The 71,289-nt window shown below is 48.1% G+C and overlaps 1 protein-coding gene across 1 annotated transcript; it reads left to right on the top strand.

Annotated features, from left to right (window-relative positions):
* The first annotated feature begins 27,859 nt into the window (after nt 1-27,859).
* Lzts1 (leucine zipper tumor suppressor 1) lies at nt 27,860-70,142 on the top strand. The gene is made up of 4 exons (XM_070016582.1): nt 27,860-28,058; nt 61,066-61,551; nt 63,540-64,343; nt 66,592-70,142. The coding sequence occupies exons 2-4, from the start codon at nt 61,207-61,209 to the stop codon at nt 67,252-67,254; spliced, it is 1,812 nt and encodes a 603-aa protein (XP_069872683.1). The 5' UTR covers nt 27,860-28,058; nt 61,066-61,206; the 3' UTR covers nt 67,255-70,142.
* The last annotated feature ends 1,147 nt before the right edge of the window (nt 70,143-71,289 follow it).

Here is a 71,289-nt window from a genome sequence, read left to right as displayed (position 1 = left end):
TCCTTCGTGAAGTCATTTTTACATCAGTAATCGATGCTTCTAAGAGCATTATGTATTTCTACCTATAAGTCTTACAGTTGCTTTTTGAATCCGGGACCATTTTTACTCTCATTGTAAAGATAAGAAACTGAGGCATGGAGATGTCAGATCTCTTATCCAAGGTCTCATGCTAGACTAGTCACAATCAGGGTGGAAGCCAGGCCGTGTGGCTCAGAATATCAAGCTTGATCATCCCACTGAAAACATCTCTGTTCTGAGTCTGAGGAAGTGGGATGAAGAGAGGGGAACATGACATTGAAAGACTGCTATGCCCTGGTGAGGTGGGGTGGGGTGGAAGCGAGGAGATATCAGCTCTTCACTCAGTCACAGCATTGCCAGATCCCACTCTGCCTGGAGCCCCAGGGTGCTCTCTCCTCACAAGGACATCCTGAGCTTTTCCTGAGCACTGCTCTTAAGAGTTCAGCTGATCCAGGGCTCTAAAGAGCCAGCCTGGAAGACTGGCCCTTCTGCCTGAGACTAGCTAGGTCCCAGACATAGCAGTCTTTGCTTTCTCTAAAGCCCACTTTATAGTTAGTTTTAGGTATCCACTTGAGTTGGTGAAGGAATCCATGAGGAGTCATAACACAGTATTGCTAAATATGTCTGTGAGGGTGTTTCCTGAGGAGCCTGGCCTGTGAATCCAAAGGACTAAGGGGAGAATGGATACCTCCAATCAGTGGGGCACCCCAATACAACAAAAACACAGGAAAAGGAAATTGACCTCTCTCTCCCGGAGCTGGGGTACATTCTTCCTGCCCTTCAGTCTCTCAGATAGTGCAACTCCAGGACATCACCCCATTATATTTCTTGGGCTCTGAGGCTTTCAGACTTGAGATGAGCCACATGAGCCTCTCCCCAGGGTCTCTGGCTTGCAGATGGCCTTTTGTGGGACTTCTCCACTGCCATAATTGCATGAGAAATTCCCCCTAATAAATTGTCTCTGGTCTGCATGTCTGTTTGTCTATAAATAGACCTTATTGATTCTATCTCTAGAGAACCCAGACATACACACCCCCTTTTCTATTTCTAATGCAGTTTTGCTCTGAGCTGATCTTGTAAAAGACATAAAGACCCCACTCCTTCCTTTGAGTCAGAATTTTCCTCTTCCCTAAGCCCTTCAACATTACCTAGGATTAAATGCTTACACAGTGTGAGTCTCTTCTTCCTAATTAGACTATAGCTCCTTAGGGACATAAAACAGGCCTTCTGGCTCATCCACTTGTCCCTGACGAGGAGTACTATGCAGGCGGACGGTGCTCTTGTGCTGACAAATGTGTCAAAGCATGAATAAAGTGACAGGGCAGTGGGACAGCCTCGCTCCTTCCTGTTGAGTGGGCTCCTGCTAACCTCCATGCGGGTGTCTCTCAGATCACTAAGTGAGGCCCTGAAATGCACGATGAGGGGAAACCCATGCTGTCATTTACTCAGGGAACACCAGTTCAGCACTCAACACTGAGCTAGCCAACATGAACACCAATTCTAGAGCAACAGCTCACAGAGGTAGAAGACTTAATTCAAAGTGGTTAGCAAACTGGGCTCTGGGAGCTCACAGCTGTAATCCTAGTGACTCAGGAGGCTGAGACCTGAGGAGTACAGTTCCAAGTCAGCCTGGGTAGAAAAGTCTTTGGGACCCTTATTTCCAATTAACCTCCAGAAAACCAGAATTGGTGCTGTGGCTCAAAGAGGTAGAGGGCTAGCCTTGAGCAAAAAAACTCACAGACAGCTCTCAGGCCCTGAGTTTGAGCCCCACAACTGATTTCCCACCCACACACACACACACAAAAAAGCAGTTAGCCATAAGCAACTGACATGGGAGTAATTCAGCAGGAAAGAGATAAATCTAAGGTGGCTCAGTGGTAGAGCGCTTGCCTTGAATGCATGAGGTCCTGGGTTCGATTCCTCAGCACCACATAAGCAGAAAAAAGCTAGAAGTGGTGCTGTGGCTCAAGTGGTAGAGTGCTAGCCTTGAGCTGAAGAGCTGAGGGACAGCACCCAGGCCTGGAGTTCACAATCGACAAAAACAAAAGATAGCAGAAGGGCTGGAGACCCAACATCCAGAAGCAAAAACCCAACATCAGACAACAGAAAGGGGCAGATGGAAACCTTACCATCCTTGTGGACACTGGACTCAATAACTTGACCTTGAAAAACCGTAACTCTATACATGGCAGTGTCCACCTCTAGGGGGCTCACTTATATCCTTTGGTTCCTTCTAGGCCAGACTCAACCAGTAGGCACATGATTGGGAAAGTGGAGGTCACTGGCCTCCACCGTGGCTGCAGAAGAAGGCAGGAAACACATATTTTACATTCCTTGGTAATATGTGAGCTCTGCTTCTGACTCAAGTTCTTGAGAAAGGAAATTGCCTAGAGGAGGAGGTCCACAGCAGGTGTTCCCTCTCTCCCAAGGTGGCTCCAAAGAAAGCAAGAAAATGCCCTGGACCACCAAACTGTACATGACTAGGAACTGGGGTAACAAGCCAGGACTCTGCTTTTTTACTCACTGTGAAAGAAGCAACTGGTTTAAAAAGAAAACAAGAAACAAAGTAGGATGAATCACAGAAGCAGCTGCTCAATGATGCGTGCTGTTGGAAGCTATCTTAGGTAATAACTGTCTCTGGTTTGGTCAGCGCTCTGTTAACCCTCACAACAGCCCGAGCTCCACCACCAGCCCCTCTGGAAAGCTTCCCTGATTCCCTGCACTCTCTTGGTTCACTGACTTCGCCCTGCAGCAAGCATTTCCCATTTGCGTTGTATTGTCTCTTGGGCCTGCCTCCGCCCTGGGCTGTGAGAGGCAGTTTGAGGACGGTCACCAAGGCTTGTTCATGGCTGAATCCTGTATGCCGAAGAATGGCAAAGGTGAGGACTCTGAGCTGAGATGGATCTGTTCAAAGAAGCCCCACATTGGGTACTGCTTTGTCATTTCATCATCTCACATTTAATCTGTTATGTTCAGGAGACAGGCAGAGAGAGGAGGAGGAGAGAGGAGAGGGAGAGAGAAGGGGAAAGAGGAAAAGGGAAGTGAAAGGAAGGCTACATAATTAAAAAAAAAAAAAAAAGAGGAATCTAGCAAGTCCTTGATTCCAAACAGCCAAGAGTAAACTCAGGAAGTGAGAGGAACACTCATTAGGTAGACGTAAGATTCAATAAATCCAAATTTTATATTTTTCTTTGCTTAATACAAGTCCCACCTGATGCGTGGCTTTCTGATGGCGACAAATCCTTTTCATTTCCACCTCAGTGAGGCTCTCATATAGAATGAAGGCAATCGTACCAATCTTCCTTCCTTCTTAGCTATCAGAGAGAATTGGCCCTGCAGGCAATCAGCTCAGGCTAGATCTCAAGGGTCCACGATACTGCTCTGACTCTCCATCCTCCCCACCCCTTGCTCTAAACCAGACACTCCTCATTCCTACTCTGTTTAACCTCCTCAGGCTGGGTGCTAATGTTTCTTTGCACCCAATCCTAGTTGGTAAGCCTTTGTAATTCCTTACTGCTACCAAGCTTCCATGAGTTTCTCATCCAATGTTTTGTTCTAAGGTTTTTCATCACATACCAACCAAGACTAACTTCTGGTGCACCATAATTTTCTAGCAATTCTTTTCTCTTACTCTCAGCTCATGCTTTGTTCTATTCCTCTGGAATCCTTGCTTTCTCCAAAATACTCAAAAATTAAAAGTCTCACTCTAAGACTATCATATTCATGGAAGCTTTCATATTCTGGGTTGAAAAAAGAAATCTCCCTTTCCTTTCTCAAAATATGTAATTAGCTACATATGTCTACTTTACATTATTACAACCTACCCTAGTAAGCCTCTGGTGCCAAGAGTCTATATGTGATTCCTCTGTGGCACTAGAATTTTCTGGCAAATTATTCTGCCTGTGAGTGTCAATGATTGCTTTTTTGAGAGGGTTAACTGAGTATGATGGACTGAATGTCTGTACACATTCTTTATTGTTCCTACTGGGTAATTTAAGATGTATTCATCCCAAACATGTAAAATTGCTGTAGGTCAACAATAGTCAAATACCAGAAATTTCAAATAGTTTCATCTTATAGATCTTTTTCACCATTTGAGCATGTACTATCCTTTAGCAGATTATATGACATTATGAAGTTCACATGACACCTACATTACTCAGAAACAGGATTCTCATTAATTAAAATTTAAAAATACTGCTGGAGATAATTATTTGGGGGACCTAAGTATGAGACACACATATATCTATGAAAATAATATGCATGGAAAACTAGGTATCTACAAAGATCAAACCAGCTTCTTTTATGAAGATCTCCAAGAGCATAGCTGGAAAACTCCAAAAATAAAAACCATGAGAAGGAGGGGGAAATGCTAATTACCCCAATTTGATTAGTACATACTGTATGAATGTGTTGGAATATGACACAGATCCCCATTAAGATGTGCAATTATTACATGTTAATCAGAACTAAGAAATTTTTTATAAAAGGAACTGTTGGCAGGATGCCAGAGCTCTGAAAGTGTGAGCAAGATGGCATTGGTAAGCAAGGAGCCAGGCTTGCTTTGAAGGCTTTGACTACAAGAGATCCTTGGCTGTTTTTTGCCTCTAAAGCTTGCTCTCAGTCTGTCTGGATTTAAATCCCAAATTCTTGATGGAAAGCATCTGAGTGGTTCAGCCTGAGCAAGGAGTTTGCCAGTGCTTTAGTGAAGGCAATAGAACTGCTTAGAGGATGGTTGCTAAGACTCCTGGTAAAATTTGATACCCAATCTGTGTGGAGAGTTGGCCGGACTGCTATGAAATCATCAGTTTCAAAGAGCTCCCTCATAAATAGATTTAATGTCTTTTTCATTTCCTACTGCTAAATAGACTGCAGACTTTATTCAGTACCATCATCTCTTACATGTATTCACTTGTGTATACATAGATCTGTACAACTGTAGCACAGGTACAGTTTCCCATATTGCAAGATGGTCCAATGCCTGTAACCCGAGCGACTCAGGAGGCTGAGATCTGCGTATACTAGTTTGCCCATCAAAAAGCTGGAAGTGGAAGCATGACTCAAGTGGTAGAGTGTCCTCCTGGAGTGGAAAAGCCAATGGAGAACACAAGGTTCTGGGTTCAAGTTCCAGTACCTGCACAAAAGTAATAGCTACAAAACTAACCATTGGCACAAAGGAACTCCTGTGTTACCCTATCAGCCACACCCATGCCACACCCCCTCCAGTCTATGTCCCTGGCACCTACCGATCTCTTCTTCATTTCTGTAATTTTGGCATTTCAAAGTGTTTTTTAAATGCAATCATACAGTTTGTTGGGACATCATGATGATGTCCAGCAACACAAGTAGACATACAAGCTCAGTGACTGGAGATGCGAATGTCTCCCCACATACAAGCACAGACACACATGCTATTTCATCACTAAATAGTCTCCAAACATAGACCAAAAGGATTATTTATTGCATGGGATTATTCACTATAGAAAATTGGCAGTTGCCAGGTCAACAACAACAACAGAAGAAAAACCTTGCATTTCTGAGCTATTTGCCAAGACTAAGCAATACAGTTCCCCAAAGCTCAGCAAGAAAGATGATTTAATCTGTCTTCCTTTGTGTCAGTCCTACCCACAATGCCAAATGACAGAGAATTGTGTTTAAGGCAGAGTCCAGCAAACATGTTCCAGGATTCGTAGAGCTAAGATTCTAAGAGGAGAAGGAAGAGGAAAAGGCTACTTGATGAACTACAAAGAACCTATACTGAGAACTAAAACACTATTGTGCGGGTGTTCTTGCCACTAATTTTTCCTGCATTGTGTTGAGCATGATGCTGTATTCTCAAGAGGAGGGAGGTAGGGAAAGTTTAAACCCAACATTTGTTATGAATGTCCAAGGAAATGTCCACTCTGAATGGCTGTGGGCTAAATTGGAGTCCTAATGTCACGTGAGAGAGAGAGAGAGAGAGAGAGAGAGAGAGAGAGAGAGAGAGAGAGAGAGGGAGGGAGCACCAATACTGTTATTCCAACTTAGGGCCTCTCATTCTCACTTGGTTTTGCTCAAGGCTCTCTACCATTTAAACCACAGATCCATTTCCAGTTTTTTTGGTGGTTACTTGGAGACAGATAAGAGTCTCCAAGACTTTTCCACCTGGACCAGCTTCAAACTGCAGTCCTCAGATCTCAGCCTCCTCAAAAGCTAGGATGATAGGCGTGAGCCACCACCATCAAGCAGAATTTCAAGTCACAGAGCCTAGAGAATGAAGAGGATAACATCACCCTCTATCCAATCCCAGGTCTCCTATCTGACAAGATGGTCACATACCTTCCTGGTCTCTGAATGTATGCTGAAGTGGATCATCTAGGGCACTTTCTCAGGACCCAATCTGAACTTGTTAAAACTTTCCCTTCTGGCAGGAGCATTCTGCATATGTGGTAAGAGAGCATTCACAAGGCAGGCTCTGCACATGAAAGGTTCCCACTGGAAGTTTACTGCTGAAAGCTGCGGGTTTGCATGGAATGTTACCCAAGGAAGAATCCCCAGGCACCCAGAGCTCCTCTCCTGCCTCTGTTTATGCTCGCAGTTCCGGTGCCTGGGTGGATGACAAGAGGTCAAGTGTGACTCAAAAGAGTGCTGTGAGCATGGTGACCCTGGATGCTGGGGGCCTGAGATGTTTATTACATTTCCCTTTCATTCTGTGTTCAGCTGGGCTCTTGGGGAAGGAAAGGAAGGAAAGAAGCCCACGCCAGCTCTGCAGTCAAGAAATATTGATGAAGTGTTGTCCACATACTATGCACTAGGAGAGAGCGGAAGGCAACTAACTCTAGTCTAGAGCTGCTCAGGGACTGGGGAAGAGCCTTATGCCCTGATTTCCTTAAACAAAGCCACAGGCTGGGCGATGAACACTGGGGGAGTGGGGAGAAGCTTTGATTGGAGAGCATGGGAATGTATCTCTAGAACAGACCAGACTTCTGCAAGATGAAGTGATTGAAGGGCACTATCCAAGTGAGCTGGGATGAAGGAAGAGTTGGGGCTGTAAATAGTACAGCCTTTTCTTCCCTCTTCCAGTTCAACCTCATAAACCCAGGAGGGTCCCAGTTACTGTACTGCATGTTGGTTGGTTTGTTGTTCGGTTGTTGTATGTGTGTGTGTGTGTGTGTGTGCGTGTGTGCGGGCGCATGCTGCTCCTCCTCTCTACTCCTCTGGTGATCTGTGTAAACTCTGCTGAGTCACTTAATCCTGGTGAGACTTTATTTCTCACATTGGTACAGAGAGATGATTAGAGCTCCCTGGGAGTGAGTGGTGGTGTTGCCCAAGATTAAATGAGATAATACATGAGGCCTTTGGCATGACGTCTGGCTCCTGGTGAGTGGTCTGCAGATGGATGTAGATGTTTTATTTCCTCCTTGGATTGGGCAGAGAGCTCACCCCCACACAGTGCAGGGTGGAGGCATCCCACGGTACTGAGTCCAGTTCCTGCCCTTTTGAGAGGTGGAGAGTCAGGTCCTGTATTCTGATGAGGAATAGACCCTCACTCACTGAATAAACATGCAGTACAGGGGTGGGCACCATTGGCTCACGCCTGTAATTCCAGCTATTCGGAAGACAGATATGAAAATCCCAGGGCAAAGCTAGCCTGGGAAGGAAAGTCTGTGACACTCAGATCTCAATTAACCACCAAAAAAGCCAGAAGAGGAGCTGTGGTAAAGTGCCAGCCTTGAGCAAAAATGCAGAAGGACAGTGCCCAGTTTAAGCCCTATTACTGGCACAAAAGATGGGGGGGGGGAGGAAGAAAGGAAGGAGGTGGAAGAGGTAAAAGAGGAAGAGGAAAAAGAAGAAGAGTAGAAGAAGGAAGAGAAGGAACAGAAGAAGGAGAAGGAGAAGAGAAGGAGAAGAAGAAGAAGAAGAAGAAGAAGAAGAAGAAGAAGAAGAAGAAGAAGAAGAAGAAGAAGAAGAAGAAGAAGAAGAAGAAGAAGAAGAAGAAGAAGAAGAAGAAGAAGAAGGGGAAGAGGAGGAGGAGGAGGGGAAAGGGGGAGGGGGAGGGGGAGGGGAAGGAGAGGGGGAGGGGGAGGGGGAGGGGAGGGGGAGGGAGAAGAAGAGGAGCAAGGGGAGGAGGAGGAGAAGGGGACAAAGAGGAGGAGGAGGGTGTGAAACACGTGATTTCTGTTGGAGTTGCTTTGTTTTTCAGGAGCTATATTGAGATATGATTTACTTACCATATAATTCGCCCAGATAAAGTGCACCATTCAGGGTTTTTAGTACACTCACATAATTATGAGTCCATCACCACAATCAATTTTAGGACATTTCATCAATCCTGAACGAAATGCTCTGTCCATTAGCAGGCTCTCCCCATTTCCCTTCACATCACCATACATCCTCCGCTACCCAGCCCTGAACAACCACTAGTCTATTTCCCATCCTTATCGATCTGTTTGTTTATGGGATTTGGCATGAACAGGATCATATAATAAATATGGTTGTCTTTTGTGACTGCTTTCTTTCACTTAGTATATATTTTCAAAGTTTATTTGTATTGTAGCATACATCATTACTTTTTAATTTCATTCTGTATATTCATTCTGTGTGTGTGTGCACGTGCACTAGCACTTGAACTCAGAGCCTTACACTCTTGCTTAGCATTTTTTGCTCAAGACTGGTGCTCTACCACTTGAGCTACATCTCTACTTTTGGCTTTTTGCTAGTTAATTGGAGAAAAGGATCACTCTGATTTTTGTGCCCAGGCTGGATTTTGATTTTGATCTTCATCCTCTTGAGTAGCTAGGATTACAGGTGTAAGCCACTGGCACCCAGCCATTCATCCCTTTTATTTTTCTTTCTACAACAAATCATATTCCATGGTATAGATCCATATCTTTCCCCTTCCCTTAAATTACCCTTCATCAGTCCCTAGACACATGATTTGTTGACACTTTCTGGCCCCTGTCAATAATGAATGCAGCCAAGAAAACTCGATTTATGAATTCTTCTATGGATATAAGTGTTCATTTCTTGGGATATGCACCTAGAAGTGAGACTTCTTTATGCAGTAACTCTACACATAGCTTTCTGAGAAACTAACTACTGAGGATTGTTTTCTAAAATTACCTTCTCATCAACAATGTAGGAGATCCTAATTTATGTACATCTACACCAAAAATGTCCCTGTCTTCTTTTATGTAGCTATCCTGATTACATTTTAATTTGTATTTTCCTAATGAATAAAGATGTTGAGTATCTTTTCATCATGGGCTTTTTCTATATCTTTTTTAGAAAAGATCCTTTGGATCTTCATTTTCTTTTTTTTTTTAAGAAAAATACAGGGTTCTATTTTGGCTTATTTAGGGTTTTATTGTCATTTTTTTATTATTTTTACATAGTTATAAAAAGGAGTTGTATAAAGCAGCTTATGAATACATCTTGATCCATCACTCTGACATTTTCATTCCCCTTCAATCCATCCCTTTCCTTTCCTTTTCTTAGTTTTGTAGTATATATGATGAGTTTTTGATCTTTTGGTGAAATCATTATCGTTTTATTACTTAGTTGTAAAAGTTACATATTCTGGATAGTTTGATATCTTCTATTAGATAGGTGATTTCCAAGTGTTTTCTTCCATTCTGTGATTGGTCTATTTGCTTTTGAAGTTCTCATATATAACACACACAAAATTAATCTGTTTTCATCAATTATGTATGCCAGTTTTTATTTCATTATTGTGCTTTGTGTGTCATGTGTTCACCATTATTGCTTATATTTTCTTCTAAGAGATTTATAGCATTAGTTCATACATTTAAATCTATTATATATTTGAGTTCCTTTTGTGGGGTGTGGTATGGTATAATGCAAAGATCCAAATATATATTTTCTATATAGATACCTAGTTATTCCTATTTTACCTGTAAAATAAATCCTTTTCCTGATGTGTCTCTTGATGCCTGAAATATCCACCTGTTTACCACTATCACAAAATACCTGAGATGATCTAATTTTTGGGGGGAGGCATATGTTGTTTACAGCTTTGGAGATGCAGAAAGTTAAGATTGGTCATTTCATTGGTTCAATCACTGGTGAAGAATAAGCAGCCACAGAAAACAGAAGGCTAGGTGGGGCCAGCCTTTTATGACATTGTCTACTAAGGACGGGGCTTGTGTCTACAAAGTCAAGACTCAATTATAAACCTATGATCATAGCTATTCAAAAGGCTTGCTGAGATCTGAAAATCATGCTACAAAACCAACTTGGATAGACTAACTCTCAATACTCTCCTCTCAAACTAACCATGACCAAAATACAAACAAACAAACAAAAAACCTCACAGAAGTGCAGGTATCACTCAAGTGGTAGAGTGCCAATCTAACAAAGGTAAGGGCCTGTGTTCAAACCAAAAGAGATGGAAAGAAAGGAAGAAAGAAAGAAAGGAAGGAAGGAAGGAAGGAAGGAAGGAAGGAAGGAAGGAAGGAAGGAAGGGAGGGAGGGAGGGAGGAAAAAGGGATGAGGGAGGGAGGGAGGGAGGAAGGAAGGAAGCTGGCTGGCCAACTGGAAGCAAGCTGGTAGAGTAAAAGCCAAGGTCTCCTTGATCTCCCCACACTCCTCACATAGAATGGCCCTCAGACAGAATTAAACATTGGAGTGTGCAAAGGTCATTCTGCATGAGAGAATTGGAGTTGACTGATGTTCTTAATTGGAAGTATGGGAGTACTTGATCATCTTTGTGTCCTATTACCTGACCAAGCTCTTTCAAGCAAAGTGTCTTAAGCTTGGCATTGAATTAAATTCTGCAGGCCCTAAAGCAATTACACCATCCAGTGAGAGTTCAGCTTGTGGCAGGCGAAGGAATGCTACCTCAACCCACCTACCAAGAACGCCTCTGGCTTGAGTCTAAGCAGAATAAGAAATGGAAAAGCATGAATCTCACACTTTAATTTCCTCTAACTTTAAGTCATAAAAGCAAGCAAATTTGATCATAGAGATTAGCTTTCTTGAACTTTGACTTGGCATGAAAATTCAGTCTTTGAACATTAAACTCCTCTGGAAATTCAAGAATAAGGAGAAATTAATGATCAGATCTGAGGTGCTCCTAAATTTTACATATTTTATTATGGATTTTTCTTCAGGCAGTTTATAGTTGGGAGATCCTAGTACATTACTGGATTCCACTGAAAAATGTCTGATATTCTTTGTTGGACAATGCAGTTACACATAATTTGGGATGGATAAAGGAGCCCTATGGACTTGGATGAGCATCTAAAAGTTGTTAGGGAGGAATGATTTGTACTTGTGTTTGATATTTCCTTCCATTCCAAGTGTGGTGTTCATGATTTCTCACATTCCTGATTTCTCTTTTTCTTCTTGGAACGATTTGTTCACTGATTCATGCCACTTTCTCCAACCTAGCCAGTCTTTGTGACTAAGAACGTTGTACATTCATATTTTTATGCACTTATTCTTTTTCTTATTGATCAACTAGTTTTAAGTTGGAAGAAGAAAAATTCGGCACTTTTACATGACCTAATGGCACACACCTGTAATCACAGTACTCCGGAGGCTGAAGCAGGAGAATTACTAGTTCCAGGCCAGCCTGACTCAAAAACAACAATAACAACAAAAAAAGGCACCAATCTCCAAAAGTCCAGTCATCAAACTACACAGTAGTTCACAAGGCCTATTTGAAATGTTTTAGAGACATTTCTATAAATAGAACATATAATAATGATGCAAATACATACATACATGAAATTCATTTATAAACTTGTATGTATGTGTGTGTGTGTGTGTATTATACATACACACGCAGAGAGTTGTATCTTTTGCCATTAGAAACATCTAGAAGTCATATGTATTTTTCCTTTTACCTTGGCCAGTGATATTTGCAAAAGTGAAGCAGGCTCCAGCTTCTCAGATTGAGAGCCGTGAGATACCAACCTGAACATCCAAGACCATCACAAGTTCTTGCTAAAGCAGGCCTATGGGGGTGAAATCCATTGGAATTCATTGTAAACATGCATGGAAATATACAATAAAATCCCCCCATAACTAATGTAAGCTAATAAAAACAAACAGGCTGATGTTCCTCTGATTCTGTACATAGGCTGCTGCCTGAGTCTTCGTGCTTACCTTAATATGTGGGTTTATATGGACATATGTACATACAGCAGTTTCAAGGTACCCACTGGCATCATGGAATGTGTTCCTTGTGGATGCTAATGCTGATGACTTAGCTCCTCAGGAGTCTGAGATCTGAGGATCATGGTTCAAGTCTAGTCCGGGCGGAATTAAAAAAGACTGTGAACCTTGAGTGGAAAAAGCTGAGGGATCGGGCTCAGACTCTTACTATAGGCACGTAAATAAATAAATAAGAAATGCTATGTTATTTCATACTTAGAGATCTTCTCTCTCCCTACCGTCTCAATGAATGATGTAAGGTTATTGCCAACCTTGAAATGTAGGGAGTCCAGCACTAGTTGACTCCCCCTTTAGTCCTTGCTTTCAAGCAACAAGAGGAGCAGTTGTACTTCATGCAGGGAGTCACCAATGGACCCTCGGTCAGGTGCCATGCTGAGTGGAAGTCTCTGGTTCTACAGATTCTCCAGGGCTCTGCCCAAGGACAAATAACACTGGAGTGTCAGACTGCCCAAAGCACAGGTGCACGTGCCTGCGGCCTCTCAGAGAACCAGCTTCTCTGAGTCTCCCTTCTTCACTCCTCATCAAAGGCTAGATGTAGAGACAAGAAGCGAGGGTATGCTGCATAAAATGAACGGCTGCCAATTCCTCCACAAGTTTGGACAATATCTTTGTTGATGCACAAGACATTCCTGTTACAACAGGCATCAATTAGATTAAAAGCAATAAATCTTCTGGGGTTCAAGTGATGAGTATGGTTGGGCTCATTGAGTCTCCCTTACAGAACACACAGGAAGATGTAAGATGTAACACACAGGGAAGTAAGATGGCTCATTTTGCAAGGAGGTGCCAGGTCCAAAACGGAGATCAAGGGATGAAATCCAGGAAGCCCAAAATAAATGTTTATGGGGGCTAAAGCCTAATATAAATGAGAAGTTCATTTGGGGCACTTGGACATTATTAGTGAATTTCAGACATTCATTCACACCACTCGGCTGAGAAATTCCTTCTGTGTCAGTGAATGAGCTTGTCTCAACACGAAGTCGCAGTCCTGTCTATAGCTGATTAGATCAGGGACAGTGTCTGATCCAAATGGCAAGGGCTATGCAGACACAATAGTCTGTCTGCCTGTCTTTCTTCCTTTTCTTTTTTTTTTTAATTACCAGAGGTTAACCCTGGGACCCATTCATGTTGAGCATACAATACTTCTGTTTTTATATTTTGATTCTGAGACAAGAGTCTCCTTACCTCTGCCTGGACTGGCCTGGAACTTTCAATCCTCCTGTCTCCGTCTCCAAGTAGCTGAGATTACAGGCCCCTACTCTCATGCCTGCGTAGGCCCAAGATTCTTGACACCAATGACTGCCTTAATCAGATCTTCTGGACATTCCAAAGCTGCAAATGCAGCAGAGAGCATAGTGCAGAAATGAAAAGACACAAAGAAAAAAGCAATGAGAAGACAGGATGAAGGGAAAGAAAGCACAGATCAGAGGAGAATTCTTGAGTGACAGAAAGGTCCCCACAGTCTGTGTCCTTTCAGAAGCTACAAACTGATATAACCTTTTGTCTTGCTTTGTGTGGTGTGTGTGTGTGTGTGTGTGGTGTGTGTGTGTGTGTGTGTGTGTGTGTGCGTGTGTGCGTGTGTGTGTGTGTGTGTGTGTGTGTGTGTGTGTGTGTGTGGTGGTGGTGGTAGTACTGGAGCTTGAACTCAGTTTGAACTGGGCGCTGTCCCTTAGCTTTTTCACTCAAAGCTGGCGCTTTACCAGTTGAGTGACTAATTGGTGATCAGTCCCCAGACTTTCTTGCCCAAGCTGGCTTCAAACTGCAATCCACAGATCTCAGCCTCCTGCATAGCTAGAATTATAGGTGTGAGCCACTGACACCCAGCCTTACTTGGAAATAATAATACTATAGGAACTGTCACTTGTCCTTACAATAAACTGACAGAAATTACGATAACCTGGGCGTGTTTCTAGTTCTTTAAAACGTATCTTTAACAAAAACTAAAACAAAAAGCAATTGTTACAGGGTAGCATCTTGGCCCAAACCACAAAAAAATCAAATAGAATATGAGTAGGTAGCAAACTGCTTCATTTCCATCAAGAAATTTAACTGGTCTGACTCCTGGGTTACCAGGAGTCCACAATACAAGCTTTTAGAGAAAAACAATTGGGCTGTAACTTCCCTCCACAACAGTTTAGGGAGGGAGAAAGAGAATGGTTGCTCAAAGTCCTGAGCAAATAATTGGATTACTGCGGCCTCTTTAGAGCCCTGGAGTTTATGGAGATCTTCCTAAAACAGAATGTGGCACTCGAGTACCAAGGGGACAAGTAGGGGCCGGAGTCAGGTGCTTTACCCGACATGATCAGCAGATGGCCGGGCGCTCTCTAAGGTGTCACACTTGGCCTCCTTATTTCCTGTAGCTTTATTGTCACTATGACTATTCATTTGTTCAATGGTTGTATGCCCTGACAGATCATTTCTTGAAGTTAATGAAGGAAAATCTGTCTTATTTATTCTTCAGATGCTTGGTGCTAGGCAAAATTGGTTCTCTTTTACCCTTATTACTATTATTATTATTATTATTATTATTATTATTATTATTATTATTATTATTATTATTTTGTGCCAGTTCTGGGCTTGAACTTAGAGCCTAGGACCTGCCCCTTAGCTTCTTTTGCTCAAAGCTAGTATTTTACTTCTTGAACCACAGCTCCACTTACGGATTTTTGGTAAGTCATTGAAGATAAGAACTAGCTCAGGCTGGTTTTTGAACCACAATTCTCAGATCTCAGCCTCCTGAGTAGCTAGGATTAGAGGCATAAGCCATCAGCATCTGGCTGAGTTGCTTCGCTTGAGATACTTATTAAATGGATTAAAAAGAGTAATGGTGAAGTAAAATGGGAGCATTAAATTTGAAAAGGGAGAAATTCAAGTGCACTAGATTATAGTTTTCAGATATCAGCAAGGCTTTCAGATGGATGAGGCATAGGTTTATCCGGGTTACTCCAGTGGGAGTTACTCTACTCACATGATGTGGTAGGCTGAGAGGGCTAGGCTTGTAGGGTGCCCTGAGCTCATCAAGGCTGACCCATCCTTTATACCAGAACCACTGTGACGTCATTGTTAAGGTCTGCTCCATCACCAACATTTAATGAACTACTGTGTGATGAGTCTTTATTGGAAGCCAGTTTTTATTTTCACTTCCTCAAAACTCCCCAACATTTACAGATGTTAAAATTAGAACAGTCTGTCTCAGAACACAGTGTGTTCTTTGTTAATACAGATCTTCAGGCAGAGTTCAATAACCACCTGCTGTGTGAGCTTTGGTGAGAATTCTTGCCGTGGTCAGGATGACATTTCGCTCTATCAAATTCTAACTTTAGTCTGTGTGCTTCAATTTGGGTGTTAAGAATGTGAGCTCCAGAAAGAAGTAGTTTCTGCTTTAGTCTGTGGCTTATTAGGTATGTGACTCAATCTCGTTGGAACCTCAATTTTCTCATCTGCTAAGTAAAGGTAATAACACCTGCCCTTCCTATGTTAAAAGGATGACCACGACACTGAGAACTGGAGGCTCACGTGTATAATCCTAGCTACTCAGAGCCTAAGATCTGAGGATCACAGTTCGAAACCAGCCTGGGCAGAAAAATTGATGAAACTCTTACCTCCAATTAACCATCAAAATGCCAGAAGTGAAGCTGTGCTTAAGTGATAGAGTGCCACCCTTGAGTGGAAAAGCTAAGGGACAGAGAGTATTGGCCCCAAGTTCAGGTCCCAGTACTGGCAAAATAAATATATATATAGGTAATAATCAAATGAGAGAAAGTCTGGTCTATGGATTTGCCATGTGTTCCATAAATGATTAAGTCTCTGTTCTTAATGGAGAAGAGGAAATCTACAAGGACACTTTTCCAGATAGCTGCATTGATATTCTAGAGGCCTGAAACAAGAGTGTTTCTCCTCAAACCCAGAAACCTCTCAGAGATAATTTGTGTCTCGCTCCTTGCCTGCTCAGTGATAATAGGGCTGTTAACTTGTTTTTTTTTTCCCCCTCAGTGGTGGTGATTTTGCTTGCTGCATAAATGTCAAGTTCCACTTGACTAGAAGTTAATATATAATGTCTCTTCTCTTTCCTCATGAGTACAATTCCGTTAAATTATCCCTTTATGTGCACATTGATTTTTTTTTCCTTTTCCGTTTTAAGTCCTAAAATAGCATATTTCCCCCTAACTGCTTTACCGCTTTCAAGGCAATGAGGATGGTGCCAGGCATTGTGGGAGTTTAATGCAAATCATACTGAAGTTGGCTAGGCTTCAAGATAACAAGAGTACTGCCATGGCATTTATCAAGGATAGTCTGACAGTCCCAGAGGTCTAAATTACCTCACATCTACAGCAGCTCATTCAGTCTCCTGTCACCCTTGTACAAGCCAAAGAGAAAGAAGAGATGCCACTTATGAACCCCATTTTATTGAGAGGAAAACTTAAGAGAGAAAACTATTAAGTGCCTTTACAGAGCTAACTCACCCAACCAGAGTTGATCCTGAGTTTCCTGTTGGCATATTTGCTACTGAATCTGCAGAGGGCACAATTAGATTCTGCCTTTTCCATGGGTCAGTTCCAACCCAACAAGGACCAGTATAAGCCAGACATCAGGGAAGAGGAGGCCCAGAATAAAAATGATACATCTACCTTGAGTACGGAGTCTATGGCTCCCCTCATTTGATCTGGGAGGCAGCAGTGAACTGCCTCAGACGGGGCTAGGGCACCCCCTCCACCAGACAGGTTAATTCAGTAGAAAGTCAAATCATTTATTCATAGCTCATGCATGTCAGAACTATCCATGAAGTTTGGCCTGCTGTCAACATGGAGAGAATGACATCTTGCCGACAATGAATCAAGAATTTACTCTCAATAATAAAACTAATCAGCTGGTGTAAGGTCCATTCCTGGACGGCGAACAGACCTAGCCCAGTATTTGCGTTACCTAGGCAACTGGGAAACCTGGAAGAGGTCACATCTGCATCCGCTGAGGTTACATCTTAATCTGATGTGGCCACACCTTTCTCCCACCTGATCCCACTTCCCTTTACCTGGGCACACCCTTCCCCGCCCCCTACCCTATATAAGGCCTAACCCCAGGCCAGATGGTCTCTTCTTTTGCCAACCTCACCTGGTCCCAGCAGGTCTACTGAATAAACCTACCCCTTACCTGAATGCCATGTGCGTGGTGTAGTTCTTACTCGGCTACCTCCTTTTAAAAACCTAACAGCTGGGTATACATATGACTCACACTTGTAATCCCAGCTACTCCGGAGGCTGAGATCTGAGGGTTGAGGTTCAAAGCCAGCCCTGGCAGGACAATCTGTGAGACTGTTATCTCCAATTAACCACCAGAAAAACCAGAAGTGGCACTGTGGCTCCAAGTGGTAGAACGCTAAATCTTGAGCAGAAAAAGCTCAGGGACAGCACTCAGGCCTTGAGTTCAAGCCCCATGAACAACAAAAATGAAAATGAAAGTGAAAAAACTAACGATTAATCATCAGTTAGAACTCTCAATAACAGGAAGATACTTAGAAAGTCTCCCTTTGGCTTCTCAGAATAATTCCATTGCCAGGCATTGGTGACTCATATCTGTAATCCTAACTACTCCAGATGCCGAGGCCTGAGAATCATTTCTGCAACTTAGAAGGGCAGGAAAGCCCACAACACCCTTATTTCTAATTAACCAGCAAAATGCCAGACTAGAAGCATGGTTCAAATAGTAGAGCACCAGCTGTGAGCAAGAAAAGTCAAAATGAGATCACCAGGCCCCAGGTTTAAGCATTAGTACCAGCAAAGGTAACAGAAAGACAGGAACAATACCAAAGCAATCAACCCACCCAACCCATTATTCATTCTCTGCAAAAGGTTGGCTACATTATTAATAACCGGTCCATTCACACCTTTTTTTATTCCCTTTGAGGCCAGCCAGGATCTTACTCTTCTCTGAGAACTCCAGAGAAAGAAACTGTGAATAGTTGTTCCCAGCTTTTAAAACCTGCTAGAAGCTGCCCATGCCCAAGGGGAATGAGGCTTTCCCAGAAATTGCACAAGCGCCCCCTCGGGTGTTGTTTGTTTGTTTGTTTTGAAGGGGGATCTCCACCCCTTTTCAGTTCAATGGAGAGTCACCTGCCTTCCGCAATTCCTCTTCATTACCAGATCAGTCAGCCTTGCCAGCCCACTGCTCCTGCCTTCTCAGCAAACAGCTTCTCCCTCCACCAGCTCTGGCCAGTCAAATGCAGGTCTAGGGAAGGGGAGGCCTCAGTTGCTCATTCCTCTAAGAGGCAGGGACAGCCCGCAGCAGCGCCCCACAGCAGCCGTAGAGGTGGCAGCAGGGAATCTCGCCACTACAAGTTGAAACAGGACTCCCCGCCTCCCCTCACAGCAGCCCGGCTTTAAATAGGATTAATGAGAGAGAACATTCTAAACACTGCACTGAGAGGTTCCAGAACAGGCAGCTGACTGCTTCCTCCCAAGCTGCCATGTTGGATTGGTTCCCCGGGCTGCCTCCCGACCCCCCAGCTTCCAGCTGGGGCTTTTGCACTTAACCTTCCAGGTTCAGCTAGAAAGCTAACCTTGAGACTGCAATGTCAAGATGAAGTCCCATTGTCTTCCCAAATGCCTCCTTTGAATGCAGGGAGGTTTACTTTGCCTCACTCCTTTGATAACATTCCTAGGCCTGGGGGGGCGGGGGTGAAGCTAGGAAGATTAAGCTATCACACATACCCCTCCCCATCAGGAATTCCCCCCACCTCCTTGGGGAAAGCAGTCACCAAGTTTGAGAACTGTGGTCTAAGTTGACTTCGGATTGCTGCGTACCTTTCGTGTATGGAACCCTGTGGAGTTATATTGTTAAAGGCACTAAAGAGGACAAGAAATAGAGCAAACAGAAGCAAGGCTCTAAGCCAAGGTCACGGCTACTGACACAAGGTTAGTAGAAAAGCAGGTCTCTGCAGTTTGCAGATGGCCAGATAAGCTGAGAAACCAAAAGCTGCTAGACAAGAAGGGGGTGGGGGGCAGGGGCTACAAAGAATGAGGAAGTAGGGATGAGATCCAAACTCTTTGATACCACAACCTTACAAGAAATAGAAGGAGGCCCACCTATCAGATCTCACCAGCTCACCCTAGGCTAAGCCCTGTGAGGAGGAAGATGGCCGCCAAGATAGAGGAGACGGGCCACTTATGAAGTGCTGCCATCTCGTGTGGAATCCATGTCACACGCGCTCTTCCTCTGCCATATATCTTTTCAAATAAACTTTTCTGTCATCTTTACTTACATTCATGGCTTGCTTGAATTATTCTTTTGCCAGATGCAAGGACTGCCCTAAACTTTCTGGTAACTTATTAGCGGTGTTGGCCAGAACGTTAAGGATGGAGCATGTCATTTCTGACTTGAACTGTTTGAAAGATTACTAGGTGTAGAGTAGAATGACTTCCATGCCTCATACTCCAGGTCTACAGACTGGAAAGGGATGTGCTTGTCCCACTTCATCATGTGGGATGAGCTTCAACTCAAACCATGAATCCATTTCTAAAGGGAGGAAATAGAATATCAAGGATACCCATGCATGGGTAGCAAAGAGAACAATTAACACTTATAAAGGAGCTTTCTAACCCAGTATGGCAGCATACACCTGAAATCCCACCGCTCTGGAGGCAAGAGGATCGTGAGCTTAAGACCAGCTTGGGCTACAGAATGAGACAGTCTTACACACACACACACACACACACACACACACACACACACACACACGGGGGGGGGGGAGATGGGTGAACAGTTTCTATCAATTCAGCACTGTTCTGCAACTTCATGGTGGTTACACATTTGAGCTCCACAACAACACTTATGAGATACGGACGGGTGCCAGGAATCCATTCCAGGACCCTCCAGGCATATCAGATTCCACAGATGCTCAACTCCTTCATATAAAATGGCATTGGATTTACATAGAACTCATGGACATCCTCCTGTGCACATTGAATTTCTGGATTACTTTGTGTGCATGTATGTGTGCTGGTACTGGGGCTTGAACTCAAAGCCTGGGCACTGTCTTAGTCTTTTCATTCAAGGCTATTTCTGTACCATTTGAGCCACAGTTCCACTTCCAGATTTTTGGTGCTTAATTGGAGATAAATCTTACAGACTTTCCTATCCAGGCTGGCTTCAAACCTCAGTCCTCAGAGAAGCTAGGATTACTAACATAAGCCACCAGTGCCTGCCTTCTTTCTAGTTTTTATAACACCTAATACAATGTAAATATAATTAAAAAGTAGTTGCCATACTGTATTGTTTAAGAAGAATGACACATAAAATATACACATGTTCAGTAGAAATGTGGGTGTATGTATATATGTGCATACATATATACATATGTATATACACAGCTAGATAGATATATATATAATTTTAATGTTTTCAGTCCACAGTTGAACCTGCAAAAACAGAGGGCTGATTGTATACTTACTAGAAAACTTCAAACAAACATGTAGGCCTTCACAATTCTGTCTCCATTGACCCTTGAAAACAAAATAGGCTACCTTTAACCAAGAGCTTCTTTTGAAAGCTCAACCTGTCACAACTACCCCTTTCTGACTCTTGGCTCCTGGGAAACAATGCTGGAAATGACCTCAGAGATTCCCTCATGTAACAGACAACAGGTCCTCTCCTCTGTCCCCTTATGCATCTCCCCAGTTTTCACAGGTGGTCATATTGAGTCCATTCTTGTAGACTACAATCAAGGTGGGAACACAAGCAAAGTCTATGGTCTCTAATTACAAAGAATTTGATGTCCAGAGTAAAGAGAATACAGTTCACCCCAGAAGACGGGAGAGATGAATGGAGGAAGTGGAGAGAGCTCAGTTAGAAAGCTAGGCAGGCTGGCAAGAGCACAAGTCCAGGGAAGTTTTCCCCATCCCCAAACAGCCAGCCTCAGATCCCATAATCCTTTAAGAACAGCATCAGCCTCAACCAGTTCTCCTGGGGCAGCCACCCGAGATGTGACTAAGTGCGTAAATTAAATTGCAGCACACGGGGTCTCAAAAGCCTTTGCTATTTTTTCTTCCCCCCAACTCCCTCCGCCCCCAGGGAGAGGGAATGAATGTGCCAACATTCCCTATAGGGGAACTAAATGATTTTCCAGAAGCCACGGTCTCATATGCTCTATTTGTTTAAATGAGTTTAGGGCTATGAGTAAATGTGAGCGTGACAGGTCCCATTTGCAAAGGGCCTCCCTCAGAATTGACAAGGATGGTGCCAACTTCTTTGTCTACATGCCATTCCTCAGCCCTGGGGAGAAATTAGCACTAAGTCAATTAGTCCATTAGCCACCGAGCATGTACTCAGGAATAGGCTGTCATTAGGGATGTAGAAAATAAGAGGTGGTCTTTGCCCTCATTTATTCATTATGTGTTCCCAGAGTGCCCGCCATGTGTGGAGCTTTGAGCTCAGCATTTAAAATCTAGTAGGAAAGTAAGATTCATTCACCATAGTGTACAGTACCAAGTGTACAGTAAAAGGATGATCAGGATATGATATGCTATTCAAAAAGAACTTCAGTGGTGTTGTGGGTAGGAGACACAGTGGGAGATCAGAGCTTGAAGTGGGCCCAGAAAGACACCTGTGCAATTCTAACATGAAAGGAGTCAAGGAGACAGATCCAGAGTTACTTCAATGAAGTGGGGGAGACGATACGGGGTTCTGGACTTGCTGTGACTGAGGAGACTGCTAGCATCCCTGGGAAATAGAAGGTGTTTGAGAGCTGTGCTAAGCAGTTGAAACTTTTGGTTCCACTGGTCCTAGGAGACTCTCATTTACTCTGGGACTCTCTAGCTTTGGAAGAATCGAGGAGAGTTGGCTTCAGAAAGACAGTCTGGAAGAAGAGAGAGCCTTAGATGAGTTGTAATTTCTTCCTTTGGAAGCTTGAGATGATGAGTTCTATGATTATTAAATATGGTAGTATAGGTAAGTGTGCCGCAGAGATGGTATAAAATCTTCACACAGTGACTGTTACCTGGCTGCGGGCTATCTCACTTTCTGGAAGATAAAGGGGGGATGTACAGGTCTAGTATATCATAATCTCTAATCTACTATGGAAACAATTGGACAAAACTAATCACAGTAATCGCCCTGGGTTTGGTCAATAACTACAGTTGTATGGCTGAGCCATTTGGTGTGAGTCCTTCCAAGGAAAGTTTCCTTGATCATAAGAAAGAGATGGAGGTGTGGCTCAGTTGGTAGAGTGCTTACCAGTGAGCAAAAGCATCCAGTATGGAGTTTGAGTGCTGGTCTCAAACCAGAGAGAAACCAAGACTTTTCTTCTGTCCACTAAAGATTCTGAAAATGACAACTTGATTGATAGTTCCAACCCAGCATCCTGAAGAAACAGAGCTGAGAGGCAAACACCTGAATCCTGATGACACTGAGTCCAAGTTAACAAACTAACTTAGGAGCTGATCTCCAAAGTTATTAACTCTGGAGACCAATTTTTTCTATTGTTTAAGCCAGCTTGAATTGGCCTTTTCTGTTCTTGTAAGGTGGCAAGACCGCCATGACTTCCAGTTTCAGACCAGCTTGTCAAAAATCACAACAGAGATACACTTCAGAACAGGTGACCTTTCTGAAACTGCATGTGAGATCACAAATAGCCTGTCACATCCTATTGGAAAGAGGAATGGAGAGGCAACCCAGAATACCTCCTTCTCCCTTTTCTGTAGTCTGGTTCAATTCTGCGTTTATGCGGAAGGGCTTGCTCCAGGAGTCTTCACAACCAGGAGCTGACAAAACACATTAGTGCCATTTGAACCTTGGAACTACATTCGTCAGGATGGCTGGTTCTCTGGTCTCTGCTGAGGGGTAGGCTGCTTACTTGTGGCTAGAGCTCCCTATCTCAAGCCACATGTAAGCACTGCATTAACCATACAGTTTCTGAGGCCAGTGTGGGGTCTGTGTTGTTAAACCAGGAGGTCTAGCTCTGATGAAACCAGGCCGATTTGGGGGAGGGGAACTAAGGATTAAATTTAAGGTCTTGAGCTTGCTAGACAAATACTTTGCTGTTTGAGCTATGCTCCCAGTCCTTTTTCCTTTTAATCTGTTTTTCAGATAGAGACTCATGCTTTTTCTTTTTCTTTTTCTTTTTTGTCGGTCATAGGGCTTGAACTCTGGGCCTGGGCACTGTCCCTCAGCTCAAGGCTAGGGCTCTACCACTTGAGCTACAGTACCACTTCCAGTTTTCTGGTGGTTTATTGGAGATAAGAGTCTCATGGACTTTCATGCCAGGGCTGGCTTTGAACCGTGATCCTCAGATCTCAACCTCTTGAATAGCTAGCATTACAGGTGTGAGCCACCAGTGCCCAGCCAAAGCTCATGCTTTTGCCCTGGCCACAGTTAGACTGATGTCTTCCTAGCTCTATAACCCCAAGTAACTGGGGACACAAACATGTACCACAGCACCCAGCTTGTTGCTATTTTTGTAATGGCATTTTAACTCAGGGCATTGTACTTGCTAGGCTGATGCTCTGCTATTTGATCCATGCTTCTAGGTCTGGTTTGGTTTGGTTTCTATTGTTTTGTTTGATGTAGAGTCTCATTAACTTCTCTAATGGTGCTGGTTTTGAACCACAACTCAGAGTCGCTAGGGTGGATTACAGGTGTAATCCAGCTTTAGCTTGTTTTGGAGATAGGATCTCATAACTTTTGTCTAGGCTGGCCTTGAGCTGCAATCTCTTTCCTGAGTAGCTAGGATGATAGGCTTGTGCCACCATGCCAGCCTCTTGAGTCAGTTTCTTATCTTGTTCTTGGACACAGTTTCCTTTCACTGATAGAGTGAAGGGACAACTGTCCTAACGAGCACCTAAGAGGACAATTCTGACATCTGCAAGTACTCCCAGGTACCCATGAGTATTTGTTCTGCTACAGCTTCTCTGGTCTCCCTAACCTGAATTCAAGTTAAGTACTTAGAACGCTGTTCCAGATAATAATGGGAATGATGATAAAGAGGAGGATAAGCTATTGTTTAAAATTGTGCTACACTTCCTAGGAAAGAAGAAATAACACTTGCATTTTATCTCATGTATCAGCCAAAGGAGGAAGAGAAGAGATGTTTCCCCAATTTATTGAAGAGATAAGAGGTGCGTGGTGGACTTGCAGTTAAGAAATGTGAATTTGGGTTTCAAGAACTGTCCAATGGGCAGGCCACTGGTGACATATCCTCTAAGGCCATTAGGCCACAGCTTGTTCTACAGAAAATCAGCCTTCCTTGTCCTTTCTAAATGCTGCCTGTTGGTCCCTTCAACTTTATATGTTCCATGGCCTAATAGTATTTTCTCATCTGCTTTTTGGAGACTTCTTGGCCCCATTTCAGTGCAGTCACCCTAGACTAGAAGCATGACTCAAATGGTAGAGTGTCTGCCCAGCAAGCGAAGTCCTGGTGTCAAGCCACAGTACTGCAAAACAAACAAACATCAAAACAAAAACAAAACACACCACAAGTAAACAAACAAAAAAGCAGTCTAAATATAGTCAGCTTTTCTTTTTCACCCAATACAAGCCCTGGATTTTTTTTAGACTTAGAATAATATTTTTAAAGGATGTGACATATTGTGTTCATACCAACTTCAATTTTATGAATGCTTTCCAGCTTTTTAGTATTGTCACTAGATAGAGAGGAAAATGTTTGATGGCAAACTGGGTCTCAAGAGAGACCCAGTTTGCAGCAACACTACGAGTGTGAAGATATGAGAATAGATATGAGTCTTCTAAATTTGTGTTCTTCTCTCTGAAATACCAACCTGTGCCTATGATCACAATATTCGTTCAAGTTTTCTACCTCTCAACACCCCCACACACTTTGAGACAGGGCCTCCCTATATAGCTCACACTGGCTTGAACTCATCATCTCCATGCCTCTGCCTCCCATATACTGATCATTGAAGTACTTTTTGAGGGCTTTTTGTGCCATCAATGTGCTACTTTTGGGGAATTCAGTGTCGAAGAACAAAAGACTTGGTCTTTGAACAAGAAACTTACATGATACGCAAACATGAAGTTGGCCACTTATTTAAATTGTGATAAGTGAAAACATACTGAGCAAAGCAGAATTCTCTCATCCAGACAAGCTATTGGCTTAACTGGTCCATGGGTCTGGCCCTGTGGTAGTTTCGAAAGAACAATGAGAGGACAAGACCACAGCAAGCCTTGTGTCTCAGGGGATGAATAGATGAAGGCTACAGGGAACTCTCACAAGAAAATACGAGGTGCTCCATCTTTCTGGACCAGATTCAGCACAAATGTACGTGTGCATACTCTCCATCATGGTTCTACTCCTTCATTCCTCCTCCTCACTCCCACTCTCCAGGCACTCTGCTTTGTCTCTAGAGAGTCTCTTCCCTAGGGTGTTCCTGTTTATTTCAGCTCCACACCAACACACTGTCCCCACACTGCTGAACTCAGCCCTAATAGGGCTGCATACCATGCTCTGTCTGCTACTAACAGGGATGTCAGTGCTACAGGAGGGCCCCAAAAGAATATCTCAATCAGGCATGGCAGTGCATGCCTATAATCTGAGCACTCTGTTGGCTGAGGTACAGAGATAAGGAATTTGAGGCCAATCTGGGCTTCACAGCGAGTCCCTATCTCAACAGATGAGGCCTCATAGGTTGCTCAAGAGAGATATAAATAGCTAGTGGCAGGGCCAGAACCAGAAGTAAGCTTCCAGGGTTCTTTACCCAGTTCCATGGAATGCATGACCTAAAGACACAAAGATGAATGTAACTGAAGTCTGGAACCTATGCATGCCTTTCCTCTACCTTCCAGACTCTATGTTACTTTTTAGGTGCTGGCATGCCTGATCTATTCACCAGTCAACAAAAATACCTATAGCTACTCATTCAGCAAAAAACCATGAGACATTCCACCTGTGAGCAAGCTCACCTGTGCTGTGTTGATGAGTGGAGCAAAGACACATAGGGCTTTTGATAAAGGAATTGTCATTCTTCTAATGGTGATGGGAGAAAGGTGTGAGTAAGGGTTGCAGTTTAGCTCTCAGACTTTGATGAGTGGAGTAAGAAGAGCAGAAGAAAAGGGTTTTTTGTTTTGTTTAGTTTTTTTGACTGAATGACAGGTGTATATAGAGGTGGAGGGAAGGAAAAGGCTGACATGACTTTGTGGTTGACATGCAGAAGTTGTCTTATCACCTGTACATAATGACTGTGTGTCTACCACAGTCCAGGGTTTCTCACTGAATCCTAGCAACAAATCCAGAACCTAGGAACTCCTCCATATACATACATATATATATATATATATATATATATATATATATATATATATATATATAATCAAATGCCTATATTGTGCCTCGCAAGATCTAGACTCTGAGGAAATGTCCACGAACAACATAGACCAAGTGCTCAGCCTTGAATGAGAGGACAAGTCTCTGCACTTGGGGAATTTACATCCTGGGAATTGTTACTGGTTTGCATACACTGAGCTATACTGAGATTAAGTTCCTGGCTCAAATGATGACTATCAAGGTCTAACCCATCTGTGTACCTCTTAACTCCCTTGTATAGCTTTCCAAGAAGCCTACAATTGAAGAACGAGAGTCTTCGGGTCAAGACCCAGAGGCACCATTGAAGATCACCTACAGGGTTGTAGGGGGAGTGGGGGAGGAAGGGTGGCAGGAGCAAACTGGTTTGCTTCCCTTTGGGCAGTCCTTTCCGTTCTATTTATAATCGGAGGTCGCTTCTTCGGTCTGATCCCCTCCCCCTCCCCAGGCCTCCTCCGGGCCCAGCCCGACGCCCCTGGGCAGAGTCCCCGCTTCCCACCACGCCGGGTTCTGGCCAGTGAGTCTCCACGCACCCCCCGGGCCCGCACCTGACGCCCTCCGACCCTTTCACGGGTCGCTTTGTGCAGCCCAAACTTGTAAGCTCGGTTGCCCTTCTGGCTCCATGACCCGAAGTTCAAAGTGAGGGCGGGAGAGAAAGTTGGACGCGGGGCGGAGAGCGGCTCCGGCGGCAAAGGAAGCGGGCCTCGGGCCTCCCGCCCCGGGACGGAGGTGGGAGCGTCGGCCCGCGTCCTCCGGGGAGAGGGGAGCGCGGGTGCCCGGCATCGCGGCGGGCTGAAGCCACGCACCACCCAGGCTGGCTGCTACTCCACGGTCCCCGTCCAGGAACTCAGAAACCCCGGGAAGGGGGTCCCGGGGAGGGAGGTCCCGGGGGAAGGAGACCGGGACGAGGCAGAAGTGAATAACGCACAGAACAGGAGCTGGAAGAGAGCGCGGGTGCAGGAAAAAACAAGGGTTCGGAAAGGAGTGCAGTCCAGGGAGGGGCGGGGGTGAAGCGCTATAGCAAGACCGGAGAAGTAGGAGCAACGGGGAGAGGAATGAGAAAAGCTGAGCCGGCAGCGCTGCCGGGTGGGGGTCTGATGCGAGCGAGCGTGGAGGCGCGGGACAGCCGGGACCCGCGCGGGCCGCGGGCACGGAGGAGCCGGGACATCCGAGCAGCTCGCAGCTGTCAGCCGGGAACAAAGGCCGGGGAGCGACTTGGGCCGGGCTGCCCGCCGCGCTCACCAATGAGCGGCGCCGGCGCCGGCCACGCCCCCCGCCACGCCCACCTCCCCGCCCCGCCCCGCCCGTGGCTCGGGACCCCGCGCAGAGACGCCGGCGCGCAGCGAGCGGGCGGGCGGCCGCGGACCGGCGCGGAGGCCGAAAGTTTTTTCTGGTCCAGCGAGAGAGAACGTGGAGCGGCGGCCCACGCGGCGGGACCCGCCCGGCTCCGAGCTCTGGGGGGCGGGAGGGGGGGGAAGAGAGAGACAAGGAGCTCACTGCAAAATACACTGGAGGGAAAAAAAGGAATATTGGAAGCCATCGCGAGGCGTCGGGGCAGGTACGGTGCGGCGGGTCGGGGTCCCGCGCGCCCCGGGACGTGTCGGCGGCGGGGCGGGGGATCCCGGGCGCCGGGCAGGCTGCGCGCGCCCCGCGGCCGGGCCGGGCCGGTCCGTGCGTCCGTCCCGCGCGTCCGTCGGTCTTTGTCCGTGTCAGTGTCTGTCTAGGTGTCTTTGTCTCTGGAACAATCTGTCAGGGTCTCTCCTCCTCTGTCACCGTGGGTGCCGCTGCTCCGATCGCCCGTGAGGATGCGTCCGTCTGTCTTTCTGTCTTTGTCCCTATCCCAGGCAGCCGCTCCCGGCCCCGAGTCTGATCTCAGAGACCTGTGTGAGGTGACGTTGGTCTCCATCGGGCGGTGGTGGCCTCCCCGAGAGGGAGGACCGGCCACGGAACTGTGGCTGCTGCCCGGGGAACTTTGGAGAGATGGGCCGGGTCCGCGCCGCTTTGGAAGACACGGAGGCAGGGAGAGGCTTGGAGGCCTCCCCGAAGGAATAAGTCGCTTGGGTAGTGGATAGAAAGGAAGGAGATGAACGGGGGTGGTGTCTGTACACACAGAGAGACACACAGACACAGACACAGACACACACTCCGGAGCTGCAAACCGCCAAGGTTAATCATGGATATGTGCAATTCAGAGAGATCAAGCACACAGTGAGTCTGTCTCTGTCTCTGTCTCTGTCTCTGTCTCTCTCCCCCTCTCTCTCTCCTTCTCCCTCTCTCCCTCTCTCCTCTCTCCTCTTTCTCTTTCTCTCTCTCCCTCTTCTTCTCTCCTCTCTTTCCCCTCTTCTCCCTCTAGTCTCTCCCCTCTCCTCTCTCCCTCCCTCTCTGCCTCTGTCTCTGTCTCTTTTTGTCTCTCTCTATGTCTCTCTCCCTCTGTCCTTTCTCCCTCTCCCTTCTCTCCCTATCTCCCTCCCCTCTGTCTCTTTCTCCCTCCCCCTCCCTCCCTCTCTCTTCCTCTCTCTCCCTTTTTTCCTCTCTCCCTCTCCTTCTTCTCTCTCCCTCTCTCCCTCTACACACACACACACACACACAGAATCATACACTCCACTCCTTCCCTTCCTTTGCCCTTCACATGCAGACAGCCCCCCCTCCTTCTCTCCCTCCCCAGCCCACCCCACTTAGGGCTTAACTGGGCTCCCAGCCGCCTAGCACACTTCTTGGCAGCAACAGGCACGGAGAAACACCAAGGACCAGGTGATGTTTCTCTTTCCTGTTCCAAGTGGAAAGGATTGAGTTCTGGAGCAGATGAGTGTTCTGCTCGCCCACAAGTGTCAGGCTTGGGAAAATGCTGCAGACCTGTTGGCTTCAGACTTCTCAATTTCCCAAGAACACAGGAAGAACTGGGGGATCTGAGCGCCGAGTCAGTTCCACTGTCAGCTGTTCTGCTCTGGTCCTGTGGGTCCTGGACAGCCCTTGGCAGGGGCTGTTCCACATAAGGATAAGGACTCCCCCCCACCCAGTCTTCTTGGGGAAATGCTGCTACTAGGGATCTTGGGAGGGAGATGAGCTGCCTGGCTTGCAACCTTCCAGGCACCAAGACTCTGGAGAAGAGGCTGTGGGTGAGGGCATGGAGAGTTTGTAACCTGAGCTTCCCTCCAAGTTCAAAAACAATTTTTCTGCGGGCGTGGAGGGGAAAAGGGGAGGTGTTTGAAAGGTGTATGCCTGTGATCAGTGGGGCGAGCATTTATAGAGGAGAGTTTTTGTGTTCAACTTGGGAGAAAATGGGGCCAGGCACCTGTGGCTCATGCCTGCAAGTCTACCCACTCAGGGGGCTAAGAGCTGAGGATCACAGTTCAAAAACAGCCCAGGCAGCAAAGTCCACGAACCTCTGTCTCCAGTTAACCACCAAAAAGTCAAAAGTGAAGGTGTGGCTCAAGTGGTAAAGCTCCAGCCTGAAGCTGGAGCTATGTTCAAGCGCCAGTACTGGTGCATGTGTGCATGCATGCATGCACACATGCATGCACGCACACACACAAGTTTGGAGAGGAGAGTCTGTGGGTAGGAGTCTGAGGGCAGTGTATACACACTAATTAGGCGTGGCCCACACCTTGTGTTTATCCAGCACCTTACTTCTGAGCACTTTCTGTGCATCATAGACGTTATCTCATTTGTTATCTCCTTTATCCTCACAGCGTAACTACCAGGTTGGCATGAGACATGGTTTATTCTCTATGTCTGCCACTGAGGAACCTAAAGGAAAGGGTGTTCCCAGTGATGCCCCACAGCATCACTGTGGGAAGTCAAGCCAGGCTAATAGGAGTCCAAGAGAGAGGTCTCAGCTGGATAGATGTGAGTGCAGGTACAGGGCTCGACCCTGCTGTAGCTAAGAAGAAATCCAGTGGGTGAAGAAGGAAGGGCATCTCTTGAAGATGTCTCTGAGCAAATGAAAGGGAGGAAGGGATTTGCTGTTGCTCAAGATGATTGTTACTTAACACTTCTAAAAGCCGTTGTGCTCTTTGCCAGGGGAACCTGCATTGGCAGTTCAGTTTGTGCACTTTGGGAGGTGTCCCTGTCTGTGTGAGCCTCAGTAGATGGTCACAGGGACTGCCACAGAGGAAATGTCCTAGGTAGATTATGCTGGGGAATGCCAGTGCTTTAGGATTGTGTGAGGGTAAGATGTGCTCTTCTGTGCTCAGACACCAGAGGCCTGCCTGTGTGGGCGGGTGAAGAGGTAGATTAGCTCCAACCACATACAAATAAATGGCTCACTAAATCTTGAAAAGTTACTTACATGCCTTGGCACTTATTCACCACTCATTTAACAGCTCTTCCTGGGGTTATCTGCAACATTCCAGGCTCTATTGCACGGTGACGCCACATGAACCTGTGGTTAGGGCCCTTATAAATTGACTAGTGTAACAAGCAGCACTGTAATAAGATTTAATGCCATCCACTAAGTTCACTGTGTGCCCAGCACTTGGTACTCCATATTTCCTTTCATTCTTGCTGTAGCCCTGCAGGGCATGCGTGATTTTCAAAGGAGACTTAAATAATTTAAGGAGGTGAGAGGATGGAGGAGCAGGGATTTGAACTCAGGTCAGTAAACTACAGACTCTTGTCTCCTTCCATATTCTCCTGCCACCTTCAAACCCAGAAGAAACACATTGACACCTTTTCCTTCCTTGTGGAGCTCTCCCTCCACCTTCCCAATTAGCCCTCAATCCTCAGGGATTGACTCCTTCCAAGAAAATATCCTTGTCCTTTCTTTCAGTCTGGGTATTGTACCTTCCCCTGGGTTCCTATCATCATTCTGGGCCATGATTTCCCAGCTAAGAATGGTGTCTGGCTGTCTGAATAAGCCCTTCATAAGTGATGGCCAGAGGACAGCTGCCCATGGCTGTGGCAAGGAGCACTGATCCCATGGTGGCTCTCTGTCTGGGCCATCCTCTAGCAACAGTTCTGCAGCCTTAGGGAAGCCTAGCCCCACCCCTTCATCTCCGGGTGCATCTGCCCACAGTACAGTTCAAAAAGGGAAAGTGCTAGACATGATTTAGACCTGAGGTTTCAAATTGTGTTGCTCAGAATCTCAGGGGCAGACGGTTCCTGGGCAAAGGATGAGATGTTTCTGGAATTTTGCCAACAAAGAAGTATACAATAAGTTGGTCTGGAGGAAATCTTTGGGCCATTTATTTACATCTTGGCTCTTTTGAGTCTGCTTTTGTGTGGATCTTGGTATTGGTGCAATGTGGATGCTCATGTTGCCCTGGAGAATGATTTGGTCATCTCACCATGTTTTCTCCTGGCCAGGTAGGCAGGTGGCTTCTCTTTCCCTGTCCTGTTTCTTTAATGTGGTGTCCATATGTTCTCTCAAGGATCTGTGGTGATTTTAGATTTCCTTTCAAAGATCATTATTCAAGCTTGAAAAAACTCTGCTTTTTCAGTGTTCATTAATGGTCTTATCTAGATCAGTAATTAAAAAATAACCACAAAAAACCCTCCAAAGACCAGCCTCTATGAATCAATGACAAGCACCTTGAAATAGATGACACTAGCTTTAGCATCGCAGCTGCTTATCAAGAGGGAGGTGAGCTGGGGATGCCAGGGAGGAAGTGATCCTTGGCTGAACCTTGGATAAAGAGGAGTGGGGCAGAGCAGCAGCCAATGTCAAAGCTCCAGCATGCAAGCTGACAGCCCAGGAAACAAGGCCTTCTCTTCCAGTGGGATCCCTAGCAGGGGGTGTCACTCCCTTTCAGACAGAGCTGGGGAGCAGAAAGTGGAAAAGCCTCTCACCTTCTCCACTGTGCAGATTGGACCCACAGAGCTCCTCCTCCAGGGGTTACAGGGAGAAGACCTTGACTCAGCTCAAGCCTGGACAGCCTGAGCACCATATACTGCAGGTTCCACCCTGTCTCCCACACTGGGTTTCCTCCCACTCAGACTTCATTCTACTGAGGCTTTCCAGAGTAGATTTTAACAGCAATTTTTATTTGTACAGAACTTTAGTTACACTTTGACAGGGGACTGAGCATGAGTACCTTAACACTGTGAAAGATTCTTCCTACCATCTGCCAGACAAGAAAACCCAATGAGCCCTTCTGGAGAAGTTTACCCAGGATGTTCAGAGGAATGCTGAGCTCCAGCTGGCCCAACTCTCAGTTGTAACTACCGAGCTGTGGGCCCTGTTGCCTTCCCCACTCCCTCTCCACTTTTCTCCTTCCCTCTTCCCCCTCCCCCTCCCCTTCTTCTTTTCCCCTCCCCTTATCTCTCTCTTTTCGCACTCATTCACACATCCCTCCCTCCTCCCTTTCCTTCTGGACAAGGAACTCAGATCCTTGTGTATGTGAAGAATAGACTCTGCTACTGAACTACACCCGCAGCCTCATTCATTAAACTGATTTGAGTGCGCAGAGTTATTGACAGCTGTTTGATAAGCATAATAGAGGCATTTTTAAATTCACAGAGCTCAGTTCCCTTCATAATTAAGATAGTTTAAGCATGTGGAAGGCCTTAGAACTTTCTAGTTTTTCTATGTCTCCCTTATCCCTAAGCAATATATATGCCAATGAGCTAGGAAGTCTACCCAGAGTTTGCTTTGAGGGATGAAGCTCATCATATCGGTTCTTTTTTTTTCTTTTCTTTTTTTTTTTTTTTTTTTTTGGCGGTCATGGGGCTTGAACTCTGGGCCTGGGCTCTGTCCCTCAGCTCTTCAGTTCAAGGCCAGCACTCTACCACTTGAGCCACAGCGCCACTTCTGGTTTTCTGGTGGTTTACTGGAGATAAGAGTCTCACAGAGTTTTCTGCCTGGGCTGGCTTTGAACTGTGATCCTTAGATCTTAGCCTCCTGAGTAGCTAGGATTACAGGCTTGAGCCACCAACACTGGCCTATCAGTTCTTTTTTCTTTTTTTCTTTTTTTTTGTAGTGAATTCCAATCCAGTCCACATTGAAATTAGAGTAAGGTGGCTTCCACAGTATCTGAATTAATGACATTAATTGGAATACCAAGCTTCCTTCCCTCATATGTTTTACCTTGCCCATGGTAGGTACATTCATTCCAAACTAAAACAGGATCTCTTCACTGAACTTGCAAGGTTGGTGGAAGCCATCCTTGGTAATAGAGGCTGCTGCAGCTCGAGATGGGGGAGTACGTGACATGGAAGGAGGGACAGTGGGAAGCCTAGCGAGAGAGGAAGGAGACAGGACAGATAAGAGAGAGAATGTTTGTGCTAGTTAACTGGAGCTAATCATCCTAATTAATCCAGCACAGGGGTGATTTTTCCTGCTAAGTGACAAGCCAAACTGCTGTGTGAACAGATGCAGGTTGTGCCCAGTACCTAGGACAAAGAGAGCAAAGAGCTGTTCTCTGCAGGTTTGCTTCCGGGTCAGCTAATCACTGTGGGAGGCAAGCCTGGAGTGTGAACAGCAGCATGTGCAGGACCACAATTCATTCATCTGCTGTCATTGCCTCTTGCCCCCAACGTGTGCTAGCTTGTGACACCAAGCTCACACTCACTCACAAGTACATCACAAAGTACAAACAGAGTCTCTCAAGATCTCAGGACTGAAAGACCCACACGTCTGTCTGAGCTGGCCTCCCTGGTATAATCTGAGGTATGCTCTGCAGCTGCCACAGCCCTGACACCCCAGAGCCAAACAGCATCTGCCAGAAGAAGAGGAATCAATCTAGCTGAGACTCAGCTTGAGGATCATAGAAAAAAGACCTTGCCTGGGTGCTGATAGCTCAGCCCTGTAATCCTTGCTACTCAGGAGGCTGAGATCTGAGGATCAAGGTTCAAAGCCAGCCCTAGCAGAAAAGTTTGTGAGACTTCTATCTCCATTTAAACCAGCTAAAAGCCAGAAGTGGAGGTGTAACTCAAAGGTACAGTGCTATCCTTGAGCAAAAGAGCCAGCTGAGTTCAAGCTCCAGTCCTGGCATGTGCGTGCACATGCACGCGTGCGCACGCGCACACACACACACACACACACACACACATACATGACCATGACCCTTCAAAGGTCATGGGAAGAGAGCTGTGGTTGGGGTAGGGAGGTTTTTGCCATCCAACATGGCCTTGTTCCTGTGCGTGCATCTCACTCTGCAAACTCGCAGGTGACTGAGGCAGTCTGCCCCAGCTCAGGGTAGGGCTGCACTCCTGGCTCACTGGCTCCAGGCATTGGGGGCATCTTCTTTCCTCTTGCTGTTGCAAAGCTATTTGCTGCTAAATCACCCTCCTCCTGGCACCCTGGACTGCTAAATTGGTCTCAACTTGCTGTACTTCCACCCACCACCTTAGTCATTATTCGCTGGCAGCGTTCACAGAGTGGGTGTAAAGCAGCCGAACATTATATTCCTGCTGTAAAGAGAGAGAATTGAGTATAGACGGGCAAGGAGAGGGGAGAGAGGGAAAGAGGGAAGGGGGCAGGGAAGCAAAGCCGAAGTTTACCAGCACCTTGCCCTGGGGACCCTTGGTGGGAGGAGCGTGGTCCTAGGGGAGCGGGAGGGGACATTGGGATCCACCTACTTCTCAGAGCCTGCATAGGGCTGATCTGGAAGGAGGAAAGGATGTCAGCCACGGGGAGAGAAAGAGCCTGCCCTCTGTACCCTGATCCTTGACTTCTATAGCATGTGCTTGTCACTCCTCTTGAGGATTGAGCTCTTCATCTAGATCCTCCCTCCCAACCAACGTTATGAGTTCTATGAGAGAGCTTGTATCCTTTCCCCCCCTGTACAGAACCAGACCCTGGCTACAGTCAGGGCTCAGCCCCAATGCCTGAGGAGGAGGAGGAGGATTATGAAGGCCATTCCTACCCTGCTGTGTTGGAGGGAACATGGAACCCAGGCAGGCCAGAGGAGGAGGACTCCTGAGGGAATTTCCCGGGCTTGGTTTATTATCCCAATAAGAACAGAAGGGGTTACCCACAGAACATGGAAGCTAGTACAGCAGAGACTTAGAACCTGCTGCCCTGTGCCCAGAGCCCACAGCGCTGGTGGTGGTGATGGCACTGCCTGGGGCTCTTCCCATAGCACATCTGAGACTGGATGTTGCACCAGGGCCAGCAAGAAAAGGACAGAGTCAGTTCTCTTGTCAGGCAGCAGGGACATCAGGCAGGGCAGAGGGCCGACCTCTAAGTCTCCAGTTGCATGTGTTTGATCACCCAGGAGGAGGTTGGAAGGGGAAGACAGCACCAACTCCAGCTGACTTGGGGACCAGTGTGCTCCTTGTCCCCCACCTTCTGCTTGAGGCAAGTAATAGAAAGCCATGAGAGCTGGAGAGGCAGGGATGGGAGGGGACCATGTGAATCCGTCCAAGGGGCATTGCAATGTGTCCCAAGGAGGTTGTCCCTCCCTAAGAGACAACTCTACCTATAGAGTCTGCATCCACTACACCCTGGAGGGGCAAGGCCAAGGGCAGCCGCAGCTCAGAGTTTGGACAAGCTGAGCATGGGGCAGCTCCTTGTTGAATACAAGCCTCAGTTACTCAGTCTCTGCTTCTCCTGATTTCCCAGCCCATCCTGCAATGGAAGAAGGAGAGAGGATTGTGCTATCCTCATTTCTTGAGGAAACATGCCCCTCTCCTGCTAATCTGATTCCCCAGCTCTCATGCCCCTATGGCACCAGCAAATAAACAGCACTGCAGGCAGGTGGAGACAATCTGAGAAGCCCAGCAGACTTCCAGACTCCCCGCCCCCCCACCTCCACCTGTCCTGGAAAGGGAGCTGGCCAGGAGGCCCAGCATGGAGACTCCAGCTGGCTTTGGGCTCCACCCCGTGCCAGGCCCCCAGCTGCCCCTGCAGCTGGTAGGCAGGTGTGGGCAGGATACATGGCTTTTCCTGATACTACATTTTTCTCCTTTGCTGGAGGAGGAGTGTGCCAGGTTTTCCGCTTCCCTGGGCCCTCTTATAGACATCCGTTGACTTAGACTCTGCTTAGTGTGGACTCGCTCCTTCTGTACCAAAGCTACCATCCAGGATGCAAGTCTCAGGTTCCAATATTGATCTGGGAACTAAAGAGCCTGCATTGAAGACATGTCAGGAACTCAGCAATGATCACAAACTTCAAGGTTGAAAGGATCCTTAAATACCAAGCTATCCACCGCACCCTCTCCTTTCCCCACCCCCACAAAGATAGGGCAGGCTGAGTGCATCCAGGAAAGGCTTCTTCCATTGGGGCCACACATTTCTTAAGAGGAACACTGGTTAAAGAAAATCCATGAGGCAAATCTAGCATTTAATGTACCTTTGGGAGAGCTGGGTCTTCACCCTTAAAAAAAAAATTATGAGCATACACTAGCATATAAAGAGATTGTGACATTTCCATATAGTATGTGCATACACTGTATCCCATCCAACTCATGCCTCTATCACTAGCCATTGTCTTTCTCTTTTCCTCCTCGGTGGAGGAAACCTTTCCTTGTTAATGGTGCGGCCCTGAGTGTTGGGGAGACTTGTCTGGGGGTATGCAGCTATTAGGATGCAATCTGATGATCTTCAAAGTGCAGCAATCCTCCCTTCTAACTTGATAGTGACGGTGGGGTGGGGTGGGGTGGCACCTCCCCCCCCCCCCCCCCCGTGGGGTCCCTGTGAGGGGCGGGGAGTTAGGAGAGGGATGCTGAGCTGCAGAGCCTCTGTTTGCAGAGCAGGTATGATGGGAGTAGCTCTACCCAGAAACAAAGAAGCCAAGGCCTTTCCCTCCAGCCATTCTCTGCCTCCCCCTTAAATTACGGGGTGGAGGAGCCGCCCACCTGTGGGATTGGAACTGAAGTTCAAAGGGCTGCCCTCCACACTGTTCCAGGAACAGCTATTAAACTCCCACTTGACCATGCTTCAGAGATTCCCAAGCTGAGGAGAGATGAGAAACTTGTTAAGGAAACCTGGAATGCTTTCCAAAGCCAGCCAAGACCGAGAAGACTGGCTCCACACCGAGGGCCCCAGGGAGGTGCATCTAGGACAGGAAACGCGAAGGGAGATGGCAACAGGCCCACATCCTTCCTTCCTTACTTTTCATGGGTACTGCTCCTCTGCCCCACCTTGAGCAGCTCAGGGAAGAGGGACCTGGAGGCAGGTGAGGATCTTCTGAGTGATGCCAGTTGTGGCTCTGGCTTAATTGCAGGGCTGTTCTCTAAGGCCTTGTCCAGACCTGTGCTTCACAGACTGCCAGGCCAGGAGTCCATAGGCGGGAAGCTGGCAGCCATCCGCCACCTGTCTACTTGGCCCCTCTCACTGGGAAGGTGTTCAGGAGCTCAGCCTTCCCAGGTAAGTGGGTTCTACCCTGAGTGGTATTGAGCAGCACCTCCAGAAGGTAGAGTTTGGTGTCTAAAGGCTGTGATTACAGAGTTCTTTGCAGTCCACGTGTACCAGGCCCAGTGCTGAAACCCAGCACTTGTGGCTGCAAATGAAACCCTAAGCTAGATTTCCATCACTCTTTCTGGCCCAGCCCACAGGGGAGAGGAGATCCAGAGTGCTGCTCCTTTGATCTCCTCCCTTCTGATCCAAGACCCTGATGAAAAGGACACCCTTGGGTACTTGTTCTAAGCTGTCTCAAGGAGGAGGTAGAATTTGGGGTGAGGTAAAGAACAAGAGGCCAGGCAGGCACTGGATGGCTTATTTCTGTAATACTAGCTACTCAGGAGGCTGAGATCTGAGGATAAAGGCTTGAAGCCAGCTTAGGGGAGAAAAGTTCATGAGACTCTTATCCCTAATTAACCAGCAAAAAGGTAGAAGTGGAGCTAGGGCTCCAGTAAAGCAACAGCCTGGACTGCTGGAGGTCAGCCTGGCCCTGAGGTCAAGCCATGTACCTGCCCTCCCCCACTCCCAACAAAAGGAACCAGAGACCAGAGTCTTCTATCTCCTTCTGTACCAGAAGTGCCTCTGGGGAAAATGGATGTATCTGTGTCTGATCTCACTCATCTAGGGCCAGGCTGCTGGGAACGGGGAGGCAGCTTCAACTCAACCCTCTCTAGCCCCAAACTCTATGTAGGGACTCAGGTTGCTTCTCTCCTGTGAGTTCTTCCCCTTACCCCGCCTCCCCCACTCCCCCCCAGGGGCTCTGGGAGACTCCACCGTGAACCAGGTAGGTAGAGCTCTGTCTTTGCGAGTTTATGATCTGTTTGTTAGATCACTGACTTCAGACCCTTTAAGAGCAGTTACTCCAAACTATGGATTCTAATCTTTTATACGAATGTATTTTTGACATGAACTTTTTTCTTTTTCCTTTTCCTTTTTTTTTTTTGTTTGCTTTTTGGATCTCCTTTCTAAAAGCCCCAATAGAAATGTTCTCAGTTCTCTAGATCAAAAAGTCAAAATAAAAAGCCCTGGGCTGTGTGAACCTGAGAAGCTGAAGAAAAACTCATCAGGAATTTGATCCTTAGCAATCCTCTTGTGTTGAATCACGAAGTCCCATATGTTTGAGGCTAACGGAGCTACCCTGAATTGATTATTTCCCCGTGCCTTTACAAATGAGATTTTTACCCAGGACTTCCAAAACCCTACAAGGGAGATACTGCTGTTAGCTCCAACCTGCAGCCAGGAAGCAGAAGCTTAGAGAGGTGGTAGGCTAGTTCTCAAGGCAAAAGGAGGGGCTTACAGAGATTACAGTGTGGAAGGACACAGGGAGGTAGAAGAGGTGAGTGGCCAGGGGATTTATAGGAACTGAGAAGCCTACAGGAAGAGAACAGGAACCAGAGCAGATGACCTAATGGCACTGTATGACTTGTGTCACTGAGAGCTGTTGACTATAGCCCATGTTCAAAGCCAGGCCATGTCACTTGCTGGGTGTAAAATGTCACTTATTCAGGAGTTCGTGGAGAGGTTTCTCATCAGATGGTAGTGGGTCCTGATGAGAAGGTTATTGGGGTGCTAAGTGGCTGAATGTTAAAATAAGCACCTGGAATGACATTTGTGCAGAACAATTGGAGGCAGAGGAGACAAGCACACCATCCCATGAACATAAAATAGGTTATGATAAAAATATTAAACTTATTCCCTCCGCTGCTCTGCAGGAACATCCTCAGGTCCTCTAGCTCTGGTAGCACAGGGCCTTAGTAATCCTCAGAAGGGCTTCTCAGTTTGGTTCTCCCAGAGATGACTGTTCTTGGCCCTTCCTCAGCTTAGTCCTGTCAGGCAGTGACTCCTCTGTGTGTGTGTGTGTGTGTGTGTGTGTGTGTGTGTGTGTGTGTGTGTGTGTGTGTGTGTGTGTGTGTGTGTGTGTGTGTGTGTGTGTGTGTGTGTGTAACTTAAACTCATTTGGATTTCTTGCTCAAATATGGTACTCTACCACCTGAGCCATACCTCCATTCCCATTTTTTGCTGGAGATAAGAGTCTCATGGACATTTCTGCCGAGGCTGGTTTTGAACCACGATCCTCAGATCCTCAGATCTTGACTTCCTAGAGTTACAGGCATGAGCTACGAGTGCCTTCCTCAGTGACTCCCTTTCTAGTGTCTCTGGCCTGGTCTTGATACCTTGGTGTGAGGCTGCACAAGAGTAGACATTCCCTCACCAACAGCCCTTCCCCTCTTCTCAAAGCCTGTTAGGTTAGGTTGCCCACTCCCTTGAGCCACTCGCTGTGTCTAGACTGGAGAAGTACTTACAGTGCCACCCAAGAGCAGGTGGTGAAGGGGGCTCCAGATAGCATGACCCATTCAAGGCCATACAGCTAGTGGATGGTCCAGCAGTGCAAGGCCAGGGTGTCTGGTCTCTAGGCCATGGTCACTGCTACACTGCTGTCAGCAAAAGAGGGGCTGGATTGCTACTGCTCGAATCTCTCTGAGATCCCCTGCACAGTTAGTTGGCCCAGCAGGTCTGTAGCTTCTGCATCCATGGATTCATCCACTTTGGACCAAATGTATTTAGGGGGAAAAGTTGTATCTATACTGACCATAAATAGACTTCTCTTTCTCATTATCCATTAAACAAAGCAGTTGAAAAGCTATTCATATATTCTATTAGGCCTTGTAATTGATTGAGAGATAAAACATGACCAAGGAGGAGGTACATAGGTTATGTAACACATACAAGGGATTTGAAGGGATAGAAGGGATTTGCGCATCTGTAAATTTTGCAATCAGAAGGGAACCCTGATCCAATCTCTTGATGTACCTGGGAATGACTGTGTTTTATTGTCTTTGCCTCTGGTGGAGGCCAGTTGTTGACCTGGAAATTCACCATCCATCCTGAGCTGGCAGGAAGTACAACCTTTAGAGGGTTCTCTCTTTTTTTGTCTCATCAGCCCTGTGTTCACAGCCAGCCCAGGTTCTGGAAAGACAGGACAGTACATCTCAACTCAGGCTAGAGCTGCAGTGACCTCTGTGGCCTGGGGTTGCAGCTGTAGAGTCTGCATCTTTCCTCCCAGGCCCAAGCCATGCAGGCTGGTGGCAATCTGTCCACACTGCCCTTGCTGTACAAGCTGCCGCTCTGTGGGAGCCATGCCTCATCTAGCCAGGGCCATATGTTTCCCCAGAACAGCCAGGGGTGGAGGCAGGATTGAACAGAAACAGACAGTCTACTTGGAAATGACTCTCACAGTGTAAGCTGCTTAACCCACGTCTCTCTCTCGGCCTCCAGCTATGTCTTAGTCTGTTTGGGCTGCTATTTAAAAATAAAATAACCATGGATAGGATGGCTCATAGGCCACAGAAATATCTCTCTTCTGGTTCTAAGGACTAGGAAGTTTAAGATCTAGGAGCTGGCAGATTCAGTGTCTTGATGAGGGCCTCCTTGAAGTATCCCCATGTGGTGGAAGGGGGAGGGGAAAAGGATTGTTGACTGATAGGTTAAAATCCTTGTGGGCATGATTATTATCCTTCGAGGATGAAGGTCAGAGGCCACGGGGACACAGTGAGAGGTCCCAGGTGGCTAAAAGAATCCTTAGGAGTTGGGACCAGGCAGCCCATTGCATAAGGTTACTAATCCCATTCCAGAGGGCTGTGCCTGCCTGACCTAACCACTTCTCAGAGGCCCAAGCATTTTGGTGATTAGGTTTCAACAGACAGATTTGGGGAAGAGTTAAAATCTTTGGCTCCCTTTCCCTACCACACAGTTCCAACTGATGGAGCAGGGGCGTGGTGCCATTGGCATCCAAGATACCACTAAACTTTCTACCATCCACAGGATACCCCTGGCATTGCTGCCACACATTAACCGCAGGGATGTTTTCAGAGAATTGCATCTTCAGGAGATCTTGTCATCGTGCAAACATCAGATGACTTACACAAACCTAGATAATACACATCAATCAATCACTACTGGTGACTTCTTGCTTCAATCAAGAGAGGCCTTGAGGGCTGGGGGTGGCACTCCACCACATGGACACATAGACACGCCCCCAAAAGGTGGATATGGCAGCTCATGCCTATAATTCTAACACTCAGGAGGCTGAGGTTGGAGGATCTTGGGTTTAAGTTCAAGTCCAGGCTAAGCGACTTAGTGAGAGTCTATAAACATATGAGATGTGCGAGGCTGCTGCCAGCCTACTGATTTATCATAAATATCTCATCGTAAGTAGCTCTAAACTAATGAAATAAGTATGCCCAGTAAATCAGTAAAGCTATTTATGATGACATAGTATGTGCACGTAATCATAAATACTCAACTTTCATAGGACCAGCAGCAGTGTAGTTGTTTACTCCATTGTTGCCACCCACACCTACACCTTGGTAATGGTTCACACCACATCATTACCATATTACTAAGTGATAAGAATTCATAATCTTGTCAGGCATTGGGGGCTCTGTAATTCCAGCTACTCACGAAGCTGAGATCTGAGCTTCTCTTGGTTTAAAGCCAGCCCAGGCAGAATAGTCTGTTAGATTCTTATCTCCAATTAGCTAGTAAAAAGCCAGAAGTAGAAGTGTGGCTTAAGTGATAGAGCACCAGCCTTGAAAGAGAAAGCTAAAGGACAGAGTCTAGGCCCCAAGTTCAAGCCCAGTACTGGTGTGTGTGCGTGTGCATGCACATGTGTGTGTACATACACGTAATTTAGAATCTTCAGCTATAAATTGCTTCATTATATCTGTATGAGCCTACTTTTGTATATTCATTCCCCTATTGACCAAAATTTCCTTACGTGGAACGTGACTACATATAGCCCATCTTACAAATGTCATTTTGTCAGTCAAAGCTGAGAAACCCAAGCCCAATTTGCAAATGTCAAAAGAACAACTGCAATTTGGAACAGCTAAGTGGCTTCCCCACACAGCCTTCTGCCTAGACAGAGCTGGAAGTTGCCCACCCCCCTCTGTATGATCTCCAAGTCTGCTTTGGGGGTTACAGAAAGGTCTTACTCATGAGCCATTGTCCTCTGTACCCTCTTTCTCTTGGGAGACAACACACTGGATTGTGGCTCCCAGCAAACATCAACTGCATCCAGGCCTTCCCCTCACGCTGCCCAAGCCCAGCTCTTGCTGAGATGCAAACTTTCATACCATGGGCTCTGGATCAGGACGGAGGCCCCATCTCTTCCCGCCTGAAACTTGAAATCTCTGAATAGTTCACACGTGGGCTCGTGAGGGGCCTTGGCAGTGCTGCCAGCCTACGGGGTTCTGGCGCTGCACTAGTGCAGTGACCAAGATAGGAGCCCTCAGTGAAGGGTGAGGCTAGAGCAGGCCTAGCAGGGCCTGGTAGCGGGATTTTCACACTCAGTGCAGGTATGTAGGTCCTAGCATCAGGAAAGACAGAGCCTGATTCTGGGGGTAGAAATAACACCATCCTACCACAACTGTTTTCTAACCTCCTGTTTTATGTTTTCTCTTTGCTGTCCTCCCGCTACTATTTTTTTTTCATATTTTTAAACAACTGTCTTGTCAACTATAACCTTACAAAATGGTGAGCATGTATGAGGTCCTGGCTTCCATGCCCAGCACTTAAAAACAAAAAAAAAAAAAAGAAGAGGAAAGTGTTTAAAAAAAAAAAAGACAGAGCAGACTGGAGCATGAATTATGTGGGGAGAAGGAAGAAGAAGGAAAATAGTCTGGAAGGTAGAGAGAACCTTCTTCTAAGGTCTTACCCACTAGGCTAAGGGAGGAGTTGCATTTCCAGAAGCGATGGTTTCTGGGAAGGATGGCGCGGACATTCAGTGTCTGCCTGGGGATCCCTGAGAGTAAAAGGAGCTGCCAGGATCACCCCGTCCTGCCCGCTCTGTGCTCGGCAGCAGTCACCAAGTTTCCTGCTACTTCCTGAAATACCATTAGTGCATCACACTCCCTGGTTATTAGAGGGGAGGGTAGAACTGCATTCAGGCAGAGCTGTGTCTTTATTTCAAGTGTGCTCACTGGTAATGGGACAGGGGGGTTCTGAACACATGCACACGTGCCTCCGTGTGTGTGGCAGCAGGAGGAATTACCCCATAACTGCCAGTGAATGGGCAGGGACAATGCCGGACAGTGAATGAGGGAGTTGTGAGAAGGCTTTTCATCAGGCCTGAATGACAAGCTGACGCCCAAGGAAGGGTGCCAGCGGGGAACACTTCCACATTCAGAGAATCCCGAGGGGCCAGAATGAGGCTGCGGGCGGAGCTCGAGTTCTTCCAATTAGTGAGATTGCTGGGCAGATGAAAGCAGGAGGCAGGGCTGGGATGCTCAAAGAGCCAGGCCAAGGCTTTACAAGAAAGGACTGAGCACAGGAGGGAAATTCCAACCTCATCTTTACTCTTGTAAAACTTAGGCTAACCATAGAATGTTTATCAAGGGCTTTTTTGTTTGTTTTTATGCCAGTTCCAGGGTTTGCACTCAGGGTCCAGGCACGGTCTCTTAGCTTTTTCTTTTTTCTTTTTCTTTTTTTTTTTTTTTTTTTTTTGTCAGTCGTGGGGCCTGAACTCTGGGCCTGGGCGCTGTTCCTCAGTTCTTCAGCTCAAGGCTAGCGCTCTACCACTTGAGCCACAGCGCCACTTCTGGCTTTTTCTGCTTATGTGGTGCTGAGGAATCGAACCCAGGGCCTCATGCATGCGAAGCAAGCACTCTACCACGGAACCACCTTCCCAGCCCCCCTTAGTTTTTTCTGTTTCAGGGTGGTACTCCTTTCTGTAAGCCACACCACCACTTCTAGCTTGTGGCTAGTTAATTGGAGATAAGAATCTCATGGACTTTAAAGCACAGACAGACGAGCTTTGAACTGCAGTCTTCAGATCTCAGCCTCCCGAGAAGCGAGGATTACAGGCGTGAGCCACCAGCGCCCAACCCAATTCATAATGGGCTGTTTTCCAGGCTCCCTTAAGGTCTGATTTCAGTTGAGTTCAGCCATGGCAAGTAACAGGAAGAAACTAGAAGGAGAAAGATTGTTGCTGGCTCCCTTTTTGTCTAAGATTACTAGCACTGAATAATTCCCCTCACAGAGTCCCAGCCCCTGTTAGGTAACCCTTTCTTCACAGTTTTCTCTGTAAAATTGTGGTGACTTATGTAATTTTCCCCCATAGGAGATGGGTTGCTGTGAAGTACCCTTCTGTACTAACCCAGAATACACAGATTTTCCTTGTGTATTTTCCCTCCTAGATGCCAAAACCTTCATCTGATGTTTCTTTTTTTTATCAGTTATTTCTTTTTTTTATTGTGATTAAGTAATTACATATTTTCCCAAATTTCACAGTATTGTGGGATAGTGATGCTCAGTTAAAGTCACAAACACAGTCTAACTTTCCTGGAGCAATTTGTCTATCATGGTCTATAACATGTATGAGTTCTATGAGCTTTGCGATACAGTTATTTCTTCCACATTGGGTGGTTTGTACATTTCTTTTGTTTTGCATGGCATCAGCTGTTCCCTCTTTCCCACTTGTTCCCTCCCTCCCATTGCTGCCATTGGGTTGCTTAGTTCATTTTGGTCAATATCCTGTGCAGCTAATGGGTCCCGCTGTTGTATGTTTTTCCCTGATTCCCTTTAGTTCTGTGTCGTCTTCCTGGTTCCCCTCTCGTGTACACATATATACCATACATGTGATCAGCAGCTGGGGTTATTTAGTAGTGATTCAACCAGATGAGTGGAAGTTCTTTGTTTCTTTTTTTTGGGGGGGGGGTCCAGTCGTGGGGCCTGACCTTTGGGCCTGGGCGCTGTCCCCAGCTTTTCAGCTCAAGGCTAGCGCTCTACCACTTGAGCCACAGCGCCACTTCCGGCTTTTTTCTTTTTTGCTTATGTGGTGCTGAGAAATTGAACCCAGGGCCTCATGCATGCAAGGCAAGCACTCTACCACTGAGCCACCTTCCCAGCCCTCTTTGTTTCTTAAGTCCTGTTAATTTTGTCGTATCACCTAACATTTTGGATTTAACATCCACTTATCAGGGAGACCATGTACCATTTGTCTCTTGCTCTTGGCTAACCTCGCTCAACATGATTTCTTCTAACTCCATCCATTTCCCTGCAAATGCCATTATTTTGTCATTTCCTGTGCCTATAAGTTCAAGTGTCTCTCCTACTCTGTCCTGCAGTAGTTTCAGAGATTCAGGTTTAATGTTAAGGTCTTTAATCCATTTTGAGTTGATGTTGGTGCATGGTGATAGGCTGGGGTCCACTTTTAGTCTTCTGCATGTTGCCGCCCAGTTTTCCCAGTACCAGTGGTTAAAGAGGCTGTGTTTCTTCCATTGTATGTCTTTGGCTCCTTTGTTAAATATCAGCTGACTGTAGGCCTGTGGATTTATTTCTGGGGCTTCTATTCCGTTGGTCTTTGGTTCTGTTTTTGTGCCAGTACCATGCTGTCTTTGTTATTATGGCTCTATAGTAGAGTTTGAAGTTCGGCATGGATATCCCTCCCATGTTGTCTTTATTCCCTAGAATTGTTTTGGCTATTCTAGGTCTTTTGTTGTTCCATATGAATTTTTGGACTGTTTTCTGTATTTCAGAGATATACGTCATTGGGATTTTAATAGGAATTGCATTGAATTTTGGCAGTATTGCCATTTTCACTATATTAAGTCTGCCTATCCAAGAGCATGGGAGGTCTTTCCATTTCCTAGTGTCTTCTGTAATTTCTTTCTTTAACTTTTTATAGTTTTCATTAAATAGTCCTTCTACATCTTTGGTTAGGTTAATTCCTAAATATTTTATTTTTTGGAGGTTATTGTGAATGGGGTTGCTTCCTTTATTTCCTTCTCTGCTCATCTATGTTTCTTAAATTGCCACATATAACTATACTGTCAGGAGCCAGGTGCTGGTGGCTCATACCTATAATCCTAGCTACTCAGGAGGCTGAGATTGAGGATCATTGTTCCAAGCCAGTGGGGCAGGAAAGGCTATGAGATGCTTATCTCCAATTAACCACATTAAAAAAAAAAAGGAAGTAGAGCTGTGCCTCAAAGTGGTAGAGAACTAGCCTTGCCAAAAAAGCTCAGGGACAGTGCCCAGTCCCTGAGTTCAAACACCACAGCCAACAAAATAATGAACACATTTATTTATATGTATGTGTGTGTATGTACATATATATACACATGTATAGAAAATAATTATATATATACATATATGCTGTTAGATCTCTGTTAGGACTGCATGTTCTCCTATACCAGGTAGAAGCCTCCTTGAGCCTCCCGGCTTCCATCCCTCCTTCCCAGGACAGTTTAGCTGGGTATATGAAGACAAATAAATCAGTGTCAGTCTTCAAGAAGCGCAAAGACTAGGGGAGGGTGATAGATGGATAACAAAGCAGCCATGGGAGAAATCAGGTGACATCAGTGCTGGAATTGTTCTTAGTTGAGAGTGGCCAGATCAAACAGCAAGAAGACATAGCAAGGCTTGCTGTGGGGAACAGTACTTGATAGCTGTTATCTGAAGAACAAGCTTTTACCAGCTGGAGGCTGAGACTCTGGGACAAGTTGTAAAACATATTTTAGGTGCACATTAGCTTAAGCAAGGTTAGGAGAAGAGGGTAGTGAGTGTTTGTAGAGGGCAGGCAGAGAGCAGGGAAAAGAGACCTAACAGCTGGAAGAAGGGTAAGAAGCCAGTGCCTGGAACATTATAGGAGGAGTGAGTGCAGGTTTCTGAAGAAGGAAATTAAGGCCATTATTCCAGAGAGGAGAGGGAGGGAGCTCAACTAGAAGTGACCAGGCCTATATTTTAGGAAGGTAACTTCTAAGGCTGCACAATGGAAGGTATATATTTGCTGAGAGAAATGTTAAAGCAGAAAGTCCATTCACTTGTTCTTTCTTCTGTCCATCCATCCATCTGTTCATTCAGTGAGCTTTTATTGAGCACTAACTATGTGCCAGGCACTGTGCTAAGTGATACGGGGCTAAGGGAAACAGTCCTCAGTCCTCATGGTTGAGCACTATTTCCACTCACAGTCTCCTGCTGCTGGCTTTCCTCCACTACCAGAGTTTGTAGACGCTGCACCAAGCCAGAATTGGCAGCCGACATGGACAGCCCTGCTGAGGCATTGCCAGGATGCTGACAAACTCTGTTGTTTTACATCCTGCAGCAGATCCCTGTCTCTGTGATGGAAGAAACAGAAGAGGGTGTCTTTAGGACAGTGTCCCAGTGCTGCTGGGATTTCCTAGGGCTCTCCCCACCCTGCTATAACTCCTAGAGTGAAATCCACACTGAAGGCCTGCTTCATTACATTTTCCCCTGTTAAAATGAACTGCAAGCATTACACCCAGACCTGATGTTCAGTATTGAGAACATCTTTCCTAGTTACCCACTCCTCAAACCACTGTCTCTTGAAATGAATCCAACACATCTATCCCAGGATGATGTTAGCTTATGATCATGGGAAGGCATCTTAAGTATTTTTCTTTTCAGAGGTGGTGGTCATAGGTGGGGGGAGTAAATAGATACCCCTCTTACCACTCCTGATTTTTAGACTTCTCTCCCAGTCCCCTTCCTTTTCCTTTTCTTCAACCATCCTACAATGCACTGGGCCCTACATCTCTTTGTCACCAAGCCCTGATTCATTATCTTGTGTGCTCATGGGGCATGGGGCATATGCACAGAAGAAGTCAAATCTCCACAATGAGCAGCTCAGCAATGATATGGTAATCCCCCATTCAGCTAACACCCCTGCTTTGGTAGTGTGCTTCCCCTCAGCTCTCTCCCTTCCCCAGACTTCTCACCCCTTCCTTTTCCTCCGTCTTCCCTCCTCCAGCTCTCCACTCTCCTCTGGGTAGAGCTGAGGGAGTAGAGATGGGGTTACCTGGTCCATACAACTCTTCCAGACCCAGATTTAATGATTTACTCATTCAGGCCACCCAGTGCCCTCCAAGCCCACGTGTGTGTGTGTGTGTGTGTGTGTGTGCATCTCACACACACACACACACACACACACACACACACACACACACACACACACGTAATACATGTAACCACCGTATCTTTCTTTTTTATCATCCCCAGGGAGCCACTCAGGGAAAGGGCCAAGGGTCAGGTCAGCAGGTCACTGTTGACTAATTTAATTTTCTTCTGTACAAATCTCGGCTTCCTGTTTGGCGACGGCCACTGATTTGTGGCCACTGACGTGCCCTATTCCTGGAACTTTGCCCCACTGTTTGACCTGAAGCCTGGCCTCCAAGAATTCCACAGTCCAGACAAATCAAGACATAGGCTTGCTCAGCATATTCTCGAGTCTCTTCAAGAAATGGAGCATAGAGTGCAGAAAAACTCACAGCCCAAGCACATGTGCCCACACCTGTTCTCTAGATAGCTGTCATTCAGCAGTAATCTTACCTCTCTAGGGGAAGGCCTGACTTAGGCCTGCAGACTCCAGCTCCTTCTCAGCCATGCCAACATGCTCTGGCTAAGGTAGCACCAGGGCCTATACACAGAAGCAAGCTCCTGCTAGGGCCATCCACTGGATTCCAATGAGTTCCCCTGACTGGGAATTAGGGATAGAAAATTTTGTAAAAAAATACCTGCTATGAAATCTGTTTGTATGTAGTGTTGTGTTAGGAAAGGAGAGCTTATGGATCCCAGGCCTTGTAAAAATGGAATATGATCTTAAAACACATTTTGCTGGGCATTGGTTGCTCATGCCTGTAATCCTAGCTACTCAGGAGGCTGAGATTTGAGGATCTTGGTTCAAAGCATCCTGGCAAGAAAGTCTATGAGACTCTTATCTCCAATAAACTCCTCAGAAAAAGCCAGAAATTGTTCTGTGGCTCAAGTAGTAGTGTGCTAGCTTTGAGCACAGAGGTTCAAGGACAGCACCCAGACCTTGAGTTCAGCCACAGAACTGAAACAACAACACATTCTTATCCATTTAACAAACAGGTATTGAGTCCTGGGCCAGGTACTGTATACTCTTAACTGTCTGTCTAGAAACAGACAGGAGCAGCTGAGTGTGGTAACTTATGCCTATAATCCCAGCATTTAGGAAGCTGGCCAATTTGAGGCCAGCATGGGCTTTGAGGCAAGATCTTGTGTCAAAGTGTGTGCATGTGCATCCCATACACACCCCCACACAGAAGAATGGGCACACAGAGGGTACCTTGCAGACAGCAGGAGAGGTGCCCTGGGGAGGTGAGGGGAAGCTATCAGACCTGAAGATAGAGAGGTCATGTTCTAATCACGAAGCCCTCTTGTACCTTGATAGCAAATTTGGACTTTATTCTTTGGACAGTACAGAACCCTTGGGGCAACTTGGAACAAAGAGCAAATAACAGTCCTGCGTCTGACAGCATCCTACAGTAAGACAGGGACAATGAGGAGGGCGGGAAGATGGGGTACTGAGGAGAAAGTGGAATGGGGCTCCGGGTTTGGTCAGCTGTTGTTGGATCACATTTCCAGCTTGCTGACAATTGTGTCCTGTAGGGATTCCAGGAGAAAGATGTATATGACGGTTTAACATTGGTTGTTAATCTGCTTGGGTTTAGAGATGCCTAGAAAACTGCCAAAGCACACATCTGGGTATGTCTGTGATGGTGTGTGAGTGATTCCATCCAGCCTGCTAGGAGACCCGGTGGAATAAAAAGCTCACACACAGGAATGTTCAACTCCTTTTCAGTGAGTGTAGTTTTTTACCCCTCCCATCTTCCATGGGCGTCAGAGTGACGCTTCTACATCTTTTGGACATGGATTCACATCAGTGATACTCCAGCAAGGTTCAGGCTTTTAGCTCAGACCAAGAGGTTGCATCATTGGCTTCTCACTCATTCTGAGGCCCCTAGCATCTTGGACAGAGCAGCTACTGGTTCCCTGGCTCTCTAGCCTACCGACAACTATTATGGAATTACCCAGCTTCTGATCATCTGATACAATGCAGGAAATAGCTTCTTCTATAACTAGACAGGCATAGATCCTCACCACCAGGATGAAATTGTAAGTTGAAGTATTAGAAATTCAACCATTCTGGGAGGGAACCATCTTCATCGGAAGATGTTAGGTTTAGCCACATCTCTGGACTGGAGAGCACTGCTCCTGACGGGTGGTGATAGAACCAAGGCTTATATGGATTAGAAGGAAAATTGGCAAGCAGCAATGTGAGTATAGACTTCTCTCTCAAGAGCATTGGCTATAAACAGGGATGACTATGGTTGGCAGGGGTGGGGAAGAGAACACAGGTTCCAGAGCTTTTGTGTGTGTGTGTGTGTGTGTGTGTGTGTGTGTGTGTGTGTGTGTGTGTGTGTGTGTGTGTGTGTGTGTGTGTGTGTGTGTGTGTGTGCATACAGGTGCATGTGTTGTTTTATAATGAGGAGTGGCATGCAGGATTTATTGGAAAGCAAGAACTTGAAGAAACAGTAGGTAGAGGATGAAACTCTTGGAACAATCCATCTGAGAAGGTTAGAGGTGACGGGACTCATAAGGTTAGCGTGATGAGAGCAGATTTCTGTTCCATGGTGACAGGCATAAAGAAGGTAGGAATCACATACTAGCAGGATTATGAGCCAGGGGAAAGGGCCAGTTTCTTCCCAATGACTCTCTTCAGCTCTGTATTGTACAGAGGAAGTGGTCTGCAGGGAATAAGACCGCCGAGTAGGTCCAGGGCATGGAATGGTAGAGGTTTGTCAGAGAGCATGTGAGGAATTCTAAAGGGGGCAGTAGAAGTTCTGGTACTCTGGGAGATCATGATACTTTCCTGTGCCCATCAGATTCCACTCCTACAGTTCACCACATGGGTGATAGTCCTCCTCTCTCCTGGAAGGGGATTCGGGAGAGTGGGGTGGGGGAGGTATCCCCTGTTCTCTGCTACCTGGCTCTAATGTCACAGGTTACAATCAGGCTCCTCCAGTGTCCTTCTGTATGTAAGGGAGTTAAGACCATACTTTCTTGCTCTGATTTTGCCATTTAAAAGGACAACTCAGACCTTTGAATTCTTTGCAACATTTCTGGGGTCAGGGACAATATCTTATACTACCCCACTCACGTCCTGGGATTTATCTGGAGCTTCCTGACACTCCAGCAGGGCCCTTACCCTCTACTATCCATCCTTACCTCCAATTCCATGAGCCTTGAGTGGCTAGCTGGGGAAGGAAGGAAGGAGGGAGGGAAGGAAGGAGGGAGGGAAGGAGAGGGAAGGAAGGAGGGAAGGATTGAAGGAAGGAAGGAAGGAAGGAAGGAAGGAAAGAAGGAAGGAAGGAAGGAAGGAAAGAAGGAAGGAAGGAAGGAAGGAAGGAAGGAAGGAAAAGAAAGGAAAGGAAAGGAAAAGGAAAAGGAGAGGCTAGAGGGATAATTTTCTTCTTATACTGAGGCCAGGATAGATTTTCCCCAGACTTTCTTCCCAGGGTAAGTAGATTGAAAGATTGAGGGGATGGCAGTGGGAGGTTTGGAATTATTCAAATTAAATCAAATTAAAATGCACATCTAATTCAAATTCACAAGCTTAACCAGAATTTCCTGAGAATATAAAAACAATGTCCCTACCTCCAGGAGCTTGTAATGATAATTCAGCTGTGATCAGCAAGCAGCAGAGGGTCAGAGAAAATGAAGTGTCTTCTCTGACATTCGCCAGCATCCCAAGCAGCAGCGGCTGGGGCCACCATCCTCCCAGTACCCAGGCAACAGTCCTAGTCAGGAGCAGAACTGGCGTTGCTTTCTTCAGGTACAGTTGACCAAGGCAGAGGAGGGGCCTTGGTGTGGGTCAGAAGAGGCCATTTGTGGCAGAGGGAAGATCGTGAGGAAAGTTACTGAGAGGCCAGGATCACATGTTGGGGAAGTACAAGCCGTTCAGCATCACTGGACCAGAGATTCAAGGAGGCCCAGGAGCGAAGCTCCAATGATCTTCTTTTTTTTTTTTTTTTTTTTTTTGTCAGTCGTGGGGCTTGAACTCTGGGCTTGGGTGCTGTCCCTGCGCTCTTCAGCTCAAGGCGAATGCTCTACCACTTGAGCCACAGCGCCACTTCCCCAGTGATCTTCTTTATGCCCAGGTAACCCTGACCAGGTTAGGTCATAGAGGCAAAGGGGACAGAATTAAAGGCAAAGGTGACAGCTGGAGGTGGAGGGGAGGTGGCGGGGGGGGGGGTCAATCTACCAGTACCTTGGGGTTTTAAAGTGGTTAATTAATTATCCAGCAGGCTCCCTTCCTGTAGGAGGCTCTGGTGTATTATGGAAGCAAGCCGAGGGGTGGGGTGGAAGTTGGGAAAGCAGAAGGCGCATTCCCCAGACAGACAAATCCACTGGCACCCAGGAAGTTTTTATTCCGGAACAAGTAGAGACTCTGGAAATGGTCACCACCTTGTTGGATGGGACTCCCACACTCCCAGCAGACTAGTCCAGGCATGGAGCACAGGAAAACACCAACGCCTGGGCCATACCCAGTACTCCAATCTGCCTGCCTTGAGGGGCCAGGTGAAACCACAAGACCCTCCCCCTGTCCCCATAGGTCATTTCTAGCACCAGAGGTAGGAGTCTGAGCTGTGCCTGAGCTGTGCCCAATACCAGACCTTCCCCCAAACCTTTGCTGAGCTCTGCTAGTCTACCAAACCACCCTGCCCTGCTCCCAGCCCCAGATCCATGTGCACATGCACACGCACCAGCACACACTTCCACGTACACTTGTACACACCGGACACTGGGCCCCATGCTCAGATGCCTGCCCACCAGCAGACGTTCTCCTCCACCCCTGCGTATAGCAGAGCACTCCCTGGCCAGGGCCTCGCTGCTGCCTTTTACTTCGTCCCTTGACACACAAATGCATCAAGCAAACTTACAAGAGCCAGTGTTCTGCTGCTTTTTCATGGAAAGACATCCCCCGTCACCCCGCATCAACCTCTGTTCCCGGTGGGGGATGACACTGGAGCTCACAAGTTGCTGGATGTCGTAGGAGCACTTGGTGTCATCTCTGATCTGCTCTGAGTATTTTTAAAGTAGTGCCTCTCAGTCTGGAGTGGGTATTCCCACCCCACCCCTTCCTCCTCCCTGCTCCTCAGTTAAAGAAAGACAGAAGTGGGAAGTGCTGGGGAGGGAGGAAGCTGGAGAGCCGGGTTTGCCAGCACCAGCTCTGGCCCGCCTTGCTGCATGCCTAGCCTGGCACAGGGGACTGAACCTCCGAGCCTCTGTGGCTCCTAAGGAAGAAGCTTTGAACTATCTCTGGTCTTAAAAGCTTTTCTCCCTTCTAACCTTCCACCAGTGACCTGGGGCCAATTTGTGCCCTGGCCTGCTCCTAGCCCTGCCTGTGGGGGCGGGAGGCCCTCAGGCACCGCACTGCTGCAGCTGTTCTGTTCTAGGAGTGAGTGCTGTTAGCCAGGGACTCCTTTGCCATTTCCCTGCCGCTAGCGATGGGGATGCACTGGACCGTGTTAGCTCACTGGCATTCTTTCCTCTGCCTGAGGATCTCTGGGCTGGAGTGAAGAGGCTCACTGTGTGAACCTGGGGATGGGTGAGTGAAGGGTCGGAATTTTGGAGAGAGAGTCGCACACAAAGTCATTCTTCAGAGTGAGAGACAGGGAGGGAACTCGAGACATCACCCATCCAGGTGGAGATGCTTGTTTGATTTGCTAAATGCTGGCCAGGTGCTCACTGTCTTTGGAACCTGACCTCTGAATCTCACAGAGCTAGCGGTGTGTTACCACTTCCCACACCCCTGGCTGCCCTGGCTGCCCTTCACAGATCCTTCCCAATGGAACCTGAACTTGGTCTCATCATGGTTTCTTATAGGGTGTGTCCAGGTGAGATGTGCAACCCAGCTAGAAACCAACCCCTTCTCTGGAGATCTCACCCACTCCCTCAGTTGAGATCTGAGTCACAGTTCTTTGTCTGTCCATTACTGCCCAGTGGACCGGCCTGCTGCTCTCTTCCCCCCTGGTATTAGCCACAGCCGGGTTAAATTTGCATGAGCTTTGCATGTAACTGAGGATTTATTTTTGGAAGGGGGGAAGGGCAGGTTAGTGGGTAATCATATTCCTGGGGAGACATGTCAATCAACTCCCCCCCCCCAGACACAAGCTGCCCACCGGTATGGAGGAAGGCTTGGCCGGCAGCTGAGTGTGATGCCCTGCACACAAAAGGCTGCCAGGCTGAGTGGCTTTTGATTCCTCCTGAGCAGTGGGAAGTGGAATTGTTTCCGATTGTTCGCAGGAAGGAGTGACTCAGCCTGCCAGCGATTGCCCTTTCACTTTCTGCCTTTCCTGGGAATCCAAGTGCACTTAATTGAGAGCTGCGTGGGCTCTTGCTCCCAACCCACCAGCAGCCTGCTCTCTCTCTCTCTCTCTCCCCCCTGGCGTCTCAACACCCTTAGCCTCTCTCCTCACTGCCCACGCTCCCCCCCCCTTTCCTCCTCCATTCTTGCCTCTTTTTTCATTCATCCATTCACTCAGAAATATGTATTGAGCTTTTGCACCAGGAACCCTCCAGACCTCTGAGGTTTTGCAAGCTGGGCTGGGATGATTAACTAGCTCAGAGGCTCACCCCTGCCCTGGCCTTGCTCCCTCCCCCCCTCTCCCCCACCCCCTCCTACAGCAAATGGGAGGAGGGGGTCAAGGACAAGGAACACAAACACTGGGAGGAATTCTAGATAAGGAGAGCAGAACCAGGCAAAGTAAGTTCTGGGGTGGGGGGTGTCATAAAGAGGGTATCTCTGGTCACAGCGGGCCCTGTCCTTTTAGCTCCTGAGAGATCCCATCTGCAGAGTTGACCTGCCCTCCCATCTAATGCCAGGGCTCCCCGGATCCAGCTGGCAGGCCCCTCCGGCGTGTTCTCACATCACCAGCTGCCCTCCTGCTGGAGGCAAAGAGGCAGGTCTGGCAGACAAGGTCTTCATGTCCGCAGCCCAGCCTCCACCCCACGGGGGAGGAGGGGAGAGAGGTCAAGACACGTGACGTGGAGCCAGTTCTAGCATCTTCACCCTTCCTTCATAATTTCAGCGGTTTCTGTTGACAGTTATATACCTTCCACTACTCTGACTGCCTGCCCGGGCATCTTCACATAGGTGACTTCACTTAACTCTGACAATGCCTGTGGGTGGGTACAGCTGTGAGCCAAAATGTGATTGATACTTGGCTTTTTGAGTTTTGCCTATCTCATGTAATATGGTAATCTCCTGTTCCAGTGACCTTCTTGCAAATAACATAATTTCATTTTTTTCTTTATGTCTGAGTAACATCCCATGGCATGTGTGTACCATATTTTCTTCATACATTGCTTACCTGAGCCTGTTCCACAGCTTGGCTATTGTGACCATACCTGCAGTAAACCTGGCTATGCAACTATTTCTCTTATAGATTGACTTAGTTTCCTATGGAGTGATATAGGGGTCATAAGATAGGTCTATTTTTCGAGGAACCTCCGTACCAACTTCCATAGGGGTGGCACTGGTTCACATCCCACTAACAGTGTATGAGGATTCATTTTCTCTCTCCATTTCTCCCAGAATTTGTTAAATTTCTTGGTGATTATCATCTTGACTGGAGTGAGTGGAATCTTAGTGAGGTTTGGATTTGCATTTCTTAATTGGGTTATTTGTTCTTTTACTATTTAATATTCAGGCCCCCTTTTTTTTTTTTTTTTAAAAAAAGCTCTTTGTGTATTCTAGATATTCATCTTTTATCCACTGAATAGCTGGCAAAATGTTCTCCCCTTCTGTGGGTTGTCTCGTGATTCTGGTCATTGTTTCTTTTGATGTGCAGAAATATTATAATTTGGCGCAGTCCCATTTATCAATTTTTGCTCTTATTTTCTGAGCACTTGAAATCCTATTCAGAAAAAAGTTACCTTATATCTTCTAGAGTTTTCCATATGTTTTTGTTTTTTGTGCTGGTTCTGGGGCTTGAACCCAGGGCCTGGGCACTGTCCCTGAGCTTTTGTGCTTCAGACCAGCACTCTGCCATCTGAGCTACAGCTCTACTTCCAGCTTTTTGTCTGTATGTGTTTATTTAGAGATATGAATTCTATAGACTTCCCTTCCTGGGCTGGCTTTGCACTATGATCCTCAGATCAAAGCCTTGTGAGTAGCTAGGATTACAGGCATAAGCTACCAGCACCTGGCTTCCTTATATTTTCTTGTAGTAGTTTTAGATCATACATTTAGATTTTTTCAATTCATTTAGAGTTGATTTTTGTACAGGGTAAGATATAGCGGTCCAGTTTCAATTTTTTCAATGTAGATAACCCATTTCTCCAGCCATACGTGTTGAAGTGGTTGTATCTCTTCTCCAGTGTATGTTTTTGACTCCTTGTTCAAAAATTTGGTGGCTGTAGCTATGTGGTTATTTAATTAAACTATCTGGGTCTTGTATTATGTTCCATTGGTCTTTAATTTGTCTGGGGGCTAGTACCCAAGGAGGGTATAACAGTGGATTTCCAGGCAGTAGGGGAGCCAAGATGAGGAGTGGTACCCTGCGTTCATCTGCTAATCTGATTACTAGGGGCCCTTCCCCACATTTCCTCTTCGGGCATGTTGCTCAGGATGGCATGAGCTGGGATGACAGGCATGCTCTGCCACACCTGGTTTTGGACTCCCACTGATGTCGGTAAGTCAAGTCAGTAATTGAAGACCCAGTTCTTCATACCTCCCCGGAGTTCACATTTCTTTCCCTGGAGGATCTACTCATGTTTGCAAACTGGCTCAGTGGAGGGGCAGGTGGGCATCGAGGACGGATGTCACGTCTGGAATGGTAGAGGGAATGCCATCTTTCCACGGAGAGGATTGAGAGCTCACATTACAGTCTCAAGGAGTCTCAAACACACAAAAGCTGAAATGAATCCAGCCTCGTGTTATGTGTGGAAACAGAGCCCAGAGAGGATTCAGAGCTCTTCCCCACCGCAGGAGTCATCTCCTGCACCCCTGTCTCTGCCTACTTCCAAGATCAGGTGGTGGTCCACGGCTCTGGGTGCTTCTTGGAGCCTCCGCTTTCAGAGAACTGAAAGGAGCCATGAGAAAGGATCCCAACAGGAGCCAGCCCAGCGCCGCTCTACCTTCTCTTCATCCTCATCATGGAATTGTGTGGCAGGATGGCATGGTTTCCTTCCTATTATAAGAGGGGAAACTGAGGCACAGAGCGTTAGGCCACTACCCCACAGTCACCTTGAATCAGTGGCAAAACCGAAGGTCTGGACTCACTATTTTTCTAAAACCAGGATTTTTAGACTAGGGCAGATGAGTAGTTATCATGGGCCATCCTGTCTGTGCGCTGGAGGATGATTAGCTCTGGCCTGTACCCGCTGGATGCCAGTGATACCCCCAGACAGGACTGTCACCAGCATTTCACCCTCAGGTATTGTTTCAGTCTCTGCTAACTCAAGAACTGCTGCTGACAAACACCAAGCGAAGCCTCTTCCTGTTGCAAGGCCCTTTCACTTCCTGTGCCTCTTGAGGTGTGCGTATACACACAGACAGGCTGGCTCTTCTTGATTTTCATCACCTCACATAGTAGATACACACCTCCTCATACTCATAGTCACACATGCACCCTGAGACGCGCATGTCAGGGATGCACAGTCCTAAACACATGCACGCACTGGTGCACATACATGCACACACAGGCACACACATGTCCATGTTTGTCCCTCTACTTCCTTCCTGCTCCCCTCCCCATCACTACATCCTCCGCACTGGCACAATGCTTGGCCTAGGGCAGATAGTGAATTCATGGCCACATGAACTCTGATACTGCAGTATCATAGGCTCTGCTCTGGCCTCCCTTCCTTCCCCCCACCCCCCTCCCCTTTGACAGCAGCCCTCTGGGGCACAGTTCTTGAGGACTCACCTGGCTCTGTGGGTTTAGAGAGTGGCTGGGCACTTGGCTGTGGCAGCCCCTGGGTGGAACAGGAAGTCAGCACAGCAAGACTTCCCTGAGGCCACAGCCTGTCCTTATGGAATGAGAAAAAAGGAAAGGAGAGAAGAAGGGAAGGAGGGATCAAAACCAAGGCTGAGGAAGGAGGGAGAGATGGGGTGTTGGAACCTGTGTATTCTGAGCTTGGGAGTGACCTCTCTAATAGCATAGAGGAGTGGGGAAGGAGGAGGAGGAGGAGGAGGGGAAAGAACATAGGCATAGGCCCTTAGCTTCTCAGGCAGAAACCTGGATTTGGCTAGCTGCATCACCCTGAGGTGCTGGACACCATTGGTTAGGGCTGGGAGGATGGGTGGGACAGGGGAGGGGGCCGGCTAACCACTGCTGCTGCTGCTGTGGTTAAGTCAGGATTGCGAGTCTACCCTGGGCTTTGGGTTCCTTTTCTCTGGGTCTCTTCAGATGGTAGTTAGCTCTAATTGATCTCCACAGTGAGGCCAGTAGAGTTGGAGGCCAACAAGGCTGCCATGTTATTCTCAGTGTGTGTTCTCCTCCTCCTGTCTTCCTTCCTTTTCAGGATTAGCTTCCTTGGAATTAAACTATGTCCCTTCTCTGTCCTTATTGGAGGGAGGGGAGACTTTGGTTTGGGACTGGGCGGAATCTTCTGTGATACTCTGTCCACGTTGGTGGTTGAATGAACCTGTGCACTTCAAGGCGGTGAATTTAGCTTTAAGTGGAACTGGGAGTAACCTCAAGCCTTACAGTTAGTTCCTCTTGTATGGAGACCTGGAGGTGACAGACAGGGTGTCTAGACTAAGGAGACAGGACCAGGGATGGACATCCTTTGGCAGCTCTTTTCCTTTGTAAAAGAAATGGAGCCAGGCGCCAGTGGCTCACACCTGTAATCCTAGCTACTCAGGAGGTTGAGATCTGAGGACTGTGGTTCAAAGCCAGCCCTGCAGGAAAGTCCATAAGACTCTTATCTCCAGTTAACCACCAGAAAACCAGAAGTGGCATTGTGGCTCAAGTGGTAGAGTACTTGCCTTGAGCTGAAGAGCTGAGGGACAGCGCCCAGGCCCAGAGATCAAGCCCCAGGACAAAAAAGGAAGGAAGGAAGGAAGGAAGGAAGGAAGGAAGGAAGGAAGGAAGGAAGGAAGGAAGGAAGGAAGGAAGGAAGGAAGGAAGGAAGGGAGCGAACATGAACCTAAAACCTTGCTGGTATTTGCCCACAAAGGAAAGGAATATATATCTAAAGGCAACAGACATTATTCCTCCTCTAAACTTTTTCTTCTCCGATCCTGGAGACTTGGCTTTGCTTTCTGAGACAGGCAACTGTCCATCCCTTACTCTACAGTCCCCAGCAGTATCTCTGGAGCTGTACAGTTCACAGAGGCATGCTATGGAGTACCAATGGTGTGGCATGAGAGCTAGGCTTAAAGCCCCTGTTGGTGCCTGGCTAGCTGAGTGGCTGAGGCTAACATGTCTCACCCCCTGAGTTGGAGTTTCCTTCTTCTTGTGAGAGGTCTAGATACAAAGTCTACTCTCTCAGGGTTTATTCTGGCAGATACGTCCACAGTACACAATAACAGTGCAAATACTCTGTAGGAAATAAACAGGTTGGTATAAGAGAAAGTTATAGAGGAGAGCTTGACTATTTCAGCAGTATCCTTACACGTGAGGTCTAAATGAAGGGCTGAAAAACAATGGTAGACGGGGCAAGAGCAGGTACCCAGGGTCTAGCTAGGAAATGGCTTCTGTGCGGCACCATGAGAGGTAAATGTGGTTGCAGTTGTGGATATGAGCAAAGGATGATAGTGTGAGATCTGTGAGGTAGAATCATGCCCTGTTTGTGGTCTTCAGGATGTAGAGAAAAGTACATCTTCCTCTAAGAACTATGGGAACTCTTGAAGGGTATTCAAAGGGAATTTTCTATGGGCTTTATTGGCTCATGGTTCTGAATGCAGGATCATTGAAGACCAGGCAGCCACATCTACTGCAGACATTCTTGCCGATGGCTATTTTCCAGTCCTGAGTCAGTGCAGGACAGCAGTGGGCATCAGCTAGTGTTTATCTCCTTACAAAGCCACTAATGCCATCCTGAGGGTCTGTTCTTCATGACCTCACCTAACCCTAATCCACTCCCAAGTCCAGCCCCCAAATGCCATCAACATATGACTTTGGGGGATTAAGTTTCCAACGTAATTCCAAGCCTCAGCCCTTTCCAGAAGGCTGTCCCTAGGTGAATTCCCTGTTGTACAGCATGGATTGGGGCGACACTACACTACACACAGGAGGACAGTGGTTCAGCCATGGCCAGATGCCCAGGGTTGAAAATCGCACTTGGTCCTCAGCAGGCTCTTAGTGACAGAAAATGGATGGAGGTCGGGTGCAGAGATGGCGCTGACCTCTGACATCCATTTCTGTAGCATCCAGGTTTCCCGGTCAGAATAATACCTGAAGTCACCCGCACAGACAGTTCAGTGACTCCGTGTGTCTCCTTCCAGGTCCATGGCCGGCCTGGTCTCGGCGAGGACTGTGCAATGACCACAGCCCCCTCTGGGAGCTAGGATTGCCTTTTGCTGCTACAGCCACACCAGGCCACCCCCGCCCCCCACCCCTCCACATTGCCTTTGCTGGGAGTCGCCATGGGCAGCGTCAGCAGCCTCATCTCTGGCCACAGCTTCCACAGCAAGCACTGCAGAGCCTCACAGTACAAGCTCCGCAAGTCCTCCCAGCTCAAGAAGCTCAACCGGTATTCAGACGGGCTGCTAAGATTTGGCTTCTCCCAGGACTCCAGCCATGGCAAGTCCAGCTCCAAAATGGGCAAGAGCGAAGACTTCTTTTACATCAAGGTCAGCCAGAAGGCCCGGGGCACCCATCGCCCGGATTACACGGCACTGTCCAGCGGGGACCTCGGGGGCCAGGCTGGGGTGGACTTTGACCCATCCACGCCACCCAAGCTCATGCCCTTCTCCGGCCAGCTGGAAACGGTGAGCAGGATGGGAAAGGGAAGTGGGGGACAGCAGAAAGGAGGGAGCTCTCGGTGACCCCAAGTTTACATTGCCAAGAGGCAGAGCCCAAGTGTTTGGCCACACTGCAGAGATAAAGGTTGGGCAAGAAAGGAAAGCAAGCTTGGGGCTGGCGGCTCACGCCTATAATCCTAGCTACTATGGAGGCTGAGATCTGAGGATCAAAGTTTGAAGCAGAAAAGTCAATGAGTCTCTTATCTCCAATTAACCAGCAAAAAGCCAGACGTGGAGGTGTGGCTCAAGTGCAAAAAAAAAAGAGCAATGAACGCTTGAGGCCTTGAGTTCAATCCCCAGTACCAACACACACACATACACACACACATACCACACCACATACCACACACCACATACCACACAAAATAAAGAAGACAAAGAAAAAAGAAATGAGAGCTGTGGCCAGTCAGTCCCCTAAGCCAGAAATGGCAAGTCATCTCTGCAGCAAAGAACAGGGAGGAAACGCAAGCCTTTCTGCACTCTATTGGAAAGTACTTAGATGGTGATGGTAGGGCAAAGGTCAGCTTGTTCAAAGACAGGAAGGGGAGGGCTCTGGAGGATAGGATGCCAGAGGGAGGGAGGGAGGGAGCTAGCGGTTCCTTCTTTTTCTAGCTGCCTCTCAGCCTTTGGAGGACTCTCATTTGCATCCTGGGCAGAGTAGATCTTGGCTCAATCCCAGCCTGAAGGTGTTTTTTGTTTAGTTTTTTTTTTTTTTTTCTTTTTCACTTCAGCTGAATAAGTGCTGGGATTTTGTTCTCATTATGAAGTGAACTAGGATGTGAGCCGTGAGAACTGGCTATTCAGAAAACTGACCCCCAGTTCAGCTCAAGGACTCCTGAATCTTCCCTGTGGACACCAAAAGCTTTCCTTGTCCCTCTCTTATGGGAATGAGCCCCTGGGTTTGACACACAGCTTGTGCATCCTTTATCTGAACTACCTGAAACCACAGGTGTTTGGAATTTGGGATTTTTCCCCCCCAGATTTTGAAATATTTGCATGTATTTAATTTGATACCTTGGGGATGGGACCCAAGTCTAAACATGAATTTCTGTTTCCTGTATGCAGAGCAGTTTCACACATTTTAAAAGAATTTGTGCACAAAACTTTATGATATGAAATTTTCCACTCGGTACATCCTGTCAGCATTCAAAACTTGAAAGATTTTGGACCAATATAAATTTGGGATTTTCAGATTAGGATAATGTGGACTAGGAAAAACTCCTATTTGCATATTGCTGTGAGGTTTTCAAACAAAGGATTTATAAAGTGCAAGGTGTTCCACTAGTAGAAATCACAAGATTAAAAAAGAAATGTCAGCTAGGCACCAGTGTTCCTGCCTGTAATCCTAGCTACTCAGGAGACTGAGAGCTGAGGACAGATAGCAGTTTGAAGCCAGCCTGGGCAGGAAAGTCTGTGAGATTATCTCCGGTTAAACATGTCCCCCACTCCCCCCCCCAAAAAAAAGCTGAAAGTGGAAGTATGGCTCAAGTGGGAGAATCCTAGCCTTGAGCAAAAAAGCTAAGACACAGAATCCAGGTTCTGAGTTCAAGGCTCAGTACCAACTGGTTCACACCTACAGAAAGTAGTATTTCAAAGTGGTCTCCCATTTCACAGAGAGGACACAGGACTGACACACACAAAGACACACACCTAATATCCTGCCTGCACCAGATATCAGGGTGAGACATCTCAGCCCATGAACCTTACACGAGCTGGGGGCTGTTAGCACAGCTCCCAGGCGACCACTGAGGACACTTCCAGAGATACAGAGAGACTCCTCTCTCCTAAGAGAGATACCCAGCACCTAGCTCCTCCAGAACCCGCAGCACGGTCGGTCTCCATGGCTGCTGACCAGGAGGGGACGCATGAGTCTGGAATCAGGGACCTGGTGGGGAGGGAGAATGGGGTGTGTGTGGAGGGGACACTCTGATCCAGGTGGTTCTTTGTCTCTCCAGGGATCAGACAAGGGGGCGGTGAGGCCCACGGCCTTCAAGCCCGTGCTGCCCCGCTCGGGAGCCATCCTCCACTCCTCCCCAGAGAGCGCCAGCCACCAGCTGCACCCCGCACCTCCCGACAAGCCTAAGGAGCAGGAGCTGAAGCCGGGCCTGTGCTCGGGGGCCCTGTCTGACTCGGGCCGGAACTCCATGTCCAGCCTGCCCACGCACAGCACCACCAGCAGCTACCAGCTGGACCCCCTGGTCACCCCCGTGGGGCCCACCAGCCGTTTTGGAGGCTCGGCCCACAACATCACTCAGGGCATCGTGCCGCAGGACACCAACATGATGAGTCTGAAGGCGCTGTCGTTCTCCGATGGCGGCAGCAAGCTAGCCCACCCGGGCAAGGCCGACAAGGGCTCCTCTTGCGTGCGCGCCCCCCTCTCCACGGACGAGTGCACCATCCAGGAGCTGGAGCAGAAGCTGCTGCAGAGGGAGGGGGCCCTGCAGAAGCTGCAGCGCAGCTTTGATGAGAAGGACTTTGCCTCCGGTCAGGCTTTCGACGAGCGGCCCAGACGGAACAGGGAGGAGATGGAGGGCCCCGAGCCCAAGAGCAGCAGCAAGCTGAAGCCAGCGTCCCAGAAGAGCCAGCGCGCGCAGCAGGTGCTCCACCTGCAGGTGCTCCAGCTGCAGCAGGAGAAGCGGCAGCTGCGGCAGGAGCTGGAGAGCCTCATGAAGGAGCAGGACCTGCTGGAGACCAAGCTCAGGTCCTACGAGCGGGAGAAGACCAACTTCGCCCCTGCCCTGGAGGAGACCCAGTGGGAGGTAAGGCAGCGCCCCGCCCTGGGCTCGGGGTGGCCCGATGTTTGGTGCCCATCTCTCCTCTGTCCACTGATGGGGGCCAAGAGGGTAGCAACAGATACTGCTGAGGCACACCAGGGGTGAAGGCCCAAGGAAAGGGCCCCTTAGTACACACGGGTGGGGAATGCTCAGCTCTGAGTGAACAACTCCTCTCCTCCGTCATCACCTTCATGGTCCCCAGAATTGAGTTTTCTGGCCAAGCCATTGATGGAGAAGCCAGAACCCAGCCAGACTGAGGACTGACCTAGGTTCAGTTGCTCAGTGGAGACTCAAAGAAAAGCATAGCTAATCTTGGGTTCAAGATTAGGCCAAGGGACTCCAGAGAGCATAGGTTTATTGGTTGCTTTCGAGGGAAGGGAGCCCACTACTTGTAAGAGTGACCCAGTGAGCATTTTATCTCAATGATGAAATCGGCCCCTCCTTGCAGAAGTGTAAAAGCAGCTTCTACTTGGTGAGCTGAGATAAAAACAGGCACACACATGCTCACACATACACACATGCATACTTAGACACCTTTTTTTTCCCCCTCTTGGTACCAGTGCTGAGGCTTGAACTCGGGGCCTGGGAACTATCCCTGAGCTTTTCTCCTCAAGCCTACTGCTCGATCACTTGAGTCACAGGGGGTTAATTAAAGTCTTGCAGGCTTTCTTGTCTAGGCTGTTTTTGAACTGTATCCTCAGATCTCAGCCTTCTAAATAATTATGATTATAGGCATATGAGCCACCAGCACCCAGCAAGAGGGAATGTTTTGACTACAGCTTGGGAGGTTTCCGTCCAAGATTGATAGGCTCCATTGCTTTGTGGCAGGGCTGCGTATCTTGGTGGGAGTACATGGTTAAGTAAAACTGCTTAGCTCTTGGGAGTTAAAGCTGGAGTGAAGATAGGGCCTCTGTCCCCTTCCAGAGCACATCACCAATGACCTAAAGACCTCCCAGGAGGTCTCATTTTTAAAGGTTCCACCACCTCCTGGTAATGACTCCCTGGGGATTAGGCCTTTAGAGACTCAAGATGAAAATTTCAGTACTTGGCCTTCAGAAGAAGTTCTTGACTTGCATAGTGGGTAGGCTGAGTCTTCCCTAGACTGTTCAGTGTTGCATTGAAAGCAAAGAGGAGCTTTTAGTGGAAGAGGAAAAGGGAGGAAATGTAGACATGGCCTCCAGGCTGGTTCAATCCTGTTCTGCAGAACCCAAGCCTTGGCCTTCTTTCACTCTTGAAACCCAGCCAATCAGACTGCCTTGGTCTCTTCCTCTTTTCCTTGTCCCTTCTCCCTTTCCCCCTTCTCCTCAGAAAAAAGCAAATGCTTTTCCACTGCGTGCCATACTCTCAGCCCAGCCATGTCGCCAGCCCTTTGGTCGTCTTTTGAGCCAATCATGATGCCAATGGCCAAGACTCCAGAGGCAGATGTTCTGATTCAGTGGCTTCAGTGTGCATTGTTTCTCATGGCCTGTATGTGAGTCGAGCTGGTATGGAAGTGGTGGAGGAGAGGTCAAGGAGGAAGACAAGATGTTGTCACTTGGCAGATGTATACTGGGCACTGCCTGAGAGCCAGGCTGCAGTAGTCACTGGAGTCTAGCAGGACAGCATGAGATAGGCTTATTCACCAGGGAAGGGAGAGGAGCTGGTATTGCAGGGGTGAGGACAGAGGTGTGGTCCTAGAAGCCAGCACCCTTGGTATTAAAGACAGGCTATGGAGCTGCGAGCAGTGGTTAGAAGCAAGCCATCATCACTGAGCTGCACGTAGCCATGGATTTGGGTACAAACCGAGATTTGGACTCTGATTAAGGAAGAGACAAGGTACACGGAGATCCCACAATGCCTGTGAGAATAAAAAGAGCTTCATGCCAGGCACCTGTGGCTCACATCTGTTCAGGAGGCTGAGACCTGAGGATTGTGGTTTGAAACCAGCCAGGGCAGAAAGACTCTTCTTTCCAATTAATCACACACACACACACACACACACACACACACACACACACACACACACACACGCACACGCACACGCACACGCCTGAAGTAGAGCTGTGGCTGAAGTGGTAGAGCACTAGCCTTGAGCAAAAAAAGCTCCAGGACAGTGCTCAGACTCTGAGTTCAAGCTCCAGAACCAGCACCAAAAAAAAAAGCCTCAACAAGAGGCTGAACCCTGCCAGGTTGTCCAGGCTGCCATGTTTGGGCATTCACCTCTGGTCCTCTCTCTTGCTCCCACTCTTGGCAGGTGTGTCAGAAGTCAGGCGAGATCTCTCTCCTCAAGCAGCAGCTCAAGGAGTCCCAGACGGAGGTGAACGCCAAGGCCAGCGAAATCCTCAATCTGAAGGTGCAGCTGAAGGACACCCGGGCCAAGCTGGAAGGCATGGAACTGAAGACGCAGGACTTGGAGAGCGCCCTGCACACCAAGGGCCTGGAACTGGAGGTCTGTGAGAATGAGCTCCAGCGCAAGAAGAACGAGGCAGAGCTGCTCCGAGAGAAGGTGAACCTGCTGGAGCAGGAGCTGCTGGAGCTGCGGGCCCAGGCCGCCCTGCAGCGGGACAGCGCTGCGCTGGGGCCCCTGGTGGCCGGGCCTGCCTTCTCGGAGGACATCCCTGCTCTGCAGCGGGAGTTGGAGCGGCTGCGCGCTGAGCTGAAGGAGGAACGGCAAGGTCATGACCAGATGTCCTCCGGCTTCCAGCACGAGCGGCTGGTGTGGAAGGAAGAGAAGGAGAAGGTGATCCAGTACCAGAAACAGCTGCAACAGAGCTACTTGGCGATGTACCAGCGCAACCAGCGCCTGGAGAAGGCCCTGCGGCAGCTGGCCCGCGGGGACGGGGCAGGGGAGCCATTTGAGATTGACCTGGAAGGGGCTGACATCCCTTATGAGGACATCATCGCCACCGAGATCTGACAGGGCTGTCTGGGAGAGGGAAGCTGAAGATGGGACATGGGGGGCGGGGAGAGGGGATCCTTCCCCCCCCCCCTTTTCTCCTGCTCAGAAACTCAAGCCCCTGTGTGGGAAGCTACCACCTGGGCCAAAAGCCACCGGGGGTCACAACTTGGCCTTTCCTCCCCTCTCCCCTGCTTCCACCCTGCAGCACACCAGCCTCCAGCTCGGACGGCCCAGTTCTTCCAGAAATGGAGCTAGGGGAATCTGTGAACTGCTTCCGGGGTGCTCCGGACCTTGATCTTCATTCAAAATAGTGAGGGATTCTCCCCTAGGGAAGGGGGTGATGCTGTGCAGGGGTCCAGTGGCCATGTCCTTGTCCCTGATCCCTGGACACACCGCAGGATGCCTTGAGAATAGAAAGAAGCCATTTCTATCCAGACGCCTTGGAGTCTGTCCTCGCTGTACCCCGAGCTGCGGTCTGCCCGCATGGGGATTAGGGTGAGAAGCCTCAGGAGTGGGGGGTGGGAAGGGGTGAGGGAGACACCGATGCTCCCCAAGACTCACAGAGGGCAGAGGGGACACGGCGTGTGGGAACCATGGGACTCCCACTGGAGTTGCCCAGCCTCTCAATAGCCCGCAGCCTTTGAGTTCAGTGACCACCCCCACACACTTCTTAAAGCCATAGACAATGAGGCACTGGGATGGGGGACCATAAAGGGCTTGGTTCTCCAGTGGTCCCAGGGGAGCCTCCTGATCTTTGGTAGCTGGGATGGATGCAAGGATATCCCTTCTGGCTCAGAGCTGGCCAGAAGCCGCTGTGGAAATTTTTTTTTTGGTGGTGGGGGGGTATTTTTTCCTTCCCAAGCAAAAAACTCTTGCTTGGATTCAGACTAGCCTGTCCACTCAGATCGGGCATTTCCCTCCCTGCCTGTGGCCATTTCAGTGTCATCTGTTCCCCCCGAGCATCTTCAGGGCTAAGTCTTGGATCTTTGGGGCAGCGGGCCAGAGCTCAGACCAGGGACAGGAGATGGAGGCTCATTGTACCACACGGGGGCTGTGAACAGCCCGGACCACCTGCTGCCCTCCATCCACAAGGAGCCTAGGGAGAGCAGCAGCCGGAGCGAGCGGGGGAGGGGAGGGGGTCAGTGCCTGCTTGGGGAGGCTGGGCTTTCTCTTTTGAAGATGTCCAGAGCCTGGGCAGAGAGGCAAAAGTAGAGTTGCCTAAGTTGTCCGGTTCAGGGAATTATCTGGATCCCCACTTCTTCTACTTTTTCTTCTTCTTTGCTTTTTCTTCTTCTCTCCCCCCCTTCCCCCCCCCCCCCCCCATACACCTTGTCTTTTCAGAGACAGGCCAGATGGAGCAGGCAGCCAGGCTCCGTGTTCTATTTCTGACTCTCACCACAGCTGCTGTGGGTAGGGATCCAGCTCTTGCTGGATTCCGGCACCGTGTCTCCCTGCTGAGAGGGCCCCACCCCCACCCCGGGCATAGACGGGAATGTGTGGCAGCCATCCCCCCATCCCATTCTGTCTCCCTGACAGGCCCTTAGAGAGCCCATGGGGGCCGCAGGAGCTGCTCACCAGCGCATCCTCAGCGAGGGCAGGAAGGGCATCTGCCCTGTGGTGGTGCCTTCCATTCCTGAGGTCAGGCTGCACCTCTCCTGCTGTCCTCCAATGACAGGATGTCCTCTGGAATTCCAAACCAGTGCTCTGAGTCAGAGACCAGATTTAAACCTGGGCTGGACAGCCCGGAAGTCCCTCCCTGCCTGAAGAATGGTCTCCTTTCTCAGTCCCTTCTTCCTCCCAGTGAGATTGTCCTGAAGAGATGGAGAACTCTGTTAGCTGCTCCTTTCCAGGCTGAAGAGCCTTCCCCCCCACCCCCTCACCAGCCTCCCATCCCTGCCCAGAACCACCAGAAACCCCCTTCTTTGTAAGATGTCACCTTGGAAGAGGTGGGGCCTCCATCATGCCCATGCCTGGCTCAGGGGCAAAGTCTGCAGCCCACTGTTGTGTGGTATCTCTCCCACAGCTCTCCAGGCTCTCTCAGACACTCACCCAGGCCTTGCCCAACACCCAAGATGGCAGATGCCCCTCCTGAGCCTGAGCTGCCACCAGCCCAAGGCCCCAGGGTAGCCTTAGAATACAAATGTGCTGTCACCCAGCAACCCCGCCTTCCTTTAGAAAAGCACCCTCACTCTCCATGGTCCAGGCCAAGCCTGGCCTGTCCCTAGGAGGGCTGAGAACAACAGAGGCTGAGCCAACACTGGGCAGGCCAGACCCAGGTGCACTCACACCACACGCCTCCCTCTACCCAAAAGATGCTAGGCTTGAGCAAGCTTGAGCTCTGCAGAAAGAGCATCACTAAAGACGGGACCGTCTTTAGTGGCCAGACACCCACAAGGCACCTGAGATCTGGTGGGAATTGAGAAGCATAGCATCTCCCCTGAGTCTTACCAGTTGTCCCTGGTCCTAGCCCAGGTCTTCTCCCAGGCCAGAGAGTTGTCAAGGAGAAGCCAGTGTGGGCCATGGCCCTGTGGTCTAGGCCCTGTGGCCTACACTCCCCTACCCGTCCCTGCCCCACAGGAGCCCCCAGCGCCCCCAGGTGGAGCCCGCTGTCCCGGCCTGTCCACTTGCTCCTCTGGAGGCTGGCTTGAGACAGACTGACATTTGGTAGGCTGTGTACATAGTTACTTTTGTTGTTGCTGGTTTGGTTTGCTTTGCTCTTGACAGCTTTGTTTTATGTTATTTTTTCCATGTCATTTTTTGGCTATGTAAACTATTTCTGGAAATTTAGTTTTTATTTATGAATAAAGAATGCCATTTCTCATGCCCTTCATGGCCATGTTTCTCTCCCCCTCGTGGCGTTCCTTCCAGCCTCTGTCTTTGGAAGCAGAAAAGCCACATAATCCCTTCCCAGGTTACCTGTCACCTCTGGGCTGACACAAAGAAAGGAGCTCCCCCCCACCCCCACCCCCCCCCCCCCCCCCCCGTGGCAAGCACCTCTGCGGAGTCAGAGGACCCTCTCCAAAATAACAGCCCCTCCCCACATTCCAGCTACCTCTCTCCTCCCTGCAGCAGATGCTCCCTCACAGCCAATCGGCGGCTTCTTGCATATGGCCTCCTGGCAAGAGACCAGGGTGGCTATTGTTGGCACAACCCTAGGACTCTAGTTGGGAGGTGCTGCCACTGTAGTGGCCATCTGTGCCGCCTGCCCAGTACCAGCCTGCCTGGTTCACCTTGACAAGCATTCACTACTGCTCCAGGCTCAGATCCTAGGCCCAAAGGGGCGGCTGCTCAGATGCAGGAGATGAGGTGAATGAGGAAGGAAATTAGACACGAGGCAGCCATGGACGGCGAGGCATGGAGCGGTGCCTCGCAGGCAGGTGACGAAGGCAGCTGGTGTCCGGGGGTGATGGCAGGCTGGAGAGGCCCGGGCTGGAGGGCAGCAGGGAAAGATGGAAATGTGTGTCCATGGCAGGCACTGGATGGGAAGAGGATTGCTCCACTGAGGACAGGTCCTTGCTGTCCACTTAAGGACAGAGCAGCATTGGGGGGGAGGGATGGGGGAAGCTGGGCAGACAGGAAAGCCAATGCCAGGAGCAGTCAGGCAGCTGAGACATAGCCAAGCCAAGGAAGGGGCCGTTCTTTGGTTTAGAGCCCTACTGTTAGGACACAAGGGTCCTGCATGGCTTGGCCTGAGCCTCCTTCCTGCTGGTCCTCCTCCTCCACTTGGTGGGCAGCTGGAGGGCTGCTCGTGGCATGCCCACCGAACCAAACCTTCGTGTACCACTCCCTGGGGTCGCCCCTGTCCTTACTGGGGCAGTGGCCAGGGCACTTGCTTCACCGCTGGGGATCCGCCACGTGATGCTCAGCATTTCAGCCTAAGCCCCATAGGGCCTGGCAGCTTCCAGGGTTCCATTCTGGGGGTGGAGCTACCGTGTCAGAAGCACCTCCACCCTGCTAGAGGGAGCAAGAGGGGCCACTGGTCCTTGTGCCTGGGCCTGGTCCATCTCATGGCCAGCCAAGGCCGTGTGAGGCACCCTAGCTCTGCCAGAATCA

The sequence above is a fragment of the Dipodomys merriami genome, unplaced genomic scaffold, assembly GCF_024711535.1.
Source record: "Dipodomys merriami isolate MVZ:Mamm:240054 unplaced genomic scaffold, mDipMer1.0.p SCAF_12, whole genome shotgun sequence".
NCBI lineage: Eukaryota > Metazoa > Chordata > Mammalia > Rodentia > Heteromyidae > Dipodomys > Dipodomys merriami.
Note: the sequence above shows the minus strand (reverse complement) of the source record. Positions and strands in the feature narration are given on the sequence as shown.

Bases quoted from the DNA above. Each gene is read 5' to 3' on its own strand.
- Lzts1 (XM_070016582.1), top strand. From the start codon at position 61,207: ATGGGCAGCGTCAGCAGCCTCATCTCTGGCCACAGCTTCCACAGCAAG. The intron at 61,552-63,539 runs GTGAGCAGGATG...TTGTCTCTCCAG, and splicing joins TCTCCGGCCAGCTGGAAACG to GGATCAGACAAGGGGGCGGT. The intron at 64,344-66,591 runs GTAAGGCAGCGC...CACTCTTGGCAG, and splicing joins TGGAGGAGACCCAGTGGGAG to GTGTGTCAGAAGTCAGGCGA.